General features: G+C 37.8%; 1 long non-coding RNA gene across 1 annotated transcript; it reads right to left on the bottom strand.

The window, feature by feature from the left end:
* Nucleotides 1–21,929: 21,929 nt before the first annotated feature.
* Nucleotides 21,930–55,608, bottom strand: LOC148595244 (uncharacterized). The gene is made up of 2 exons (XR_015913208.1): nucleotides 55,523–55,608; nucleotides 21,930–21,971 (listed from the first exon to the last, which is right to left on the bottom strand). It is a non-coding gene; the product is annotated as an uncharacterized LOC148595244 (long non-coding RNA).
* Between the last annotated feature and the right edge of the window lie 16,481 nt (nucleotides 55,609–72,089).

Raw genomic sequence — 72,089 nt, 5'->3', positions numbered from 1 at the left:
TTCCATTCTTCTCCTTTGCCTTGAATTTGCCTGTCTTGTTTCCTTCCCAGAGCAGTATATATATTCCTCCCAGAAAGAGGAAATAAAGGGAAGTGCTCTTTCATTTGGAAACTTTCACCTAGTGAAGGCTTCACTGCCAAAGATGGTATTATCTGCCACTGATACTAAGTATAGGAATGAAGCATCCTGTTTGCTAGAGAATGAGCTATCCAATCTCTCACCCAAAAAATACATTCCTTGATTGTCATTTGATTTTTCTCTCTCTCCTCGCTCTCTCTGTCTATATATGTATATATTTTTTGCTGTTAGGCGCATCACTTTTAAAAACTGGGCATTAAGCAATTCCCATGCATAAACACTAGTCTATTCACTGCACAGTTTGCCTATACTGAAACAATAAAGCACTGTCTGAGACACTTCAGACCTCCTGCGCAGCCACATATTTATCATGGGGAACATTAGCAGCATATTCTGTGCTACTGGGGTTGCTGTAGAGCCAACCTCCTGCATGGATGTGCAATGAGCCTGGTGTTTCCTGAAAGGATTCACTAAGCACATTATGTAGAATGATGTTGCATGTGTGATGTAGGCTCATCTGGGATTTCTGGATGTGTGGCAGCACTTCAGAGTTATTGCAGATGCTCAATTGCATCTGACTTGATAGTTCTAGCAGAAACTCTGGCACTATTGAAAAGAAAGAAAATCCTCCAAATCCACACAAAATGTTGGAAAAAGAGAAGACATGGTGAATGCTGTGCCAAAGTGAATGAATTTTCTTACCCTTTCTTGTCTGATACTACCACAACGTCCTCATATCTGCATCCGACTCAAGGAATGCCCCACCATATTCCTTCCCCATCTCTCACACACTCTCCTCCATCTGCAAGAACTCCTAATACAGTTAAACAGAAGGCCTCAATTCCTAGGTTTAAAGACAATTGTACTGATCCCTGCACAATGGAAGTTTGCTTTGTATTATTGGGATAAAGAAGGTTGCAGTGATAGGCATCGATAGGAAAAGATGAGGCAGCTGACAGACTATACTGCAACCAAGGCAAACGCCAGTTTCAAAAAATGTGCCAGGAAAAGGGAGTAACCCTTGAAAATTCTAGGCGTTCCCAGAAATAGTGGCATCTGGTCATCATAAAAACTACAGTGGTAGATTCAAGTTATATTTGAGATAGGAGCTCAGTAGGGCTAGCTCTTACAGCAATTGTTTCATTTCTTTCTTTCTTTTCTGCAGTAGTTCTTGAACAGCTTAAATAGGAAACTTGATCTTCTCTGGGTACTTTGCCATTGTCCGCTGCACAGCAAATTTCCTCTGAAGCTCTAACCTGGGTTTATTTGTTGGAGTTTCATTTCCCTGTAAAATCTGCCCTGCAACATGGAGAGGAAATTAAGGTACTGGTCTTTCCACTTTTCCTCTTCATCACTTTCCCTTGTGGTAAGAAACACTGATTAAAAATAAAAAGTTTATTTAGCCAAAGTGAAAATCAATAGCATCAGTCAGGTATCTGTTAAAAAAAAATAAATTATACCTTTCTTTGGCTTCTATCAGCTACCTTTTCCTTGCACAACCTGAAAGTAAGTCTTAGTAACAACTCTCTCTGGCCTACCTGCTCTCTGTAGCCATAATAACTTTCTGGTAATATATTAAGCTTAGGATTTATTTATTTACCCTAGAAGTGCTGCTTACTAAATTGCTTTTGCAGTATAAGACAGCACTTGTTCATAACTAAGTAGCGCTTTGTGCTTGACAACGGGTTAATGGGCCAAAACAACTCATTTTGAGAGAGTTGGCTGTTTTGGTCCAGCAAACTGGTTCCAGAATCTCACACATCCTGCATTCCCTTCGCACATCTGGACTTTACATGGACAAAGTTTTCTTTCATATAAATTGTTTATTGTTCTGTGAGATTGATGCCGTTAATATTGGCTTTCAGAATGACAGATTAGCATCACCAGTTAATCAGGGCTATTAGCAGATAAATATCTGTAATTTAATCACTACAGTAATTTCTTTTCCAATAATAAGATTTACAAATGCAAGTGATTAAGTAATTAGCTTACATCTCCATAGATTACAATTCCTCTGAGCTTTCTTCTCTCACTTTTTTTCAGTATTTAATTAAAGTAACTACTCCCTCCTTTATTTCCTCTTTGCAAGCACATGTGAGAATCATTTTTTCTCAAATCAAACTACACCTTTTGCACATAGTCTCACAAGAAGCCCCCCATTCCCAACCTCTTCCATTTCGCTCTAAGGGTTAATACCCACTGTGCCTGTTCCTAGTGGCTATAATTGGTCCCAGTACTTTTCTAGACCATGTTGCAAGTGGGGTGCACAAGGGGAAAGAATAACTTACAGCGAATTGGAAGGGGGTGGGTGGATTGCCAATGGAAAAATTGTGTGCACTTGATAAAATAAGAGCCTAGCTTGCTAAAACAGTCTATCCAAACACTTCTCAAGGATCCCTTTGTTGCTCTTCCACTGAATTGGCCCTAGGGCAAAAGGCAAGTTCTACTCCTTCCAAACTTATATTCTTCTATTTGCAGAGTAATTTGACAGTTACTGTTAATTTCCTAAATGCGACATGAAAGCTGTAGAAGGAAGCCTGAAAAAAAGGGTGGGGAGGGGGAAGGAGAAATTCATAAAGAGCAGCAGAGAATATGGGCAAAATTGCTTCCATGTGTGGTGCACAGGCAAGGCTTGGGCAGAGATCTGCGGCCTTCCCAGGGTTTGACCTCTTGAGGTTGTGCCAGTTTGCGAGAGAAAAGGCATTGCTCTTTAATGAAGGCCTAATTTTTATTGCCACTCTGTTGACTTCAAAGTGCTTCAGGTTGCCAAACATAATTTCACTGGAGGTATTTTCAGGTGCAGAGCAAATACTTCATAAATAATTTCCTCGTTAGATTACAAATTCCATTTAAAAGAGGGGAGGGGGAGTCTAGCTGTTCAGAGACTTTTTGGGAAGCTGATTAAAAAATCTTTCAGAGGAGTTCTTTATTACTTTTATTCTGAAAGAAAATAATTAAACAGTTTTATTTCTTATTTATATTTTAAATGAGCATGCAGTTCAGTGAGATGGCCAAGCATGGTGGTGACGTTACTAATATGCTGTCAATTTAAAAAAAAAAAAAAAAAAGAAAAGAAAGAAAGAAAGAAAAGAGGCTTTGAAAGCCTATTCCTTTTCTCTCTCCTCATCCTCAAACTGTTGCCAAACCCAGTAACTGCCAGCAACCCAGTGGCAGCCTAGTTGGGGCCCCAATTAATTATGTAGATCTGTCACACATCTACATTTTTCAGCTGTTTACTCTTTTCCTCAAGTAAAAATGCCTGTAATTAAAATATGCTGCCCTACATCCTCTTCATCACCCTCCCCCTGTGCAGGCAGCACAGAAGCTGCTGAAGCTGACAAAGTGCCTCTGTCATTCAGAGGCAACGAGGGTGATTTGAGCAGTGTTTATGTTTAATGCACTTTGTGAGCAGGGACGAGCATGCAGTCAAGGCAGAAGGGAGAAAAGGGGAGTCAGGAGTAGGGGGTTCCCATCCCAACGTTCCCAACGGACTGCTGCATGAAGGTTTCATCCTTCATCCCCCTTCTCCTTAGCTGTGGCAGAACTGCTTGGGTCATGATGCTAACATTTATCACCTAATGGTTGTAGATCCCATTGAACTCGTGGGACAGAAATGCAAATGCCAATTAGTTCTTGAGTGTAGTGCGGGTTCATTGCTTTCTAGTTCTAATCTATGTTTAGTTGCTGATAGTTCTGTAAATTTAATGGGCTACAATTTTTCAAAGTTCAGTTACCCTAGAACATAAGGAACAAGTGAAAACCATTTATAAGAACAAAGCTGAGGAACTACCAAGGGTTTCACCAATGTTAAATTCATTTTCCTTTTTTTTTTTTTTTTCTGGAAAGTGTTAGTTGGAAGATGAAAGTTAGCATAAATATTGCGAAAGACATTGTCTTCTGTTGTCACCTTGAAAAGCAGCTGGATTTGATTAGATTACAGACTTTTAAAAACTGATATATATGTTTTATATGCTACAGCTGTATACCTGCAGTCAGGCTTGTTAAAGTTTTCTTATCCCTGAATCTGAACTGACCTGGCTCCAGCCCCACATCCTTGTGTACAGTTTCAGTGTTTGAACCTTCACTTAACTATATGGTAAACACCTAAAAAAAGGGTCCGTAGGTTGTATCAGTGGTGATCATTTTATGGCCTAGAAAATAGTTAAGTGTGAACAGAGTTAGGAGACATTTTCAGCCTTATTCTTTTCACTAACCAAGGATTATTGCATGCACTTTACTGTTTCACAGGGCCAAATAGTATTGCACACTTATTTCACAAAATAAGATAGCTATGGAGTTGCAAAGTTTCTCTTTTATAGTATATGCTTCAGAGCCTGTGTCTCTCACTGAGAATGAATGCATCAAATAAGTCTACCTACTTGACTGCACTATGCAGCAAAGACAGAAATGAAGATAAGATTCATGGGTTTTAATGTTCCTTTGACATCTAACAAAGGCTGGTCTGAGGCACTGCAGAAAGTAGTTATAACTCAGAGACAAAGTGGTAGCCTCCTACTGTTACCAGTTATTGCTTTAGCTTAAATAACAGATATGTGCGATGGATTTGAAAAGATCACTGATCAGACATTGGGAGACATTTTTGTCCTTCAGTCTAAAGCAATTCTAGTGAAAATGAAAGAAAAATAAAATAAAGAAATAGCTAACATAAAGTATAAAAATGAGACATTCTAAATTTAGGAGAGAGAACAAATATGTTTTCCTTAGTTAATTTACTCTAGTTGTTCTAAGAACTAAATGCCTTCCCCAAATATACCATCACCCACGCCACTTCTACTGAAGGGAAAAGAGAAAAAAGGACAGAAGAATGCAAGAAGTGAAAGAATATTTTCTTGTGCTTAACTATAGTTTTCTAAGATTATGGATTAGTCTGAGCATATTCACATTAGCATTTCAATCACATCAAGTACTTGCCTTTGAAGCAAGACTGTGCACAAACAGTATCAGATGAACCTTAACTGAGAGAAGTAAACCAGGAACATGCCTAAAATACTCCAAACTTAAAATCTTCCAAATTTCATATAGCATGGACATCAATCCTTCAGTATCAACTACTTCTTCAATATTTGCAGACATAGATACAGTCTTTCTCTTCCACTGGCTGCCTGTAGTGCCTGTATTACTTTAATACAACACAAGGCAAGACTCACTTTGTAGAAGTTGCTTTTATTCTACATCTTAAGTTTAGTTTGAAACTCAGCTTCAGAATTAGTATGCTCTTTAACCTAATTTCTTTGCAAGCAATTTGCACTTCTGTGAAGTGCCAAAGGGAGGACGAATGTCTAAATTGCTAAAAATTCAGTGAAAATTATGTAATAACAAGTAGAAAAATAGGCCTCACTCACAGACTGAGGAGAAGGGGGGACCTTCAAGGAAGAGGGGCTCTTGGAGAATAAAGCACCAACTGCACCTCTGGCTGCTCAGAGTCAGCAAGATGAATGAAGTTGCAATGGAAATTCAGCATAGGAGCTTTTTTCCACCCCATTTTCTCTTTAGGAGATAGGTGAACATGGTATTTCCATTTCTTTTCTCTTCTAGGTTTAATCTAAATTCTAATGACTAATGTTTTACATAAAAGAGGTTCCTACTACAGCCATAAAAATGCTGGAAATTTTTGCTACCTACTCTATTGTACAGTATATTACTATATTAGCCAAATGTTGCGGTGATACAGCCAGATCCAGATCATATTATATATAATACAGTACGTCTGCAATTTTTCTTGTTTCCCTGGTAACAACTGTAAATGCACTAACTCCCCAGCCTGCTCCACCCCTCCTGCTGCTGATGTCAGGCACAGGAAAGGCACATGTGCAACTCAACTCCATACCTGTCAAACCGGGCGGACGCTCCGTTTGATCACCCATATTTTGGTCCCACAAAGAACATTCATTTGGTGATCAGAGGGCAGTGTTAATTTAGTCAGCTATCAGGATACTGGCTAGGGGAAAGAGAATTTCACCCACTTATGCTTTGGTTTTAATCAGCAAAGGGAATGGGAAGGCTTAGAATGATCATGCGGCTAGAACTGAGGCAACATATTCTATGCTGAAAAAAAAGCTAGGATTAGAGACATTTCTGTTAATGTTACTAATTTCCAATAATTGGGTGCTGCTCAAGGCCAAACTATCTCAAATTCCATACTCTGTCACATGCACACCAGCAGGGTTCAGCATGAATAATGTTAATACAATGAAGAGGGAAGGAATGAATAAGGATTTTCCATGTGTTAGCTGACAGGATTACTTTGAAACTAATGGCCAATCCTTATTAAGGCAGCTATTATTTTGATAAACCGACAAGAATAAATGTGGTATTCATGACAATGTGATATGCACCACTGTAGGAATTCCACTGTAATTTAACAATTAATTAAGGTACCTGTAGCTATTATTGGAAAAGATTATGATCTGACCTTCATATACAGGTACTATGCTGGCAGTTTGCCTGCTTTCACCTCAGCACTAATGGAGCTAAACATCTGTATGCAAGTCTGCCTCTTACAATCATTTTGTTCTTGTGTGAGTTTCTTTAGATTTTTCAGCATTCTCCTAAGCAATTACAAGTCATCATATAGCTATAGTGAGTTCTAATGCACTGAAATATATTGTACTTTAACACTCATGGAAATATGTACAGCAGACTAATCCAAAAGCTTATTTTACTCTCTATATAAGTGACTATATATTCTTGTTTTCTGCGCTAATCATCCATCCTGTCTCTTCCTTTTATCAATAATATGCAGTACACCAGATGAAAAAAAATCAATTCAAACTTTTTTAAAAGGGAAAAACTTTCTTCCAAATAGGGCATATTTCCAGAAATAGCCATTTTTACCAAAAAAAAAAGGGGGGGGGGAGAGAATGGAGTTTACCAAAAACATCTGGCAATCTAAAGCTGATTTTGCCTTAATTCAAAACCGTCCCTTTAGTTAGCTCAAAGGGTTGGTAGAAGGAGTATTTAGTAGCAGCAGCAGTAGTAATTGCATAAGAACTATTAACAGCAATTTGCGTTAATACTAAGTCAGGATCAGTATGCTAAGAACATACAAAAAGGCCACCATGGAACAAATTAGAAGATTTGGATCTTCCACCCATGAGACTTTAAGTAGGAATATGTATGTGAGTAGCTGTGGTAGCAGTGAGTTGATTCAGGATGCCCAGATTCCTGGGCAACAGGTGGACCAGAAGCAGAAAACAGAGCAATGACAAGGTGAGGCCCTCTTTGAGGAAGTTTTTTAGTTTCCAGAACAATTTTGGAGCCATTCCCTCAGGAGAGACTGCGTGATCCTACCAAACTGGCTTTTTGGAGCAGGACTCAAAATACTGGAAAAGAGACTAAGGAATTTAGGATGGATAATTTTTTTTCTTTACTAGCACCAGAGAAACTTATTCAGAAACTAATTAGGTTGGCAAGCACAGATGCTTTACTAGCAAACATAGCGTTAAAGCAATAGAACAGTCTGTATTGTTTTAGTCTTTCCTCTAATTTGCAAAGCTTCATTTCTATATGCAAAGTAAACAATATTTTGGTAGAAAAAGGTTGTTTGGTTTCTCTGTTCACCTCTGGTGGTAAAATCCCAAAAGGAAGAACTGCAAATCCTCTTCCAACTTGCCTTTTACTGGCAAATGCTAACTTTTTTCTTACCTAGATCCCAGTCTGCATGGGTGCAAATTAATTCCAGATAGATGCCTTATAGCTATAGTTAATGCCATGCTGTGTTTCAATCAAAAGGCCACTCAGATGAGCTCTCAGGGCACGGTTTTTGAAGAAGATGGGTATGTCAAACCTACTGTTTAGTGACAAATTTGGGATTTATTCACAAGTAAACAACTCTGACTATAGTACCCTGCAAAAAAGCATGCACCCTTCTGCACCTGATGAGTCTGCTCGCTCCACCTGATATTGTACCACTGGATCACTTCAAGTATATTCGTTTCCTAAAGTTAGTTCATAACAGAAAAATACATGAAGGGGAGTATCATCTACCTATCATGAAAGACTTCTTTAGCTTGATTCTGTTACTTGTAGATAGCTGGAAGCTATGACACAGGACCTACAGGAATCCCACTGCCTTATGGAGCAGCAGAAGGCCACGCAAGATGTGTTAGGATGTCTGAAATAGCATTGGAAATCTGTCATGACTGTCCATCCCCAATTCTCCTTAGTCATTTAAAGATTGGTTTCCGATTACTGTATAAATAATTATCTATAGTGCACGAGGCTTCAATATGATTGTAATCATTATCATTTTGTAGTTTGCCATATGCATCAGAGTTCTATGAAGGTGAAGCTGGATTGGAATCCAGCTCCATGTTCAACATCTAAAGGAGGGTGTCTACATGTGAACAATGTGCCTAAGCTCCCTTACACTCAGTGGAGACACATCATTACAATGAGTGGGATCCAGGAAGCTATTGAACTGTTTAAACGAGGGGACTTGGTAGCACACATGTGACTGTCTAACATCCTTTGAGATGGTGTAGGATCCTGCATCCATACAAAATGTCATTCAAGATGGAATTGTGTCCGGCACCCATCCAAGTCCCTTGGACCTATCACACAACCTATAGCTTGCTTTTCTGAACTGACAGCTGGAGGCCTGTCAAAATGCCCTGGGACATTTCAAATAGCACCAGACACTTGAAAGCGGTTGAATAAATTAACCTCCAGGTGTCTATTTCAGCTGCTTTGAGTAGCTCTTAAGACTTCATTGACTGTATTGATTAAATCTGCATTGACTCTAACAGAAGTTTAGACACCAAGCTAAGATGTGGATGCCTACAGTGTAGAAGCCTAAGTTTAAGTTGCTGAATCTAAAGACTGAATCTCATTCTCAAAATAAGATTCAGTTTATAGAATCATAGAATCACAGAATGCTTAAGGTTGGAAGGGACCTCTAGAGGTCATCTAGTCCAACCCCCTGCACACACAGGGTCACCTAAAGTGCGTGGCACAGGGTGGCATCCAAGTAGATTTTGAAGATCTCCAGAGAAGGAGACTCCACAACCTCCCTGGGAAGCCTGTTCCAGTGCTCTGTCATCCTCACTGTTAAGAAAATTTTCCTTAAGTTCATGCGGAACTTTTGATGCTTCAGTTGTGTAACCAGTGACAATCTGTTATACCATAGAGTGTCTTGGTTCCTTTCCAGCTGCTCAAGGATTATCCTGGGGTCTCCCTTAGATCATGTGTACATTTGCCAGATGTGAATTACCTGGATACCCTAGGGAACCCCAAATGACATGGATACCTGTGTTTACATAACAGCAATCCCTGGTTGTCTGTTTTCTGACTCCCGTGTTCAGGTTTCCTCACAATTTGGATGAAGTGCTAAATAAAGAATATGGTTCCAAAATGGAACCTATTAAACCTGAAGGTAATATGTATTAAAAGATAATTTGATTTCTAAGAAATGCCAGAATGGCATGGAAATATGCACCATCCAGTTTCAACCACTAGTTTCATATAAGTAAAATACTTATCATCTCTCTTCAATTGCAGACATTCTTTCAGAACAAATTCTCACCTCCAGATTGCCTAAACATTACAAAATGGGTTGGTACAGGTATGTCTGATATCAAAACTTGCTGATGATTTTTATTGCTAATTCTTTTTTCTTTTCCTTTTTTTTTCTTTTCCTTTTTTTTTCTTTTCCTTTTTTTTTTTTTTTCTGTTCAGCCAATAGGGATTCCGAAGTTGCTGTAGTGCTATCCAACTTCTAATATTAAAAATTCTGTCTCATAAAAAGTGGATCTAACAGGCATCAAAGACTTGCATTCCACTGCGATTTGGATGGTAAAAAAAAATGTAAAAGTGTATATCTACACACCTTAATATTCTCAATAAGACTTTCCATCTTGCATCTTTTTTTCCTTCAACTGGATAGGACTACCAATAACTTTCATGTTAAAAAGTAATAAACTTACATTGGACCTAGCATAAGAATTTTTATATGTATCTCCATATAATTGGGGACCAATAGCATCTTGATTAAATTATAATTAATGTGGATTCCTTTTAGTAGCATTATTTTTCCAGTAGCTATATAGTTTAACATTTTTCATATCCAATTGTCTATGCTTCCAGTGAGAACCTGATGAATCTGAAATTCTGTGACAGTCTCTTCAGTAGTACTGTTGCTTAATGAATGCTGTTTATTGATCTCATGACATGCACTGTCCTCAAGATCCAATTTATTTGAACAAATTCCTTTTTTATTGTAGCTTCTCTTACAACTCATAAGTATAATTATATATTTTATGTTTTTGATTTATAACAATGGCAAACATCTATTCTTTGCTCTGAACATCTGTAGAATAAATCATAATTTATCACATCCAACACATGTAAAAAAATTTTAATCAAATGGATATCCTCTATCACTCATCAAAAAGCATAAACCTTAAACCCTTTCAGCTGTCCCACATTTCTCCATCCTCCATTTCTCTAACTGCCTACAAAAGCAAAGATGAACTTTGCAACATATACAGATGATTAACAAATCAATGCTGGTGCACCAAAAAAGGAAAGTTAGTACCAGAGTGGACGTTAAAGTGGACATTTTCTTGTGGTCTCCACCATGGAATACCAGCTCAGTATTCGCACTGTTTCCAGTTACCGCAATTTTTGCCAAAAGGCATTCTATACAATTTAGGGACTAAAATGCATCTCCACCAAATGGCACAGAACTGTTCTGTTTTCTAGAATTCTGCTTTCGATCTTCATTCCAGGAAATTCTGCTTATATGTTTTGATATAAACCTGACCAGCATTAGTGCAAAAATGAATGTTCAATAGGAGCTCAAAGGAAATGAGCTGCTTTAATTCCCTGTGATCATAAAATATATGTTTCTCTGTAAGCAGTGTAGAGGCAAGTCCTTAAAATAAGTACAAAACAAATCTGACCTGTAGTTGCATACTAAAAGAAGCAGTTGCAGCCTCTCTACAAAGCTGAGATGGGAAAGAGATCCTGTCCATTGCTGTTACTCAGAATCAAGAACTGCTGCCATGTCTAACATGTTCCTTTAGCTGTAAATCCAAGTGACAAACAACAAATACTCCATTCAGCAACAGATGTGGGTATATTATTCAGGTGTTCTTTTCAGTAAAACACTGAGTTTTAACTGAAACTAATTTCTTCCAGTGATATAGTGGTTCTGATAAATGCATCTGAAAACAATTTATTATTGTTTAAATGATACTCTAAATATCATTTAATATATAATGGCATAATACATAATGGCATTATAGAAATAGTTTCCAGACAGACTTATTGAATTTTTTTTTATGTTTGTTTGTTTGCTGAATTGTGAATTTTCTAAAATATAAGGCCTGCAACTATCTACATCCAACTTAAGATTTCCCCTTCCTTTCTAAAGATCATATTAAACTTCAAAGAACAGTCTTCCCCTAAGTCATACTCCAATTATAAATATATTCTTCATTTATACCCACTGTTAACATAACATAGGCCTACCAGTGTATTACTAAGAAAAAAAAAATCTGAGAAAAGAAGCAAAAGTCCACAAAAGAACATTAGGAACATTAGCAACTTCCTAGACTAGCCATAAAACTATGTTTGTTTCACGAATCAGAAAATATATATATATATACACATATATTTCATAGAATAAAATGAACAATAAAATAAGAAAATCAGAAATAAGAAGCAGTTTTCAATATAGTAAGTTGAAAAACACTTTTCATTAATAGTAGATTTTGTGTAAAATACCATGAAGTATTGTATGGGACTAAAGTGGCAAAGTACACTTTCCTAATGATGTACATGCTTTTTTTTTTTTTTTTTTTTTTTTTTTTTTTTTTTTTTTTCAATATTCTTTGACATTTTGATAACTGTGCTTTGGTAAATATGCTTCTTCACTCATTCGGAGTACGTTTTCCCAGGAACCTGATATCACAGACTCACAGAGTCACAGGTTGGAAGGGACCTCTTGAGATCATCTAGTCCAACCCCCCTGCTCCAGCAGGGACACCTAGAGCACGTGGCACAGGGTGGTGTCCAGTCGGGTTTTGAAGATCTCCAGAGAAGGAGACTCCACAACCTCTCTGGGCAGCCTGTTCCAGTGCTCTGTCACCCTCACAGAAACGAAGCTCTTTCTCTCATGTGGAGATCAAACTTCCTGTGTTTCAACTTACGCCCATTTACCTCTTGTCCTGTCACTGGCCACCATGGAGAAGAGCCTGGCCCCACCCTCCCTACAATCACCCCTCAAGTCCTCCTCTCTCCTGGTTCTCTCTCTTGTCTCTAGGCTCTGTAGTTCATGGGGACTAGCCTTAGCAGTAAAGACAGAAGCAAAGAAGGCATTTAGTAACTCTGCCTTCTCTATATCCTTCGCCACAAAGATACCCTCCGCATTCACCAGCGGACTAACATTTTCCTGGTATTTTGACAAGTATCTAAACGAGGAAAATCAAACTGCAGTGAACAGATTTGTCGGCTCATTTCCCCAAAATTTACACTTAGTTGTTCTGTAAAGATCAAGCAAAAGTATATTAGATTTAGACAGTCATTTCAGAGACTAACTTCTCTTCTCCCTTGGGTCTCAGAAGACGTTTATATCTTGTGTTACTTTTCCTTACAAATTGATCTGAATTTTTACGTGCAAACAGATTGTTTGTTGTTTCTGTTTTAATTACTGTAATTTACCCTAACAAACTTGGTTATTGTTTCTCTGTGAGCCAAACGCTGATACTCTTATGAACTAGCCCAACTGGCTTTGCCAGGTAGAGGAAATAACAGGAAGTGGAAGTATTAGAACTGTGAAGAGAAGCATATCATATGCAGCATCCGAAGTAGGACAAAATTCATAATGCTGCATAGTACCTCAGCAGAGAACTTTTGCATGCTAGTACATTTTCGCTGATGGTTCACCCTTTTTCTTTTGGAGGACCTACATTCTTCTTGTGCCAAAGGCCCTAGTAAAAGATACTAACAGGTAATACTTTATGCTATTTGATGGTAAGATTTTTTTTTCTTTCCAGATATATTTTAAGAGGAATTTTTTATTATTCCAGTCATTTCTGATACATGACGTTACCGATTTTCAGTTAATCATCTCCATACTATCTTCTCTCGTATCACCCCTCTACCAAAATTCAGTAAAATATTACTTTAATCATTTCCATTTGTCTCACCTCAAAGTAAACCACAGCCCAGAAATAATGACACGCTTAGCAAGATCACTTGCTAAGTTCTTTCCTTCCAACCACTCCAAATCTTTATTGACAAATCTAAAATTGCTGTGCAGAATCTGATAGGCTAGGGCTTTGCTCCCGAGACGGAGAAATGATCTGAATGGAAAAACAAAAAAGATCAAATCCTTGCAGGATGAAGACACGTAATATAAAAGGGGAAGCTCAGCTTTTAGTAAGAATTCATAGTCTCCTGCCTAGCTTTTGAGACTGAACAAAATAATTACAAAAATATTTCCTTGTCAAAGCTGGAGATTCCAGAAAGGAGATTAATTCCACTAGTAGGGCAATATGTTCTTTTCTCTGCAAAGTAATAAAAGAAAGTCAGTCTGCCAGGACCCAGAAAGCTGACATTCAGAGAAAAACAGAGCAGATCCTAAGTAGTATTCTTTCTCCATCATAGGACTAAATAGGGTCCTACTTTTTGAATTCACAAATACAACCCCTACTGAGAGCTGCTTCACTTTTAAGTTTAAGTTTAAGTTCACTTTTACTTCTACATTTTTTTTACTTACATTTTATTGCTCTTCCTTTTAGTAACAAGTCATGGACGCTCTATTAAAAAATCCCTTTTTTTTTTTTAATTGAGTGCTTCAAATGCTAGAATAATGAACAAAGGATGGCACTTCCTCTTGATGGGTTTTTGAAAGGAATGATTCTTTCTTTTATTCTTTTTATTGAGCTCAGTGCTGGCAGTGTGGTTTAGGGTGCTTAGAGGACAGCAAGCATGTCAGACCACTCCAGAAATTTAGGCAAAGTTTCAAACTTTAATATCCACACACTTTTGACTAGTGATGGTAGCCAAATCCTTGCTTCCCCAAGTGAAAGTACTTTTGTGCAAAGTAAGATGCCAAAAATAAGGAACCAAGAGTCTAGAAAATCAGCAGTCATCCTGGATTTTGGTATCCCTAGGGCAAAAACTAAGCAAACTCTGAACTAGTCCCTTAGGATAAGGTTTTACATCTCTCTCAAATTTAATTTTAGACACTAGAAGAGAGTGATATGTCTCTGATGATCTAAGATTTTTTCTTTCTGAATTTCTATCTATTATATCTACAACTTTGAATGTGCAGGAAATTTGATGGTTCTAAACGACAAGGAAAGAGTGAAGGCAATTCTTGAGCATTTGTGTTCTGAAAAATAACAGTTAGATCCTGCCATGCCTCAAGACAAAAAAATGAGAGCTGAAGATGACTGATAATGAAAGAAAGTACATTGTTTCTTTGAAAAAAAAAGAAAAAGAAAAAGGAAAAATAAGGGGAAAAAAAGAAAGAAAAAGAAAAAACTGAAAAAAAAAAGTGTCAAATTGCCGGTTTCTTTTTCGGTTACTGAAGAACCTCTCAACTATCTTAAGATCCTGAAAAAATAACAGAGAATAAAAACTGTCAAGATACTTTTGGCTTACTCTTGTCACAGATAACATTCCCCATAGAACTACACATACAGGATGAATGTTAACACTAATGTTACTGTCAATACTGTAACATAACTTGATTTTATCCCAACTTCCTCTTTTCTCTCAGTAGAATTTAAGCACATTTTTGGAGGATGATCCTTTTTCTTGGGAACCTACCAAGTTTTTTGAATAATAAAATGTGACAATAATTAGAAAATAGTTTGAGTGGGTTAATGAACTATGATTCACTGAGTCACGAGTTTCCAGAGCAGTTGTCTGAATGGAAGCCAGCTGTGAGCACGTTTTTCTTCTAGTTATATGTCTCGCTCTGCTGCCTTGTCTGGATCTCTCCTGGAAGCAGACATTTTCTTTTTATTTTTGTTGCTTCCAGGACAGATCTGTATTCTCGAATTGACTGCTTGCTTTTCCCTCCAAAAGAAAATATAAATCTTTCCTTTTCTTATCTTTTGAAAGTGAATTCTGTACTAGAGGAAGACATTTGTCTCTTACTGATCATCCCTTCATCATCAGGTGAGATATAAAATGCTCATAAGAAACTGTTCACTTTAGTCCTTACATAGAAGGACCAACTTCTAAATATAATTAAATAATTCTGTAACTAGACTGAAAAAACAGGAGTGATCTGGGCTGATGTAGGATACAAGTAGGTCCTGATAAACTGAGGACATAAAGCTGAGAAAGCCAATTAAATTTCCATTTGTGATGCCTTGTGATGCCTATGGCCACAAGGAAAAGAGAACAGCGGACATCCCACATAACACTGGAAAGCAAAGGCTATGAAGTAGCACCTTTGGGGCCCATCCATGAATGTCTTTCCTATGAAAAGGTATGTTTCTTATGGCTATTCAGATGCACAGTATAAGTATCTGAATCATATCTGGTGATAGCATCATTTAGGTTTACCAAAGCCAATCACAGAAGTGTTGCTGAGCTGGTGAGTGCCACTCTATGAAACACAATTGTGAATTTATTCAAATGTAAGGACCCATATTTATTCCAAAAGTCTGTAATTCAATGTCTGGATTGGATTTGAGCTTCAGATTTGATCCCTAAACATGTCAAATGCCAGATTACTGGATTAGGAAATGGATATGGAAGATAGATAGAAATCTTCTTCACAGTGTATGAAGTCCTTCTCCAGAAGGTCTTGCAGTGCTGTTCCGTGCTCCCTACAGACCTACAGCATATAGGCACTAACAGGTCCTCAAATTATGCATTCAGACCTTCCACCAGTTTTATGCCCAATTCAGAAGGCATGAGTCATCCAGAACTGAAATGTGTTTTTGCAAAGATAGTGCATAACCTTTGCACAAGCCCCTGGGACACTGCTTCACCTATTGCTGAAAAAATTCTCTAGGTTAGTACTAACTCCTTAGGGATGCTGTATGTGATATTATAAGGCTTACACACTTTGTTATGCATTGTTCTGCTTCATAGGAATTCATCCACACACACTTTAAACATTGATATCTTTTAACTAACAGTCTGAGTTAGGCTCAGGCTCAGAACAATTACATTCTGAAAGGCAAATGATGCTAAAACAACCCAAGGTTTCACCATACCCAACAGAATCACATGACAAACCGTGTCTGATTTCTGCACAGAAACATGAAATGTTTCTTTCCATCAAGGCAAGAAACCCAGTAAGATTCACACGGCTTAGACTTTTGTTTTGAACTTTTGCAGAACTCTGCTCTGTATCTCATTACCCATCCCCATGAGACACCCAGGCTCTAGCCTTAAATGGGGATTTTGTTAGGAAGCCTCTCATATACTATAAAAGAAGGCTCCATTTTTTTTGGCAAATCAGATATCTCAAGGAAAGTGGATAAACGGTGTCAGAGATGAGCTTTCATAAACAATTTATATGTGTGCATTTCTCACAAAAAAAAAAGGAAAAAAGAGAAATAGTTTGAAACAACACATCTTCAAATATATTTTACAAAATTATAAAGGTAGAAGCATTAAACCAGATAAGACTAGACAGCATTATTGGATATATTTGTTGTCTGGCTCTTGCACAGGGCTGAGTGTTTCCTCTTCTGCTGAGCTAGACAGGTGCCACAACAATTTACATCTTCTCATGGTCCTTAGGTCTCTAGTTTTTTTCATCCAGGAAATGGAATGTTTCATGGCTATGGCTTTGTGTTCTTTTAGACAAACACTGCTGGTAATTGCAAAAACAAGCTTCCTAAAACTTCATAGTTCAGAAAAAATGTGACTCTGCGTTTTGCAATTAATGCTACATATGAAATTATTCTGTGGGAAAATAATAGGGAAAATATAAACTCATGTTGTGTTCCAGCCTATAAGAACTGCATTTAACTCTCTTTTTTTTAAAAAAAAATGCATGCTCTGCAAGTGCTTCCAGGTCTTCAGAGTTAAATTGAATACTTTAAAATGTCCATTATTTTCCTTCCAAATTTTTCTCTCCAGCCCAGAGGTTCAAACACTTGCTGAACTGTAACCTTCCAGTTATCCATACTAGATAAAGTAAAGCTGCCTAGGCATCTTTTACATTTCTCTCCTATATTGTTCTTTTTTTTTCTTTATGTCAATTTCCTTTTTCTTATTATTTCATTGTACTAAGTCAGCAACAATAGGATAGGCTTCTGTTTGCTCTGTCTCTGCTCCAAGCTCACTGGGGAACAGAAAGATCCCATCCTAAAGCCTGGATGTTGTTCATGAGCAACATAATATTTCTAGATGGATGAATGGTATTGAGTTCAGCACAGCATTTCCATTTTAGATGTAATTTTTTCTACATCAGTATGCATAATAATAAAGCATAGCAAGCAAAAGTTTAGATAGATATATAGAAAATCTAGAGTAAAGACGATAATGGGTCCAACCTCTATATGGATACATAAAAGTTCTATGTTTGGAAGTGAAGCTTAAAATTATAGCCATGACTCTAGTATTGTCTTGATGTGAGCAAATAAGGTAACACTTGAGTTGGAATGGGATTTTAAAAGTCCAGTAATAAAATGCTTTCTAATATATCACCATTTCTGATGTGCTTCTTTGTCATTTTCTTGCACAGCAAATGCCTGATACACATGTGTTATACATGCCTCTTTACAACTTAGTTTTGCAGCATGAACTTATGCTGCGGTCATAGCAGAACACTAAGTCTTTCATGGGATTCTCTCAGATTCCATAAGAAAAGGCATTTTCTAGATCTTCTATTTCTTTCTTTCAAGACCTCCAGTATAGAACATGGTCATGCTCTCTCTCTACCCCCTTCTTCCCCATGGAAATTCCCTTTCAGCTTGTAAGGCCGTATTGTCACCCCTGGACCTAAGCTTATGCTGTTCACTTATGCTGTTGCCCATCAGCTGTTTGAAAATCCCACTGAACTTCATTTTGAACAGCACTTCTTGTTTCAGCAACAGCACATACATTCAAATGTAATTATTACATATATACTTGATTAAACAGGACAAAGTCATATCTTACCTAAAATGCTTTCTGATTTATTGTTATTGTTTGAAGACTACATTTATCAGCTTGATTGGGTTAGCAGAGCAGCTAATAAACCAACATGCTTACTATTTGACAGCTTCAAATACATATGCATGGATAAGAGCCAAGATTAAAACCCATCTATGTAGCAGAGGCTGAAACTACTTCAAAGCAAACATTTAGGGAAAAGGATCACAATTATGATAAGGTACAGCAGGTAGCCCAGCAATTATTTAATAGCTTTTTCCATGGAGGATGCACAGTAATATTACCTCTCCTGAAGCGATTAAAAAGCTCTACACTACACATCCTCCACTGAAATATTTTCTGAAATTCAATAACTGCTTAGCAGTTGAAAATGATACCTTTCAGCGTGTTAGGAAAAGAGAATAAAAGAGAGGAAGAACTATAGCATATCTAGCTAGAATTTCAGAGGTGCTTGAAAAAGGTAGCAATGGCTTTGGATCATCAGTAGGATAAACAAAATTATAATGTGGCTTTAATTATTTTGAAAATTTTCCTATTCATGATAGAGAATGTATAGCTTTTATATATCCACCAAAGCCCTGACTAATTTTTTTTTTTTTTTTTGTGGAAACACTGATGAATTAGTGCTATGGAGTTGTATGCAGAACACATGATTTATCTCACCTGACTTTAGATTTTAGCACATATCTGTACATCTGAACTATCCATGAATTGCATTAAGCTTTATATTTGGAGTTTTAAAGGAAACATTCTTCTAGTGTATAATTCATTAGCCTTATGTCTAGCTAGATGTATACCAGTACACCTACACAAAATTGGCTAGGTCAACTTTTGTAATACAAGGTTATCATAAACTGGATATAGACTAATTGAGAATTTTGATGGGCTCAGTAAAGCGAATCTAGAATATTTACAATTCTACAGGCTATACATTACAGACTATATGTAAAACCGAACCATTTTCAGATGTAGCCAGCATGCTTAATCTTTGTTCTGAAGTGCACTCTTTCCATAGTTTTGATTGCATGGGTTTCAGAAGTCTGGGGATGATTGCACATTTCTCTCTATTCCTTCTTCCTTAAATCTCTTCACCTCTTTAAACATTGTAGCAATCCTAAGACATGACATTTATAAAGCTATCATCATGCTTGGCAAATCTGTCTTACAAGCACCACAGTAACACATGCTCACACTTATATTAGAATCATCTCATTCTATATTTAGTTACATACAATCCCTCTGAGACATGGGTCAACATGGTACTTCTTTCAGTATGATGCAAATCTAATACCTGTAACCTGCTATATCCAGCAGGATTTCTGTAATTTAAACAATCTAGGATGGAAGATTAAAATTATTTTGGCTACAGCTATCCTTCTGAATAAATGAGTGTCAAAAAGCAAACTACTTTCAGAAAGCGGCAGAATCTTTCCTTCCACATCACTTAATTGTTAGGTCACTCCTTGGCTCTGTTACCAGTGACACCAACTTCCTCTCAAGACAAAATCTGAGGATGGACTGACAGATAATTCACATCAAAACAGCTCCCAAAAGTAAAGATGAATTAAACTGCATCAGTTTTCTTCTCTCCACACTCACAGCTCATTTTCAGAGTCCCAGGAGGCTTTGCGCTCTGCAATATACACGTTTCTCCATGTCACACCAAGGAGATACAACACACACCTTCAGTCTTATGGTATAAAACCACCAATTTAGTGAGATACATCACATCCTTTTACTTTATCTCAAATACTTTGAATTGAAAAATCCCACAAAATAATATGCTTTACTAGGTCACTAGATGTGTCAGAGGCCATAAAGTTAAAGGCCCTACAGTGGGAACACAATCACTGTACTGTAGACAGACAGCTAGTCTTAAGCAATATAAATGCAACGATGCTGTGTTATTTTGTCTGTTAACTGGTGCCTTGTAGAAGTAGCCATAAAAAAGCCAACAGAAAAGCACTGACTCCTATATACTTCTGAAGATAACTATTTGATTCTAAATGCATTTCACAATGAGGATTTTTTTGTAGAGGTTATGTACTATGTCTGTTCTTCTGTCCATCTCTGACTCAGGCAGTGGATGGTATCCAGAGAAAGTGCATTCATAGAGATCCTCTTGCCAAGTAGGCAAATTTGTTTTGTACTAGTTGGACCATTTTCAGGACAAGCAGCTCTATTCCAAGATATAATGAGCTCAAGAACCAGGCTTTGACATCACAAATGCATTCATTGACCTCTATGATCAGATCTGTATTGAACTAGAAGGAGCAAAATCTTGTAGAACTGCAGACAGAATTGTTGCTGGCTGCTTCATCATCTGAATATCCAAAAGTGTAGAAGAGCTAAAAAAAATCAAACATTGGTCTAAGTCTGAGATACATGTGACAGCTGGGATACTGCAGGGTGCTTATGCTCTTGTGTATGATCTTCCCAAAACAATCAGCTCCATAAAGAAGATGCAGAGATGCCTGTTATTGCCCAGCTTTGGCACTTACACTTGTGTTTTCCAACTAGCAGGTTAGTGATTTCCTTTAGATAATATCTAGCATGTGGAAGAGGATTTTAGAGGCACAGGAACAAATCCTGCACTTCTGTCTCAGAAGAAGAACCAGAATCCCTACTGAAGGTTTGAGTCTCCTGTTTCCTTAATTGGGACACAAGTGTTGGGTGCAGGCAAAGTCTCTGTGGGAAGTGCAAAGATGTTTTTACAAGTGAAGCAAAATGAATGGTCACATCAATTCCATTTTTAACCTGCAATAAGGATGAGTTGTCTCTCAATCCCTCACCCCCTGGTTCTGGTAATGTCTCATTTCTTGTCAGCATGGGGATTGAAATTCTGGAGTCTGGAGTTAATGTTACATCCTTGGCTTTGACTCTGAACAGATCTACAGAGAAGCAGAAGCAGTGATCACATTAGTGGATTGTTCCAACTAGGCTAACCAGGGCAGGAGGATGCATTCACTAGGAGTCTGCTGCTCTCATGTGGTGAGACAGCTGCTGGTATTTAAGACAACTTAGGTATCTGCACAGCATTACACTCTTCCATGTAGACCTTCCATTTTGCTTGATGAGCTCTATCCAGCCTGCCAAAGCAATTTTTTTGTACTGCCAGGAGACATTTTACAGAATCTACATCTCAGAAAATAAAAACACACTAAGAACATAGGACTAAAAAATCACTATGTATCTTCCCACCTCTCTAGAAGTCCATAGGTTGGGAATGAGAGATGAGAAGTGGATGTGACACCTCTAACTCCTGACCATTCTGTAGTCTTCAGGGTATTTCAATTTCACATCAACAATAAGAAGAGCCTTTTCTCTCAGCATCACAGCTACATTTTTTTTTCATGCTGATTATTCTCACAGCTGATTTTTTTTCTCCTTTTGACAGTGTTGACCCTATGACTATAGTGCATGTCCCCTGAAGCTACCAGGGAGCAGCACAAAAATAACGGGAAATCCTAATCTGGATCCATTCATATACAATACTCCTGTACAATAATCCAATTATTGGTGTGAAGGACATCACTGGGTTCCTCCCAGCTAAACTGCGCTTGAACTGGTGACTTAAGAGATGAATTATCACTTCCCTGAGCCATCCTTTACAGTGTTTGTTTTTAATGGATTCAGCTTTGTCCATTTCTGCCGGTCCTTTTTATTTTTCCAGGAAAAATGCATTTTCTATAGCACTTTTTTTTTTTTTCTTGATAGCTACAAAAATTCCTGATTTTCTTTTCCCCCACCAGTTCATTTTCCAGAATCACAGAATAGTTGAGGTCGGAAGGGACCTCAAGCAGGGATACCTAGCACAAGCAGGGACACGTGGCACAGGATTTCATCCAAGCAGGTTTTGAATATCTCCAGAGAAGGAGACTCCACAACCTCTCTGGGCAGCCTGTTCCAGGGCTCTGTCACCCTCCCAGTAAAGAAGTTCTTCCTCACATGGAGATGGAACTTCCTGTGTTTTTATTTGTACCCATTTTCTTCAACAATCTCTACTCCTTCTTTCTGTCTACTCACAGTATACCCAAAGTTAAAATTAATTGGGATAGTTTATCCAAATATACTTCATATTTTAAACATATTAAGACTCCATTTCTTTGAAGTAGTCATAATCTTTGACAAGAAGTTATTTCTCCCTTCCCCACAATGAACACATTAGTTATGGAAGGGATGGATTCTCTGTCCAGAGTCAAGAAAGATGCCTGGAAGTGTGTTTTATGTCTGTATATATATATTTATGTATATGTACACATACATACATATACGTATACATGTAGACCTAGAGATTTGCATATATTTTCCTATACATGCATGTATAGACATTCTGAAAAACAAAGCATGCCAGGAAGTCGAATGTGAGCAGCGCTCTTCTGGTACTGCCAAGCCAACAGGCCTCAGCCTCGACCTTGGCCTGTAGGCATGAGACATTTGTATCTCATCAGAGAAGCAGCTAAGCTACTTTTCTAAAACTGCAAAGTTTGTGCAGCATGAAAGGCTAACAACTAATTTGTGAGCAGGAAAAGAGTGCAACCACATTTCTGTCAGGAGAGAGGGGCAGAAAGGAGAGAGGTACTGAATATTATTAAGCTACTTGATCACATATGTGTTTTCAAAGGAGAGAGGGAGACATTAGCGGCAAACAGAGGAGCATTGTCATCTGCAAACATAAATATTTCAGATTTCAGGTACAGTGGGAATGTCATTAATGTAAAAACTGACAAGATGGGGCCCTGGAGTCAGCAATGACCATGGGAGGCACTTCAAGAGACAGAAGAAGGGGTTCTGACAACAAACACAGTAATAATAATAAACTCCTTTGAGTTTTTTACATGTGTAGGAGATAGCAAGAGAATCAGGACAAAGAAACTATGTTATGGCACTGCAGTTGGAGTTTAGAAGGGCGGAGGAGAGTGGAGAAACAACCTGACTCCTGATAGGGTTAAGTGTTCTTGTTGCCAGGGTTAAGTAAGTTAGTGCCTGTGTCATGCCCTCTATCCTACAGTTGAAAAAGGGTGATCGATACATCCAAATAGAGCCATGCTAGCAAGCTGGTGAGATGAAGAGGGGATATAAAGGGAACAATTAGTTAGAAATAATTTAGAGTTAAGGTGGAGACAGGTGATATTACTTGCCAACAGGGTCAACAGATAGATTAAATGGGAGCTTCAGCCACATGCTATGTTATTTCCCTGTCAGTTGAAATATTATCCTAGAAGTCTGGAGAAGCAACAGAATAAAGGAGGTGAAAGGGTCACCAATTGCTATGGAGAAGATATAAGCTAATTCTTTATTGAATGAACATCTAACTCATTGGATCAGCGTCTTTCTACTTGATCCAATTTTGTGTCTGAAGTGCCATTTTAATGAACTAAGCAGACAGTAAAGTATGTAGCAAAATTACAAAAAAACCTCAAATTTAAAAAATCACAACATGTTATGTAACAAATCCCAATTCCTTGTATGAATGAAATTTATTCACTGTGTATGAATCTGGGATATGAATATTTAGTACTGAAAAAGACGCCACATTATTCACCATTAGGTTTAACAAAGATTATTTATTTCATATTTATCTTATAGAATAAAATGAAAGCCCCTCATCATCATCGAAGGTTTTATACTTATAGTTCAAAAAAAAATAAGTGAATGTAATAAAAAGTATTTTTGACAGCTGTCATTTAGCTTTTCATTATTTATGATGAAATAACATCACATACTAGTAAATGTGCTTTAGTATATTTTTAATGAAGTCTTAATGATTCTGAATCTCAGTACGGCACCCTACTATTATATCTTTTCTGAGAAATAGGAAAAGACAAATCCAAACATTATGGATACCATTTATCTCATTGCAGGGAGTGAGGACCTCCTGTATTATTACTGCCACTTCTTCAAGCAAGAAATTAATCCTTTTCTAGGGAAAAAAAAAGAAAAAGACAAAAAAGCTTATTGCTCTTTCAAATTGTTCCTGATCCGAAGCAGGAGCCTTAAAGAACTTCTCCAGTCTAAACTTCCAGACTGGAACCAATCGGTTGACCTTTGGTCTTTTATAACTAACTTCCCTAGAAGCTCTGGATATTAAAAGAAATATATTTAAAAAGCATGTCTTCATTTGTTTTAATGTTTTGAAATTTACCATGCTAATCAGTAATTTAGAATAATCTTGAAATATTAACTGGCCATTTGTAATCTTTTTATCAACAACAAAGAACACGTAAATGGATCCCAGGTTTCCTCCCTGGGGGAGATAAGGGTTTTTTCAACTGATACCTACATGGCTGGAAAGCCTGGGATCACTCCACAACACGTGGAGACTTCCAGACATTATTACATTCACTGAATGAAGAATGTTTGTCTTTATTAATGTCCCCTCTGGACAGAAGTTACCCAAATGCAAGCAACTTTGCATCACTCAAACACTTGAAAATAATACAAGGATGCTGGATAAAAATGTAAGCCAGCCATAAAACAAATGCTATGCCATATAGTTGAACTTGGTTCTTGCTGGAGTGGTTAAAATGGATATCTTAAAAACTGAAAGGAAAACTCATGACAACAGTCTGACATGATGAGTGCCTGGCCTGTCTTCTGTGGACTGATTAATCTCAAATGTTCTTAATCCAAATAAAAACTTTAAAAGGTACCTAGAGCAGAAGAAGCAGCTTCGTTATAGTTCTCACATTCGAAAAGAAAAAATTACATATCTAATATACAAAAAATAAGCTGAGAAAGAGGATTTCAGTGATTAGAAAAACAGTAGTTCTCTAAACAATACATCAAACAGAGGAGCTAAGGTAAGAGAAAGATTTACTTCTTCAATAAGTAGTAACTACCATTATTTCGTTCAGCATTGGAAGAGATTAACACAAATCTTTCCTTTCAGATAGTATAAAAGCTACCAGTAAAAGTAGGAAAATGAAGGAGTGTGTGTGCTAATGTTCTGCTGGCTCGCAAACTCTGATCTGCACTACTTATCTGTTAACAAAGGTCTAACAGTGGCAATCATTGTCATGCATAATGGTTAGACAAGAACATGATGGTGTCTGTGCCACCTGCTTCTAGAAAACAAGAAATAAAAACAATTTCAACGCTATTATTGAAAGACACAAGACCTACAAATGGTCACTTGCATACATCAATGTAATCGTTTTATGCGACATGCATCTTAGTTCGATGATGGTGATAGAGCATGCACATTACTGGCGAAGTGAAAGAAATTTAGGAAAATCTGCAAAATGCACTTGATGGCAACAGCAGTGCTAAAGTTAAAAGGAGAGATAAGAAAAAAATAAACAGAAGCATTGTGCAGTTATTATCAATGACCTTGGCACTGAAAAGTGCAAACATCAAAAAAGGGAAAAGGAACTTCAAAATATAGGACAGTGTAACAAGAAAACAACGGAGGAGACCTTTCCAACGCTTTCAGTAAAGCTTCATTAAAATCAAAGAGAATTAGTCCCCTAACAGGAGACTTTGACTCTTGGATCAAGTTGTCCTGCAAGGAAAGTAGCTGGATCACATTGGCTAAATACTACATACAATGCTGCCAAAATCTTCACGGCAGATGGAAGGGAAGGCTAACTCCCCAAACTTTCCATTTCTAAATATCAGTAGTGTCAGAGTCATCAGGCAGAAAAAGCAAAAATGCATCTTCCATTTTTATGTAATCATACTGTTTGTCTACCTACCATTTCCACCAAATCCCTCAACTCTGTTGGACATCTTCTATCCCACTGACAACAAATAATGTGTTAAATAATATTGAGTATCAGCACACATTCTTAAAATAAGTGATCAGAGAGCATAAGATATCTCTATACCTTAGCAGTATCCTTACTCAGAGAAAGACCATGGAATGAGTGACACAATGGAAAGGACATGGAAGAAAAACATTATGATGTTAAGAACATGGCAGGAGAGCTTCTAACTTAATCAAGAGATTGCACCTGATTAGGTAATAGCAAATATAATGGCAAGACACTATTTCATTAAAAAGTAGAGATTGAAGATACCTAAAATCTTGTATTCACAGAATAAAAGTTTCTAAGCTCCTGTGATAGTCAGCAAAGGTCAAGTCAGTCTTCTCTATAATCTGGAGAGCTATGCAGCTGACATACATTGGTCATTCTGTGGAAAAAGATGAATACATCCTCAGATTCCTTTGGTTTTATTGGCCGAATAATTGCAGGCTATAGTAAGAGTAGCATTAGGAATGGCGCTAGATTCTAGCTATCTTCACTAGATAGCTACGTTCAAGCAACTGAATTGAGCCCTGGAACCCATCTCTTGCCTTGGCTATAGAAATACTAGCATCTCACTGTTTCCTAAACAGATTTTCTCACTTTTTTTAATCATCATTCTGCAATGATGATTTCTTCTGCAAGAAGAGCTGTTACTGTCATTGACAGCTTTGTAGAACACCATCCCTACAAATCTTCCCTAACCTTCTAATTTTTTGCTGTATTTCTTTGCGTGATGGTCATTTGCACATAATAGCAGTACATAACCCTGAGCATGCACCATGCAACAGATCATCATGACATGAAGGTAACACTGCATAATAACTATTGTTATAAATGAGGATGTTTTATGAAAAGTACCTGAGTCAAACTTCAAAAACATTATAGCAGAAATAGTATGTAGTGTATTTAAGATTTTGTGTTTGTCACAGACTATTAAACTTGTTCATTCTTTAATGACTTTAATGTCATTTCATATTCATATGCATCTATTCATACCAGTATTATAAAAATAAAGCTACACATATTTAAGGTTTTTAAAGACATACTTTCATGACAAAACTGTAGGGGAAATATTTTCTTCAACATCTATATTTTTCCAGTATGTTCATATATATAGTCATTAGTCACTTATGTAAATTATATGGTTATATAACTTATAAACCATTATATGGTGTATATAATCATTAACCTCATGCAGTCAAATGCATTTCAAGAGAAAACTGTGACAGAATACAAGAAGAAATCCTTCTGATTTATAAATGCTTTAAAATCAGGTTTCCTGCTTCCAGAATATAGACTGTAGTAGTCACCAGATCACAGCACTGAAGTGAGAGAAGCACTGGAAGGTGAGGTAAGGACCAACACAAACAAATAATATAGCAAACAGTGAGGTTCCTTAGTGAGCAAAATAGAGAAGGACCTTTCTGACACATGCCCACTGACGATTATCTCTTGGGAAGCTCTAAAGCATGAAAATATGGAGGAGGTCTTCAGAACAAAACTAATTTATGTTCTGCATGTGAATAAATAATCACATTGATCAGCTTAACCCATGTTTTTCTAAACAAAGAGCATGAGCGTGGCATTCAGTCATGCTTTTCAAATCCCAAGGGTGATATTCGGTCCGGTGCATAGACCTCTGAGGTTCAGTATCAGAGGTGAAGTTGCAAAGTTCCCTCAAAGATGGCCTGAAAGGGTGGAGAGCCACAGATGTTCAGAGATAATCAGAAATGTGGCACTCACTGGAAATCCTCTCTTAGGATGGAGAGATGAACCCATGCTTGGACACATGCCATGACCCAAACCTGCAGCACAGTGGGTCAGGAAATTAAGAGAGTCCACAAGTTGCATTAGGAGGACCTATATTGCCTGCATACAGGTAGACAGGATGAATAATTTTCCCCTGCCTGTCCTTAATCCTTGCGCAGTTTGCCCAGTTTACCAGTTTAATCTTGTTTATTCAGGATTTGTACCAAGAGAAGGGAGAAAGGAAAGGATCTGAAAGATCCTTGAGATTTCTCACGTAACTGTTAAACTCATGTGGAATGCAGTGTCACCCCCTGAATGCATTGAGAAAAGGAAGCATTCAATGAAGAAAATTTAATAAAAACAAACATATTCTGATAGGATTACAGCATCAAAAGTGCATATGTTCCACATGTTTTTATTTCTCTTTAAAATTAGAAAAAGTATCTTCGCTTGATGTATCCTGTAGGGCACTAAGCCAGAAAACACTATTATACTATTTCTTGCTTCATAAAGAATTTCATTTAAACTATGAACCTTATGATAGGTAATTATATGCAGGAAGCAGAGCACATATGAATTTTATATTTATGGTCTACACTGAGGTCACAATTTAAATTCTAAAAACTGCCTTCAGAAATACCAGTTAGTGTGTCGTTTTTATTTTAATTGCATTTCCTCCCCTCTGGTACAGCATGATCAACTGAAAATCAGAACACATGTTTTATGTAACATATTTAGAATTTAGCAGTAAACTATTACCATCCATATAAACATTAAACCTATTTGGAATGCTGCTAACGGAGAAAGGGGGAGGTAGTGGGAGGTGCTAGCAGATCCTTTTGCCCAGGAAAAGAAAACAGCATTAAAAAAATTTCATGCTTCTCATAACAACTGCTGCTAATGAACTGCTCTCCCTCTCCCCAAAGTACAAGCACTGTATGTTTCTATTTCAAACTAAAGATATTGTTTCAAAAAGATTTACAAAATTCTTTTTTTTTTCTTTTTATGCCTGTGTGATAGAAACATGTCATCTCCCCTCGTTGCAGTAAGTAATGGCATTAGAACCACGTAACAGGTTGGGCTCCAGAGAGGATCTAGTTCCAAATCCCATTTAACAAGGAATATAGAACCGTGGGACTGCCAGCGCAGGAGACCCAGGAACTGCTTTTATTTGTTTATTTATTTATTTACTCCAAAGTTCTATTTTTCATGACTTAATACAGAACGCACTATCAGGTCAGGAAACAGAACTGGAGTTCCTAATGCTAACCCCTTCCTGACTGGATATACTGACCACCAAGCTCATATGAGCTTTGTCTGCTCACTGCCTTTGCATCTTCTCAGTGGCCAGTCTTCCAAAAGGTGGCAGTGATTGTCATTGGTGATCTCCTGGTGATTGATGACATCTTTCTTTGTGAGAAGTAGGTACATTTCCTCCACTGCTGTGATGAGTCCTGCTTAGAAAAACCTTCTCCTGCTTTTTTTTTCACGTGCCTAGTTAACAAGAAATGAGTGGGCAGACTCAAGTACTTGTCTAGACTCCTGTACTCAAGGATAAACACAAAATGCAATGAAGGGAGATTCATCCCATCCTAAAAATCTACTGCACCCTAGGCAAGGGTGATAAATCACTTCAAAGAGGGCAGCCTGTTTTTTCCACTTACTTAGTGTACAGGACCAGACCGCTAGGAGTTTGAAGGCTGCAGTCAGTGAGATGGATCCCATACTTAATATCTAAAATGCAAAATAAACTTCTTTTAGGAATATCTGCATTTAGTCAACGCCTTTTCAACTCTGACTTGGAAGAAGTCAACTGGCACTATAAAGGAGTAGTTAACTGCTGTGATGTGTTTAAACCTTGGCCTCTTTACTGGGAGTAATGACAAGACTAAACATTGGAGTGACATTTTTATGTGACAACTTTTCCACTAAGAAAAGTAGTGAGCTATCACTTACTTGTGACAGTTCTGATAGGTAATCAAATACTGTATAGCTGGTCAGACAGTCTCAAATTATTTAAAATTTTTACAGAAAAAAAATCCTGTTTCTTTTCTGATTTTTATTGCTTCTTCCAAAGAAATGTCTGGATTTTCAAACTGCAGTCACTGTGATTTGAGTAGGATATACACCTTTGACCTTGAATTTTAAAATACACTATAACACAACTCCCTGCCATCAAGTTCCTATCATACCTTCATCATTTGTCATAGAAAAAAAAAATTGATTGACTTAACACAGATACTTTTGCATGCTGAAGCTGAAAGAGCAAGTTCTTCAACTGGTACAAGTCAGCCTAGTTCTATTAACATAAATTGAAGTTGACTGATTTATACCAGCTGACAAAAAAGTCCAGTATCTAATAAAAATTGGAAAGGTCCTTACATTTTACTTGACACTTACAGGGATTTTAATCAAAGTCTACATTTGATTGTTTGATTTTTGTCATAAGAGATTTTTTTCCAGTATTTATTATGCTTCTGGAGTCAGAAAGTGTCACAAAACTTTACAGATATCTGTAAATTAAAACAAAAAAGGGTTGTAACCAATAGCCAAATTGAACTGTCAATTAATATATATATAAAAGCAGTAACATCTTATTATAAAGAGAGAGCTCATATATATTCACTCCTTCCACAGTAGAAGGTCTTTTTTAACATGGAGAGACATGGAGAGAACTATACCTCGGAATGGAAATATTTAGTCAAGGGGAAATGCATGATAATTCTAAAAAACATTCATTTTTGAGATATTGCTATCTAAATTACATAGCGAAATAAAAGATAGCGAAATAAAAGAAATACAATCCTGATCTTTTAAACTTTCATTGCATAATTAGTCATCTTCAAAGACTTCTATGTATACTAAAATTGAGATGAAATTTGAAGATCCAATTTTAAATACAGTGGCACTACCTCTCACTAAGGGATCCATAAACTGCAAAAGGTGAGAGAAATCTTTGAAAATGCGTAATGATATATCTGTCTTGTTGTCAGATACTTCCCTAAGCATCCACTGTAGGTGACAATTTGAGACAGAATGGTGGACTAGATGGACCTTGGTCTGAGCAAGTATAGCTATCCCTGTGCTCTTCTGTTCGCTTCCGGCCAATGAACATGTGACCTCATAGGCTGAAAATAAACTAATTTCTCAAAGAATTGTTAGAATATGCTTGTAAACAGATTGATTTTGTTTTTCTTTAAGGCATTTCTATAAACATTTTCATAAAGCATTATGCAAATGAGTCATAATATTTCATTATAACTTTTTTGATTTTTCAATGCAAATTTCAAAGGAACCCAATGAAATGAAGGACAAATAACAAAGAATGGAAGGAAATAGTAATAGTAGGAAATTTTTGAGTTTTGTTTTTTATTTTTTTCCTTCATTTTTCAATGGCATAGAAAAATAGTACATTTTAATGCTGAATATTTTAAAAAATATTCCAAATTCTGATGAACTGGCTGTTTTCAATAGTGAAAGAAGCACTGACAGATTGGTCTAAGCAGAATCTATTCCTTTTTCCACATGATCCTGGTACTTGCACACAGCTGGCAGTATTGACACTTGTAATCTGTAGAGAGATTGTAGAGAGTCTTGAGAAACTTATAAATCCTCTTAGACAATAGCAAAACTTTTTTTTTTTAACTAAAACTAAGCTATAACTAAAACTAAGCTATAACTAAAACTTTTTTTTTGTGCCTTTGCTCTCTATCCAGCATAAAGACAGGAATGCATCAAAATAAGGCATCTAAACTTGACAAAAAATGTTTCATAATTTGTGCAAATATACAAATACCAACAATAGAAAACAGAAAATCTCATAAGGGAGTGTGAAGACTTTTAAAAGGAATGCTAATTCATATATGCTACAATTTCTTTTATAGCCAAACTGTAAATAACTTTTCATTGTAATATGTCATGAGGCACAAGAACATATGCTGTACTGAATTCCAAACATATGACCTCTATTGCATTCCTTTCATCTACTCATTATATAATTCTGTCAGCAAGAACAATCAAGTTTGATGTACTTAATGTTCACAGGATTGAGTTTAGATACTTTAAAAGTTCATTCCCTTAATATTGTTTGCATTACTTTGCATGGGAAACTACTTAATCTCATAGCATAGTAAATTTCAGGGTCTTTTCCCCAGTTTGGAGGAGAGGAGGTAAAATTGCTATATTAAATTAAGTTTTAATGATTTTTTCTTCAGAAAAAATTGATTAACAATACTGAAATTTGGTTTTTAATTTCCTTAATAATATAGAATATGTTTGTTGGCTGATCTGATAGAGATGGAACCTTAGTTCTGTAACTTCCATGTGGTCAGAGGAAGGTGGTCAATGTACACGTGAAGAAGAGCTGTTTTTTTTAAGATCAAATGTCTTTATTGCTCTCTTCTTACACACCAGTAGCAAAACTCACAGAAGTAATCCTAATGAATTCAAGTTGAGCATGAAAAGACAACATTTAAAGATAATTCAAATTCCACAGTGATCAGAGGATCACGTTACAGAAGTCAGCACATTTTTAAATGAATACTTGTGTCCCTGTTCTATTTTCTATCACTTCTGAAGGGTGAGGAAGTGCCTTTTAACCTGAAGGACTAGCACTTAGCTAGACTGTGGAGGAGTGGTGGAGGTTTATCTGACTAAATAAAGGTAATGCAGAAGTCTATCATAGTTAGTCACTGTAGGCTCCTCTGTTTCTTTTTCTTTTCAAATAGATAACACCGCATGTAATCTTGCTTTCCACTTCTTTTTATTCCTTTGTAAAAACAACCATTTTATCTGAAGAACAGGAGAGCTAATGATCTTTATCTTCGAAATCGTTTGAATAATGCAAGTGAATTTATCTGGTATAGTATTTTAGCAGAGTTGGAATTAAAGACCCTGATATAAATATAATTTAAGACCATGTTTATTCCCCTGAAACCAATACATTTACACTGGTACAAAGAAGAACAAAATGATACCCCAGATGCCAATGCTCTGTTCTCTGAAATTTTCTGATGTCTTCTGTACACTCGATTAATTCTACTGTAACACTTTTCTTATCTAGCAGCTTTTTCCCATAGGATGTGACAGTATTATATCTCTGTCTTGAGAACTGCTTATAGGAACAGCAATAGCTAATTAGGAATCAAAGATGTTCCACTATATTAAATAATGGACTATTGGCGGTTCTATGCAGAAAGACAAATACTGAAGGAAGAAGTTGTCTTTTAAGAAATATATGAGTCAGATTCAAAACCAGCATAAGAGAATCTTTATATAAAGTAGAGCAAGTCTACCTCAAAGAATAACTATTCCTGAGTGGAAGCAGGAAATCTGCCATAGGTCACCCTAGGAATTACTAAGGTTATTCAAAAGTAGGTAATCTGGTGTGCTTAGTTCTTATTTTTTTACAGAAATATTTTCAAAAGTTTTGGAATGACAACCAGAAATTTCTCAAAGTCTTGGAATTTTTACGGGAAGCAAACATCATTTCCCTCTTGGTTTTATGAATAACTGTATCTATGTTTTTTAAGTGGATACTTACAATTGCATAAATGAGTAAAATAGAATAAGCAAAATCATTGATTTTTCACTTCAAATCATCTGTTGTGAAAGAAAAATGTGTTTTAGTTACAGCAGAAAGTATAAGACTATTAAGTAAGTGAGGTTTGCTTCCAGTCCTGCTATTCACTCAAATGAGCCTGAAATATCAATAAGTAAGGATAAATGTATTATTGCTTATATAACAAAAATCAGAATCAATGTACAAAGGGATATGAGTATTGATGATTTGCTGATCACAGACTAGAAACATCACAAGCATGTTCATCTCCAAAACTGATACAGTTAGTCAGGAAATCCTCTCAAGAATAAAATCAATGCAAATACTTACAGTTAACAGACAGGAAAGGAAGAAAAGGCCTGCAACTCTCATAAAAAATAAATATAGAATTGGGAGGGGGCATTTTTTAATGCTCAAAGCAACCTTGGTTCAGAAATGAAGTCCCAAGCAGCTTTTGATTTACGTTTGCTGATAGTTTGAATTTTTGCTATGTGCAGAATTAAAGACTTAGAAAATCTGCAGGAAAAAAAAAAAAGACTATCCCAGTATTGCAATCATTTTAAAACACTCTCTGCAAGTAAGTTTGGTATCAAAGCAAATCTGGTTTTTTCTACCTTTAACATCTTACATCTGCCTTAAAATGTCATTCAGAGCAATGGTTCTCCCACATTGAGGCGATTAGTCCTCTTCACACTGAATATACAACACTACAAGAATTTGTTCGTTCTGAAGTTCACGCAGATGCAGTTTTATCTCTCAGCCACATTAGGCCACGCAGATGCAGTTTTATCTCTCAGCCACATTAGGCCATCCTTCTGCGTCTCTCAGCACTCTGCTTTGGTATAGATTGGCTGCTTGTGGACTTGTACACCTGGGACTACTGTGGTGTAATCCTGACCAAATGTTTGGTAAATCCTGTCAGGCAGCAGTTTACGTCCCATTTGATATCAGACAGCAATGATTAGTGTTTAATATGCTAAGGGTCCCCTATCAATTATAGCAAATCTAAACACCTTGGTTTCCTGCAGAAATCTCAGGTCTGACTCTCCTCCATGGAGAGATGAGTACCCCATTTTGCCAGGATTTGGGTATCTAGCAGATCCCCTTCCTTCAAATGGGAGGAAAAGAAGCCTCTACAGACATAGAAGCCCTTCAGTTGCATGCCAGTATAGGACATCCAGAAGCCACCCGCTATCTCCGTCTGGATTTCTTCCAGACAGAAAATCAAGGGAAGATATATTGCAGTGCACCTCAGTGCAGTTTTTACAAAAAGAAGCTCAGCAGCAAGACAAGCCACACATAATTGAAATTTTTCAGGCCTGCCAAGAACTTGGACAGATTGAGAAGCATCCCTTGCATAGAGACATGCTCCTGAGCAGCAACAGCCACAGCCTGCCAGCTCTGCAGAGGGGAGCCCCTTCCCGCAGCTCGTACGCTTCATTACAGAGCAATTACTGGTTACAGCATTGCAGGAGGCACGCACTTAATTCACTTTGCCTGCATACCAGACATCTGCCACAACTTTGGGCAGAGGAACTTCTCTCTGCCTTCAGGCTCCCTCCCAGCTCTTGCAGAATGGTGTCAGCTCTGGGGACTGCCAGCTCTGCAAGCCGCATCCTCCTGGCATATGGGACCACACACCTTTTGGCTCAAGTGTGCTATCTCTGCACCTTTTGCCTGGGACATGTACTTATTTGTCTCCTTCCTACCCATCGCAGGTCTGGTCCTCCCTGCTTTCAGGTCCCTCAGCCAAAAAAATATACCAAAAAAAAAGGTGGAGGGAAATGCATCTTCAGTGGCATAGTTGTAGAAATGTGATGAATTACTTGGTAATTTACTAAAATCAACCTACAAAAGTGTTCCAAAATGCCTACAGGTTGCACAAGATTTGTTAATAATATCCTCAAGATTCTTAGTTCTTTATATTCAAAGTAATTATCATTTTAAAATTTGTTTTCCTGTGGTCTTTGTAAAGATTTAGACATTTCAAGTAACATAAAAGTAGACAACGTGTTCTTAATAAAATTGGCACTAGCCTGATTTATCTCACCTATACCGAGAAACCTCTTTAATATTTCGCATTTACAGCTCAGGCAGAATTTGCAACTACTGAATATCTCAGGAGAATGCCAGATCTTGTAAGATGTTCTGACTAAAAAGGCTTAGTGATGTCTGGGTAAACAAGCAGTATTTTAGATGCTTTAGCAAACCATATTTTCGAAGTTCACCCATCACTAATCATACTCTGATAGCTTGTCAGAGATCACTGCAAAGAATTCCCCAGTGGATATAAAAGCTATATGAACAGAACTAGATACAATACTTTGGATTTGAATGGATGAATTTTTGGCAAGAGGGTTCTATCAGCATTTATCAGGGAGAGATGGTCCTACATTTTATGTTGTTTTGGTTCCGCGGCTAATCTGGACAGCAAAATGAGATTTCCTGGTAATGAGTACAAAGCCACCTGCTTTGTCTCTTTGGAGGAATTTTAAATATTTAGCATATGAGGTATAAGTAAAACAGAAGAGTTCTCATAAATATCAGCAGGAAAGCTGTCTAGGCATAGAGATCTCCTGAGTAAAAGAATCAGTATTTAATAGCTCCCTTAATCTCACTTAATGTTAATGGACAATTGGAGGAAACTACTCATCTGGAAATTACTTTAGCAAATTAAACATGGCCAAACATCTTTGCTTAAGTGAATCTGAAAGCAACTCATCCATCTTACACAGGATTTTAGAGAAGTCTCCAAACTCTGGAGGCCGTGTGTCAGTTTAGTAAATGAAAGTCACTTATGAGCTCACATCAAAATATTGCATGCTCAATCCTTGTTTTGCCAGAGTTGGATATCCAGCATCGTAGGCAACAAACTCTACTTCCTTGCTGCACCTTAAAAATTTATGACGGAAAAAAGATGTTCAAATACTTTATGCTAACTGCAGACATGTCATTTTATGTTTTTAAAATTACTGTCACATGCCATAAAATTACAAGCGCATACCCATCTTCCTTACTGCTCCGTTTATCTCCGTGTTCACTAAGAAAGGAGCTGATCTACAATTCAACCATCTGCCTTGCAAAAGATACCTATAAGCATTGTCCTGAATCTGTGATTTGTCATTAAAAACAGCACCGTGCCACACTGTTTGTGTTCAGTAAAATCGAATGCACTGCAGTGATCATATAGCAGGTTTGATTATGTCACGGAATGCCTTGAAATAAGACACAGGAGAAGTCAAACATATAGTGGTTCAAAAATTATATAGACGTCTGGAGGATATGTCCACTGAGGCTATCACCACTGTGGAAATGGTGTGATCTTTGGCTTGGGAAGTCTCTAAACTACTGATCAACAGAAAATATCTACACTAAGGAGAGATTATTATATATGCGCTCTCCTTAAAACTCTTCTATAAGAATCTTGTAACTAGTCTTGACAAAATACTAACCTGCTCAAAAAAGCCATAAAAAAATAAAGCAGATCAATGAGAATGTTGCAGGCATTAAGGATATTGCAATTCAACAAGGCCAAGTGCAAGGTCCTGCACCTGGGGAGGAATAACCCCAGACACCAGAACAGGCTGTGAACTGACCTTCTGGAGAGCAGCTCTGCAGAGAGGGACCTGGGTGTCATGGTGGACGACAAGTTGACCATGAGGCAGCAGTGTGCCCTTGTGGCCAAGAAGGTCAATGGGATCCTGGGGTGCATTAAGAAGAGCATCTCCAGCAGGTCGAGGGAGGTGATCCTGCCCCTCTACTCAGTCCCGGTGAGGCCACATCTGGAGCATTGTGTCCAGTTCTGGGCTCCACAGTACAAGAGGGATGTGGAGCTGCTGGAGAGAGTCCAGCACAGGGCTACAAGGATGATCAGGGGCCTGGAACATCTGCCCTATGAGGAGAGGCTGAGGGAGCTGGGCCTGTTCAGCCTGGAGAACCTGATCAGTATCTATAAGTACCTCAAGGGAGGGAGGGAGGAAGATAGCACTGGCCTCTTTTCACTGGTGGCCACCGACAGAACTAGAAGTAATGGCCACAAACTGAAGCACCAAAAGTTCCACATGAACTTAAGGAAAAAAAATTTAACAGTGAGGGTGACAGAGAGCTGGAACAGACTGCCCAGAGAGGCTGTGGAGCCTCCTTCTCTGGAGATCTTTCAAACCCGCTTGGATGCAGTCCTGTGCCACGTACTCTAGGTGTCCCTGCGTGTGCAGGGGGATTGGAGTAGATGACTTCTAGAGGCCCCTTCCAACCTTAAGCATTCTATGAATTCTATGAATTCTATATAAGTTTGAAAAAAAAAATGGATCTTATTTAATTAATACTTGTATTTTCTTGCTACACTTCATCGCTCACAAGCCCTTTGTGTTTGGTAAATGCAAAATTTGTGTAAATACAGGCTGTATACAGGAATTCACCTTTGGGGAGTTTTTTTTTTTTTTTTTTTTTTCCCTGAGCTAAATGAGCTGCTTATATCACTCGTTATTTCGTCGCTTGTTTTAACCCACAAATGACTGCATGGAGTTTTAATTACTGGCTTAAATATAGTTCACAAAGCAGATGGGTAATAGGGAGAACATTTTTGACAGTAGGAGACCACATTTATGCTTAGCAAATTCCAATCACTTTAGTTAAATTACACTCAGCATGATTTTTGACTGGAGAGTTTATTCACTTTGAAATGGATAAACAAATTTTTAAGTGTCTAGTAATAACTCCATTTAGGTATGTGATGATAAATTAATTCTTCATGTAAATCTGCTGAAATCAGTGGGGATGGATTTAGTCTATTAAATATCTCTTTCTGAGGAAGGATCTGCAACCATAGTATACACTGATATCCAAACACTCTCCTTTTCTATTTTATCACTGTAATTAGTATAAAGGAGAATGGATATGTTGATTGTATGACGGAGAAAAAAGTCTAAGGCTATCAAATGCCTCAAACAACGCCTCAAAAGAGACCAGAAGAATCTATAAAAAATATTAGAAAGAAAAGAATTTCAATTCCTTTTCTTTCTGGTAATTTAGAATAAGACCCCAAAGTTAACCTGCACACATTCTTCATCATTTTTCTAAGATGCTAAAGGACTTTTTGGTAACTGCAAGTACGGGATGATCATTTAAGTGACAAAAAGCCGTGTTAGGCCCTACAGAAAGCCTAATTCGGCTTAAATTGATAGAATTATATATATATTATAAAATTATCTCAGTTGAATTATTGACTCCAAGTTACCCAGGCACACAAGCAATGTTTGTCTTGCACACAGAAAAAAAAAAATGCTCTCAACTTCCAGGATAATGATTTCCTAGCGTTATTGTATCACAGAATCACAGAATCACAGAATGGCTGATCTTGCAAGGGACCTTTGAAGATCATCCAACTCCACCCTGCTCAAGCAGGGACACCTTAAAGTACTGAGGTTTGTATATAGGTCTTTTAAATGTCCCAAGACAGAGACTCCACAACTTCTCTGGGAAACCTGTGCCAGTGCCCAGACACTCTCACAGCAAATAAACTTTTCCTCGTGTTCAAACAGAGCTTTCCGGGTTTCAGTTTGTGCCTGCTGCCTCTCATCCTGTTGCTGAGCACCACTGAAAAGAGTCTGGCCCCATCCTCTCTCACTCTCCCCTCAGATACCTATACACATTGATAAGATCCTTCCTCAGTGTTCTCCAGGCTGAATGTGCCCAGCTCTCCCAGACTTTCTTCGTAGCAGAGATGCTCAAGCCTCTTCATCATCTCAGTAGCCCTCCGTGTCTCTCTTGTATTGCGGAGCCCAGAATGGGGCACAGCACTGCAGATGTGGATTCACTAGGCTGAGTAAACGGCGAGGGGCGATAAACTACCTCCATCTGCTGGCAGTGCTCTGCCTAATGACACCTATGATAACATTGCCCTTTTTGGCCACTAGGGCACATCCCTGGCTCATGGTCAACTCGTCCACCACGCCTCTCAAGTCCTTCTCATGGAGCTGCTCTCCAGCAGGTCAGTCCCCATCCTGTGCTGGTGCAAAGTGTCATTCTTCCCTAGGTGCAGGACTTCGCACTTCCCTTTGTTGAGCTTCATGAGGTTCCTCTCTGACCACCTCTCCAGACAGTCGAAGTCCCTCTGAATGGCAGCACAGCCCTCTGGGATATCAGCCACTCCTCACAGTTTTGTTATATCTGCATATTTGTTGAGGGTGCAGATCACTGATGGTGAGGCTGAACAATACTGGACCTTGTATTAACCCCTGGGGGACACAGCTATATACAGGCCTCTAGCTAGAGTTTTCACCACTGAGCACAACATTCTGAGCTTTGCCTTTCAGCCAGTTCTCAGTCCACAACACTCTCTGCTTATCTAGCCTGCACTTCCTGAGCTTGCCCATGAGAATGTTATGGGAGACAGTGGCAAAAGCCTTCCTGAAATTAAGGTAAACATCCATCTCTCTCCCCTCATTCCATCATAGAAGGCCATCAGATTGGTTAAGCATGACTTCCCCTTGGTGAGTCCATGGTGACTACTCCTGATCATCTTCTTTTCTTCCATATACTTAGAGATAGCATCTGGAATGAGCTGTCCCATTACCTTTCTGCGATTGAAGTTGAAGATGACTGGTTTCACTGTAGCTCCCTGGGTCCTCCTTCTTGTTCCTTTTGAAGACAGGAGTGACTTTAATCTTCTTCCAGGTCTCAGGCACCTCTCCTGTTCTCCATGTTCTTTCAATGATGGAAAATGGCCTAGGAATTATGTCCACCAACGCCCTCAGCACTCACAGTCCCATGCAGTTTTGAGTGCCAAGACTGCATATATAATCTCTAATCCAAACATGCTATACCTAGGGAAAGACTTCCTTTCTCCAAGACTTTCTTCCTAGTCCCTAGAGTCTAGGATTCCTGAAGGCCATGATGTATTGTATATATAATTTCAAATATATTTTAAAAATTCCTGTTGCTGAGTGTATCTACATTTTACTTTTATTTTAGCCAGTCATTCTGATTTAAAAGTTCATCTGTTTCTAGGTTTCATTATTGTCACCAATTACAAAGCATGTAGAAAATAAAGCTGAGAATGTAAACATTGAATTAAGCTAGAATTTCTCATTTTTCCAGAATTTATCAGATAAATTTAAAATCAGATTAGTGTCATATCTTTGGACATTTGGTTTATGTTTTTTACAATTCTTATGTATTTATCAGCCTTTCATTGAAGAAGTCTCTGGTGTATTTCTAATCTTTTTTTCAGTTCATATTTTTTCAATTTTCAGTTGATATGAAAGATAGATATTTAAGCACAGTTTGATGAATTCAAAAAATCTGTTTCTCTTATCCAGACTAAAGGGATACAAACACAAAGCATTGTTTCTCAAATTAGGAACAGAACTTATTTAATAGAAAAAAAAGAAATCTAGAATATGTCTTGAAGAAAGAGAAGCAAACAAGTTAATTTCTCTATTACATAAAAAAAAACTTACATTGAATTTTGTTTTTCACCTACCACTTAGCAAGCTAATCTTTTACTATATATCCTTTACTATGGCATGAAGAATATCTGACAGACAAGAAAAAGAAATAAATACATCAAATTGAATAGTTAAAGATGTAGTCAGGAAAACAGACTATGGTTGAGTAAATCATAACCATAATCAGATCATATTGATAAATTGTAATTGTGTCCAAGACCTATGTAGCCTCCCTCTTTGACAGCAAATTCAATGGAGGAAGTGAAATAAAGAAGGATAAGTTGTCAGAAGTACTGCAAAGGAACTTCATCTAGCTTCACCCTCACATGACCACAGTTTTTTTGTAGTAGTCCAATGCCAAATAAGACTCCATAAACCTTGAATAAAGTTTGTGGTGAATCAAGTCCATTTTTTTTTCCATGTGCAAAGAAGACTTACAAAAGTGCTTATTATCTCAACAATTATTGGCACATTTAAAAGTATGTCTAGGTCGAGGCACTGTTTTTCATGTACTGAGTGTATGTATCCAACTTTGCTAATGCATTTGCATTAACAAGACTCACTTCCTATTATTTACTAAAATTGATTCCTTTAAAAAAAAATGAACTCTGAGCACTGTGCTTCAGCTGTGGCCTTGTCAGCGCTTTACAACCACTAAACGCAGCTAGGAACCATGGTTCAGTTCCTGCTTCTTCGTTTCTCTGGGGGGGAAATTTAAACAAGCTTTTTGGCACAATTTCTTTACCTCCTCTGCTCCAGCTGCATTGACCTGTACGATAGAAGTCAAGTACAGTTTGCCCATCTGTGCAGTAATGGAAATACTGGCTTGACTGAGCTTGTTTCCCTTCTTATATTGTGATCTGAAATATATGTATGCTGAGAAATGAGGAAAGAATCTTCTATCTGGAAATTCTCTCCTGGATATCTGCTGGCCGTTGTCTTGTGTACTATACCAAGGAGAAAAACAGAGGTCTCCAGAGGTTTTGCTATAAATCTATATTAAGTATGAGGACACATTTGTATCTTCTCCAAGTTGGGAGACCAGAGCATATCTGGCCATCAGGTCAACTATTTTCTCTTGCTGATTGAGAATTATAAGTACATATAAAGACTGACAGACACTTTGAAAAAACTCGAAGGGATGTAGCAGCCTCTATGTTGTCCGTGCACTGGGAAGAGAGCTGAAGTCCTCCCTTGCGTAATACACTGCAGCTTGTCTTAGAGACCTAATGATAGAGGCAGACCCAATTCTTCTGTGCTTCACACATGGACAGGTGGCATTTAACTCATCTTGAGTCGTAGCTCATGTTTGAGCTCCCAACCAAAACAAGAACAAATTACTTAAACAAAAGCTTTCTTTAAAAAGGGAATTAAATCTTAGGCCAAGTCAATTCAGTTTTTGCAGAGAGCAGGGAAGACAAATGTGTAATAGTTTAAATAGCTAGTAGCTGTTTAATAAAAATAGCTATTTAATCTAAAATAATTTATAAGCATCTAAATACTGCAGGAATGTGTAATTTTAAATGTCAAAGTGAATGGGCTTTCAGCAAATAAATTCATGTGATATCTCTGCTGCACTGTCATACCTGGTCTGACAGCTGCCATTGCCTGACAGTCAGTTCAGTAAACATGATTATTATTTTTTTCTCCTACAGGTAAAACAGTAGTGTTTTGCCCTTACATTTCCTCTTTCACATATAACAATAAAAAGGCATACTTCTTGCAGAACTACTTTCTATATTTACAAAGGCGGGATGGGGAACAGGAGGCAAAAGGAGGTTAAAGCACTAATGTCTTGCTGACCACTGAAAGATAGAAAAGATAGAAAGAAAGAAAAGATAGAAAGAAAACATTCTTGTTACAAATGGAGAACGGGGGCAGGGAAGAAGGGAAGGGGATTGCAAAAGATCCTGACAATTTTTTTTTACCGAAAAAAAAAGGGGAAGCCACAGGTCAGTCTTCTTAATGATAAATACAACAGGCACTTAAAGGTTTTAGATAGTAAAGGTGGAAGCCACTCCAGCTAATTTTAACATTTAACATGTGCCCAAATGTTTTAAATAATGAACCATCCTTGTGCTCAAACTCTCTAGATCTGCATTGGGAAGAGGCAGCTGCCTTTTCAGAAAAAAATAGATGGACTGGATTTTATCCCAAGGTGTTTAGCAATAGTATCCAATGTTAAGTATACCTGTACTTATCTGATCTTGGAAGCAAACTAGGCCATGATTGGGGAAATATCTGGGAATTATAAAGCCAAGGACTACTTCAGAATTTTACAAAAAGATAAAAAATAAAATCAGTGGGGAAAATTTCCCTCAAATCAAACATTCTGCTTGTATTGCAGATAGGAAAAGAGAATCAATACTTTTGTAATAGATGCTCATTTTTAAGATGAATCTTTTGCAGTCTTTTACTGGAAAAGGGAAAGGACAGATATGCCCAAGGAGAAATTCATTTCCAAAGATAGTGCTGCACCATAGTGTGCTCCCTGAATCAATGCCAACTGTCTTTTACATCTGGTTGTGACAAGAGTCACAGGAATATGGGAGTACAGCCAGGGAGTAAGAGGAGTAAGACCCCTCAGGAATCTGAACCAATTACTACCTGAAATGATGCAATGATTCAAGGACATATGCTATCAAACGAATTTAAAAATATCTGTATCTTTTTTCTTCAACATTTTTTTTTTTATTTGGAAAGAGCCCTGGCAAATCACCTTGATGCTTCCTGCATAAAGGACGCTATCTGAAACCTCCCAAATGAAGACAAGCACATCCTGCCACACGGTGCCAAGCAGCGTGTGTTCCTGACTCCGGAGCTGAAATTTAGGAGACATACATAAGCTCTATTAAGAGTTGGATCCTCAAGGAGTCATTCTATTGAAGTCAGTGCAGCTGCAATAATTTATATTATCTCAGGACCTATCTCGAAGCTTCTTTAATGCATGGGGTTTTATTTCTTAATAATTTATTAAGTGTGGTTTAAAAGACAAATCATTGATGATGATTCCTGTCAGAGAGAAAGCTTTCATGCTAGCTGCATTGTGTCTGACAAGGCAATGCAAATGGTGGTCCAGCCTCTGTCATATGCAAAGAATGGGATTCAGTTGCTTAAACATTGGCATGTGTTGTCACTTGAGACATCTCAGTCTACCTCACCTGGTCTCCAGCTGCCTATCCAGGAGGACACAGTTTTCTTGTAAGTCCTGTGACACACCTGTCAGGCCCATGCAGATTCCTTGGATATCCTGGGGCATATCAAACAGCAATAGATGGTTGTGTTCAGGCTTCTGAATGCTTCCCAAGCCACTTCCAAAATAATGTGTATTGCATAGCTCCTCTTGATTTGTTCTGTGCATTTTCTACTGCCTTAAAGCACCTTTGCTACCTAACTTGAATTTTGTAGCATATTTAGCAAGATAAATCCATAAAGGAATGCTTGTCTTTCTTTTCTTTTCTCTTTTCTCTACCTATGCTGAGGGCTGTGCAAAATACTAAATATTATGCAGCTCAGTTGGCTGAAAATAAAACAAATGTATAGCTCATGTCCAACTACTGTTTGAAAATGAGAAGCTTGCTGAAATGACAAATTTATTTACAAGCTTATTAGGGGTGAAATTCTTGTCTCCCTAAGTCTGGGGAAAGGCTTCAGCAGCAGATACGTAAGAAGAAGTATACAAATGTAGGTAGGTGTTCACATTTAAGGTACACGTCTGAGCTCTCGCAACAGTGGGTGGAGATGGAAGGCTCAAATCACAGCTAGGATGAAGTAGCATATTCCACCTGCTGCTAAAGGATATGAGTCTTGGTTCTTCTCTGAGGGTGCCTCCAACAGAAGTCTACAGATGGCAGGTGAGGGAGAATGTAGAATAACAATACTTTCTCGTGTAAATATAGACCAACATCAGGCATGAATGCTGAGTGTACTGAGAAAGGCAAAAACTCCTGATTAATATATTTGCTATTGGCTTTGTAAAATCTCAAGCCAAATATATTCAGCAGCTAATTGTGAAGTTTATAAATCATCATGAATGTATTTATATAACAGTTCTAAATGGTCCTTTAAAATCAGAACATGCTGTACAGACCCAATGTATCATGAATATACAGTGTATCTAATCACCTGACCCAAAAAGGATAATCCAGTTATTATTTAGCAGATTCTCTTGCTAAATGAAAGCTTCGTACTGCATAATGTGAGGCCCACTCACCCCTAGCTTCAAAAGTCACTTGGAAAACCTGGGAAGATCCCCTTTAATACATCCAGCTGCACTTGATTTTCTCCTGGCATTTTATAAGTTTTGTTAATCTAGATGGAATAATGTTCTTGCCCTTCTTCTTGACAGCCTGCTTTTCTTTTCTTGCTTAGATTTCTGAGTGTAAAACTTTCATAGTTCAATGAATATGGAGGACTCTCAGAAGCACTGATGTAAAGCACTGATGTACTCCCTCCGCGCCCACTGAATTACCTATTGGAACAACTGCAAACCTCAAATGATCAATATTTGGTTGAATATTTAGAGCATCCTAATGTGAAACTTTCTGGTGAGCCCATATCTGATGAAGATATTTGTATCCCTCTTAATACAGCAACATCATATTCAAGTTGTCTTAATAACAAAGTCAGTACATTTCTTAAAAAAAAAAAAAAAGAATTCCTATGGGCTTGCTTTGGAAGAGGTGCAAGATTTAAATATTAAAGACTCAACAGTATTAAAAGCTACAAAACAATAATATCATTGAATTGAATAGATTCTAGAGAGTATTTTGATATATAATTTATATATGTAAATTATTTAGTACTTATGCAAATTAGTCTATTATGAAGCACCCCTGTGCTGTGAATGGCACTTCAGCCCATGCACATTCAACCCATCAACTACTAATAAAATAAATATTGTGATAAAATACTTTTTAGCTTAATTTTTTGTATACAGATTGCATAAAGCTGCAGACAAAGTTTGAGAGCACAGAACTTACTTTTGTACTGAAGATTTATGGAAAAGTCATCTATGTATTTAATGAAGAGGCTTTAATATTGCAAATGTTCTGAGCCAGAATTAGTATTTATACCATTAGGGGCTTTAATTAAACTATGAGGACTTTTTGTACTTTTTGTTGAACATAAGAAATAACAGTGTCCGCACCAGAGGTGTAGACATCTAAACGGATAAAATGAAAAAACAATTTCCTAGCCACAATTTAGACACATGTAAATTCACTTAGAATAGTAAACATGATCGGAAAAAAAATAGGACTTGACCAAAGACTGTCCATCTCTTCAAAGCAGTAAGAAACAATGTTAGTTTGCCTATCTGAATAAATAAATAAGGAAGACAGGGCTTATCAGCACTGCACTGTCATTACTATCACAGATTTAGCTAAGTAATCTCCTGGTCACTACACTAAAATGGTAAGATGATACCAGTGAAACGTAAACCCCTTATTGGAAATAATCTCATATCCATTATGTAGGCAATTCACAGGGTTGCATACATCTGATTCTGGGGGACTGATTCATATTTCTAAAATCTTTTGCAAGAAACTCAGAGTATACATGTTGGCAGTCACTGATTTGTACAAATACAGGAACAAACAGACTTTTCCCTTGGTGTGATTTAGTTCCTCTCTGACTTTTTACTTCCTTTGCAATTTCAGGAGGAAGGATTCATGGCAAAATATAGCAAAAAGAAAGAAGGAAAGAAGGAAAGAAGGAAAGAAAGAAGGAAAGAAAGAAAGAAAGAAAGACAGAAAGAAAGAAGGAAAGACAGAAGAAAGAAAGAAAGAAAGAAAGAAAGAAAGAAAGAAAGAAAGAAAGAAAGAAAGAAAGAAGAAAGAAAGAAAGAAAGAAAGAAAGAAAGAAAGAAAGAAAGAAGGAAAGAAAGAAAGAAAGAAAGAAGGAAAGAAAAAAAGAAGGAAGGAAGGAAGGAAGGAAGGAAGAAAGGAAGGAAGGAAGGAAGGAAGGAAGGAAGGAAGGAAGGAAGGAAGGAAGGAAGGAAGGAAGGAAGGAAGGAAGGAAGGAAGGAAGGAAGGAAGGAAGGAAGGAAGGAAGGAAGGAAGGAAGGAAGGAAGAAGGAAGGAAGGAAGGAAGGAAGGAAAGAAAGAAAGAAAGAAAGAAAGAAAGAAAGAAGAAGAAAGAAAGAAAGAAAGAAGAAAGAAAGAAAGAAAGAAAGAAAGAAAGAAAGAAAGAAAGAAAGAAAGAAAGAAAGAAAGAAAGAAAGAAAGGAAGGAAGGAAGGAAGGAAGAGAAAGAAAGAAAGAAAGGAAGGAAGGAAGGAAGGAGCTACACAAAATACTTATTTAATCTAATTCCCAAAGCTAATCACAGCACAGAGGGCAAAGACTTTGAAATCACTGCCATAGCAATAACAAAGACAGTGTTAAGACCTTTATAAACAACTGCAAAATGGCTGCTGGAGCTTTGAATGCATGAACATTAGTCAGAAACATTGGCAAAGCAATATCACTTTCAAATCTCTTCAAAGAAATAATGAGAATACCTCCAGGAAATAGCTTGAAATGACAGCTATCTGGTTTTGCAACCAGCCATGAACCAAACCAGAGGACATTGCACTAACACACCTAAATTGCAATTGCATCTGCGGATGGAATTTGATACATCATATTCAGGTAAATCCAGCTCATATTAAATTGTTGCATCCAGCTATGCTGTTGAGGGCATCTTCAATACAGAGTTTTGAAACTTTTGAAAAGAAAGGAAAACTAGTTCAAACTTCACTGAAAAAAAAATAATAAAAAAACATCCAAACCTTACAAGTTTTGATTTCCTGTTTTACAAAATGGACCTCCTAACCATGCTTCCTTTCTTCAGCCGGTGTTTGCAGTCAAGACAGGAAAGGGAAGCACTAAACTAAAATGAGATTATTGTTTTGACAAGACAAAACAAAACCAGGAAAAGATGGAAATACTGTAAGCAAATCTCTACTTGTACATCTTTCCTTTGCATCTTTTGCATTCCTTTGTATGATGCAAATATTTCAGGTAAGAGGTGAAGAATTATTCAAAGACTTATCTTCTCATCTCTAAAAAAGAAGCAGTTACAGATTCAGAACACTCAGATTTCTATAGAAGGACAATATGTTACACTGTTTGAGATTCACCATTTTGTTCATTAAAAATCTAATTGGTCCTGTGGGAAATTGTAAATAAATCCAAGAATTATTCATGTTACTGAGTGAGTTTTACTGCTAAGTGATAAATATTGTGGAAAATGATCTTCTGTTAAAATTTTGCATCTCCAGCAATCAGTGCTTGATTACATAAAAGGTTAGTATGGGTAAATAAGGTGACTGAGTAGTCAACCAGCACTCAGTTGGTGGTTTCCAAACAGTGCTATTCACAGTAATATTGACCTCAGAAAATTCCACCAAACTCTTAAGATCCACCAAGAGAAGAATTGGCTATTGTATTATGTGGGCATGGGAGGGATTTTTAACCAATATTTTCCCTGTGTTATGCGTCCTCTCTTCAGACAGCTAGAGAGCTGGTAGCTATCACACTTAGGCTTCTTTACAGCCAAATTTAAAGCCCAGCTGCTGTTTTTTCCCATAGTATAGTATTATTTCTGCAGAACTAACATAACACCCCATTTTATTAGTAGTTTACTGTTTTGGTTTTAGGAAGAGAGGAGAAAGGGAAAGGGAAAAGTGATGTGTCTTTAAACTTGATATCGGAGCCAATACTTTTCCTGGCATAAACCAAAAGCCGAGCTTAAATGTTTGCCTGATATCCAGACGCTATAGAAAAATAATGTAACACCGGTCAGGAAATGCACTTTGAGCCAACTGGAAGATTTTACAAACTCACTGTATCTTTCAACCTATGTTCGTTCTTCTAAAATGATGGAACTAGATAAAAGGCATGCAGGAATGAAACCATAAGTGGAAATGAGAAGCAGCGTCTGGCTAATGCGGATAAACTACCATTTACAATGCATATGCTTAACTAACAAAACAGGTCAGTGTGAGAGGAGAGCTCTTTTCTCTCTTCTCTCTTCCCTTCCCTTCCTTTTTTTTTTTTTTTTTCTTTTTTTTTTTTTTTTAATATGCTGTATGAGTTTAAGGAGATAGGACGGGGAAGAAGACTGTTTGCAAGATTCTGCTGCTGAGATTTAGATCTCCAGCTTTCTTAAATCCCATTGGGCAAAATCATGAAAGGGAAATAAATCTTTTCAAGTGGACATGAGCAGCGAAGAGATGAACTGAAAAAAATGCTAGTGATCTAATGTTGTCCATAAATCACTAGCAAAGAAGACGGTCTGTTGTCACATGCCCCAGGCACTACTATAAAGTAGGTACAAAAAAGAAAATCTATCCATAGGGTAAGTTGTACACCATTTGTATTATTTAACTTTCTGCCCAGACTTCCCAAGTAGTCTATACAGGAGGCAGGAAGATGAAGATGCAGTCAGCAAATCGAAACAGAGAAAGTAGTCCTACCTCTCAAGAAGAAATAACTGTGAGTTTCAACGGTGGCTGTAAGACATTCAGTTAACTCCACATGCAAAAATATCCCACAGGAAGAATGCAGAGCTTTGGCATGTCCCTTTAGGCTTCTTCTCTGAAAGCAGAATTCATAATACCCAGTTGCTAACCTGACACCCACACAGTCTGGATAGATCTCAACATTTCTGAATGAGTTTCGTACGTCCCATGAGGAATGAGATGGGAGCAACTAAAGCAGCAAATGAGAAGCATCCAGGAGAGAGGAGTAGCTTAGATCTTCAATATCGTCTCTATTGTGCAAACTAGGTGTTTGTGAGAAATGGGGTCTGATTTCACAGTCCCTATCAGAGAAGGAAGGAAAGCAGTAGACAGCGTACTGACAGACAGCTATCTTAGCCAGAGGTCAGGTGAGATCTGCAGATCCAAAATCACGTAAGATTCTCATTTTTAGGTCACTTCATCCAGCCTATGGTCTTGCACTGAAAGCCAAACTCAGTCTTTAAATTAAAAGACAGCATCCATAAGATGATCAATTAAAGGCTTAAATGGCACTCGAACAGAATGTGTGTTCTGTATAAATGCATAAATTTTCAAGTGAAAACTTGATAGAGTTATCCTTTTATTTATGTAAGTACATCCTGAAAATTGCAAGTGACTTTCTACGTTTTTTTTAATGATCATATCTTTTTAAAAAAATCAGATTATCAGTGGTATTTTTTCCTGACTCAGACTAATACACACCAAGATAATTGGTATGTGTGGGTAACACATACCACGATAATTACATGAAAATCTTCCACATTGAATAGTAAGAAAAATTGAAGAATACAACGTTTTTTTTTTGTTTCCTTGCTTGTTTATTCACTTAAAGTTACTTCACACATAATCAATTTTTGTTACCATACTGAGAAATCACTGAATAAAACATATTGATTAGGACAGAAAAATGTAATTCCTGCCACTCAGCAACCCTGGAAAAAAACAAGACAAGACAAAACAAAGCAAACCAACCAACCAACCAAACCACAGTGATTCAGAAGAAAAAAATAAATTGAAATTAAAATGGCATTAAAAAAAAGAAAGAAATCTCTTAGACCATTTTCTTCTAGAAATAATGCTTATCTTGGGGCTTGTCTGTAATTCATTAAATTTGTCAAAGCATGGCAAGGTTGAGATACATGTGATCAAAAGTGCATTTCTACATCAGATTTCCTTGCAATAAAGTCAATGGATTCTGCAAAGTCATACTTTATTTTTTTCCCCTTATGTAACCATTTTTTAAATTTATTACTCCCCTCCCCATTGTTTGCAAAAGCAATGCTAAATAAACTGAAAATGATGCTTTACGTTAGCTAAGTTATATAAGAGGGGTAATATGTTTTTGATAAACTCTCTGCTGGGTGTTAGGATAACTCCCTATGATCAGTATCCTATATAGCCTGCTACTGGAAAGGAGATAAACTACTGGAGTGATACCATCTGGCATATCCTATGCTTCAAATAACAATTATCATTTGAATATATTGAAAGGTATAACTACATTGTTGACTTTCTCCTGTGGGGCTTTGTATAAATTATTTTTTATTAAAAACTAACATAAAGCTCAGCAGAATTTAACCTGTAAGATTTCTTTTCTGACCCATGTTAAGGACAACAAACTACTGACTGATTACCAGAAAATATCGTGAGACATTTCCCTAGTGTCTCCTTTTTCCTTGCTATCTGTATTTGTAATTACTTTCCTGGATGCCTATCTGTTTGGAAGCCCAGCAGTTGTATTTCATTCAAACCATACTTCCATATTTTTTAGATTGTTATATAATCCTGAGTGCCTGATTTGCAATGCATTATGCCCTGTCTCCTGTGATAACTCTGTCCTCATAACAGGCCAGATGCTGCCTATGAAAGCCATGAACAGCAGGGTGAAGCAACACTTTTTTAAGTTTTGCTTGAATTTTTCATAGTTTCTTAACTGCTGCTCTAAGGAGGGAGTAAACATACACTGTTGTTGTCATCCTGTTATATTGCAGACTATAACTTTAAACTTAGGAGACAGAAAATCAGGAACAGGTCTGCAGCAACTCATATTCTGCTTTACTGAACACTAGGTAAACACTTGTTTATACATCACACCCAGAGCCACTGGAGAAGCCCTGCAGTTATTTAGGGAATGCAGATGATACAACCAGAAGAAGACCTGGACATGTATAAGACTGAATGGGAGAGCAATAAGGAGCTAAGAACTGGAAGTCAACAAAAGCCTTAAACATCAGACTGAATCCTGAAATGCGAAAGAAGGAAGAGTTTATAAAAAGACTCATGGGAAAGATCAGTGTGGCCAGAACATGTTATTGTGTAAACACGCTATGTAAAAATCAAAATGCATCCATTTATGAAAAGTGAAGATAGAAATATTTATAGACAGAACTAGTGGCATTCTCATGCCTCATTCATTAAAAAAATAAGGAAGATGGTGATCTAAATAATAAAGAAGGTGCATTAAAATAATTAAGGAAGTGATATGTCTCTCTGCTTCTTGCTAAAACTCTGGCCAAAACCAAATCCAAATATTCAACAACATCCCAGTCACAGGCCCATCTTGTCCAGCAAAGTATGGAATGATCAGGTCTTGGCCAGCCATTCTCTGGCACTGAGTTGCCAAATGCTCTGAAATGCCTCAACTTATTTGGGCTGTAGCCTTTGTTAGGAAACAATTAGCATCAATGGAAAGGGCTTTCAAACTCAGGTGGGCATTGCTGCTATTTTATTAGCCAGTTTATTCATTTTCTAAGTGCTTAGCTGAAGCAAAATATTTTACTTAGTTATAATCTCAGTCAGTGGTCTACAGTGGTCAGTAGTCAGAGTGCATACATTTTATTTTGATGAGCTCCCTTTTAGTTGTAACTTGGTTTGCTACAGGTTTATGCCTTTCTGTCTGTCAATTTCCTTCTAATATTTTTTGAATCTCTTAGTCAACTTCAACCAAACTCAACAAGCAGTTAAGTTTCAGAGATAATAAAATCCCATGAGAACCAGAGACAGGGTAAAGGAGAGGGAGCTAAAGAAAATGTCGCTGAAGGAAAGGCATTGATGGGAGCTCGACAGCTATCTGTCACGTGGCATTTCTTGCTATGGGCCACTCAGCACAGGACGAGCACTTAGCCCATCAGTTCCACTGCATGCAAATCTTCATAGGCTTTTATTTCACTGCGTTTTTGTTGTTGTTGTTGTTCATTTTGTTTTGATTTTAAGAGTATTTGCATTTGAAATTCCTATTTCCCTCGCTTGTTTACAGCAACCTGTGTATTAGATATAGACTTCTGAACAGGATTGCCGCATCGATTTGGGCTTGTCTCAATCAATAATCAAACAGAACTAAACATACTTGGATGTGTAGCTCTGTCTTCCCATCGCATGGCAGAGCCCAGCTACTCTTAGGTGCTGGCTCCTCACTTGGTCTCTCTCCAAGCTCCACCAGGCCCACATACAGGTCTCTCCCATCGTTCCACAGGCTGGTGCACACAGCATGCCAGACACATTAGCTCCTACCTGCACCTTGTCTCAGGACAAGGCGCAATCCTCAAGTCGTTCCTGAGCTGAGGCAAATACCCAACGGTGTGCCCAGATGATATGGGCAGCCACCTGGGAGCACGGACCAGGAGATATGAGAAACATCTGGGTGCAGTGAGGCTGCAGTGTCCCCACTGCAGAAGGTTTTCTTTCATCAGCACACCTTTATTTTTTTTCTGTCCTAAAGCTGCCAGATTACTCTCTTTAAGAAGAAAGCTGATGATCAACTTAATTATCAAATTATAACATTTTGCAAAATTGATAAGTGGAAAACCAGCCCCCAAGCTATAATCCTTACTGTTGGGAGATATATTTTATCTATGCTATATTGGAATCCACTAAAAAAAGATGTGTGTGAAGTGTACAGGCAATGTATGACTGCATAAGCCCACTTCACTGAAGTTGCCTTTATAAGCCCTTGGCCAATGTTTACTTAGCCACAATAAGCCTACTGTAAATAATTAAAAGGCTCCTTTGTTTCCTTTCTAGTCGTGTGTAGTATGGTTGGTTTAGTGTTGTTGGGTGGCAAGTTACATGGATTTCCTAGGCCAGCTCATTTATTTTATTTGGCTATTGGGCCTTGTTGCTGTTTGGAAATTTCCTGATTTCAGTTGCATTTTCTGAACTGCTTTTGGAGCCCTTTGAGCATGAGCAAACTACAGGGAGAAACTGTTGTGGTTAATAAAGCACTGTGATTGTGCAGGAGCCTCACACAGCAGCCCTGCTTAGACGGTCAAGCTCTTGAAGTGCTTCATCACCCACATGCTGCCCTGACCATATGGAGCAGATATAGCTAAAAAGCTGACATGGAGCCAGGAAAAGAAAAGCAGAGACCACCTATCTGTATCAAGTTCATGAAGTCACACAGCCCCACAGGAAGCCAAAAATGTCTCCATAAAATACATAGGAAAAAAAGTCTGAGAAGGATTGCATCAGTGCCCCAGGCCCACACAAGGAACTTGTAACAGAACAAATCATTGAACCCAGTTCTTCCAAACTCCTCAGTAGGCCCTAACCACTAGGCCCTTTTCTTCATGATGAAGCAAAGGAAGGAAAATAGAGGAGGAGAATTAAGATGCAGAAATTTCGGTGAAGACATGACAGATGGCACATAGGAGTTTGTAATGATTGAGGCTTGAAAAGTCATTTTAACTATCTATGTCATAGAAAATCTGTGAAAAAACATAATATTTTCCTGTTACCAAGTAAATTCTGGCCTGAAGTTTAAGAAATGCAATCTCATATTCTGGTGTAACGTCCACATACTGCTCTTATAAATCAGGTAAAAACAGATAAGCTCTGGAGAGACAGAAATGATGGCACTGAACAGAACTAGTCTTAAGAAGGAGGACCAGAGCAAAGTGCACCAGAAAAACTTCTCTTCCGTAAGTGTCATGTGCTATTGCAATGTTAATTCTGGGCATATGCAGTGTACCACCACTACAATATGAGTTTTATCTTTTCTTTTCAAAATGTTTTACATTTCAAAATGTAGCTTGTTTCATTTTTAAGGGTAAGCAGTCACCCAGAGACTTGTGGAAAACTGATTGAACTGTTTAATTCAAACAGTTGCAGGGTGGGGATGCTCCTTTCAAAAAGAAGCATAGTTTTACACTGTAAATGTATAAGTCATTTAAAAAAATGTGACTGAATAATTTGGAACAGAATTCTACCTCTTTATACACATAATGAGCATAATACAGTGCAAGGACTAATATCCCAATTCATCAGAGTTAAAGGAACTTTAAGATGATAATATACAAAAAGGGATCACTTTCTTGTTTCCCAGGCTGGGTGTACTCCTCAGTCACCCTCTGATCCCATACCATGGGTTTAGAAGGGAACGAGGTACTCCCTCCTATCCTGACTTGCCTTTAGGAAACCTGAATATTCGGACCAGATGAAGTAGTTGATAATAAATAAGTCTGAAAACAGACTGATTTTTTTTCAGTGTTTGTCCCTTCAGCTGTGACAACCACCCAAGCTACCAGTACTAACTCTACCACTGAGTCTGCACAATAACTGCATTTTGTAGACTAGAATTCTGAGCTGACAAACAAGTTTTGCTGTTTGCCATGTGCTCTTGCATTTGCTCATCCATCTGGATTGATGTGCCTAGCAAAAGATTAGCTCTATAGTGCCTTGATCCTTTGGAAAGGCCTCTAGGCAGTTCCGTCTCACACACGATAAATAATAAATAACATTAATGGAATGCCAAGAATGTCATTAATAATTTTCAGATATGTAATTCAAATTTAGAAGCATTTCAGACATCATATAATGTTCAAGTTCAAATGACACTGCAATGCTTATCTGAGTATGTGATAAAGAAGAAACTGGCCAGCAAGATCATGCCATTGCTGTTGTGTTTTTTTCTGTTGTTATGTCTTTTTCTTTGATGCGAGACTCTAATTAGAAATGACTGGAAACCTGACAGTTGAACATTGATAAGAATTGATTGAGCTTATAAGTTAAAAGCTCATAGTCATAAACAGGACTATTGGAGTTGTTCAAGGCTAATGATATTGATACAAGTAGTCCATGCAAATAAGGAGATTCCAAAGCTAATAAATGCGTCATTATATATGCTTGTGAAATCAACTGGGAACAAATGGGTCCAGGGAAAGATACATAAATACTGTACAGCAATCTTTATGCAATTCTTTATTGCATGAATGATGAAGGAAAGAAAATGCTGAGAAGGATATTAATGTTATTATGCAACACTGGAATGTAAACATAAAATAACACTGGAAGTTACAGACTTGCAGAGTCACAGAATGGCTGAGATTGGAAGGGACCTCTAGAGATCATCTAGTCCAACCCCCCTGCTCCAGCAGGGACACCTAGAGCATGTGGCACAGGGTGGCATCCAGGTGGGTTTGGAAGATCTCCAGAGAAGGAAACCCCACAGGCTCTCTGGATAGCCTGTTCCAGGGCTCTTGTATGTATAAAGAAAAAACAAGTCAGTAGAGCTTCTCAGTGTGTTGGAGGCAATTTACTCATGATCTGTCCCAGACCATCAGAAACTCCTCTTTCAGTGACTGAAGATGGAAAATAAGTTTTCTTGAATTAAACTCCAGTTTTTAGTCTCTGAACCAGCTCTGCTCACATAAAATTATTTTTGTCATATCTCAGTTACGTGACATAGAAGATAGGCCTGGCACTTTACAAATGAAAGAAGACTTTACTGACCCACTCCTGAAAGGTGCTGAACATTCCTAGTGATTTCAGACACTTAAACCCGAGTTTGCACTTAATTATTTTTTTGATCATGGCCAGATTGGCAATATTTTTCAGGACTGAACCTCATGAGCAAATTTCTGCAGCACAAGGAGTTTCACAGCAGAGGAGAAAGGGATGGGGCATTGAGTGGTATTCCATTTAAAAGCATAGATATCTAAATGCTGGTGTCTCCAAATAAGGTAGGTGTCTATACTTCCGTTATAGCCAATGAGGATTAACTATATAATCTGTAGCGCTCAGTAGTGCTCATTAGATTGTTTATTCAATCCACCTGGACATAGTTGCTGACATAGTTGTTTGTATTGGGTATTCCTCCTGATGTACACACCAGTCGCCACTCCAGGATTGCATGGATCTCCCAGTTGTCCCATGTCACCACTTTCCACTTCTTGTAGATATTTCAGTATTCTAAGGCACCTTACTTGGCACAAAATACCTAAGTTTCTGTGAAAGCAATTTAGAAGTTTATTCAAATTATGAGAAATAGGAGTCCAATTTAGGGTGAGCTCTAGTATTGTACATGGAAGTTTCAAAACAAATTCCCTTCTGGAGGCCAATTTAAATTTTAACTTTAAAGCTCAGTGACTCATCAGAGCATTTCTGGGGAACAGGATTTGAGTGCCTATATGTTGTTCCTGGACACCGTACAAGACACCCTAGGATTTTCAAGATATCTACCTGAAACTGGGGGATATCTATTGGAACCAATGAAAACCGCTATTCATGGTACACAGTACTAAAGTACTGAAGTACAAAGGGCACAATAGATGAATGAATGAAATCAAATTTTGGATCTTATTTTGGAAATATTCATTTCAGGTAGCAGCTTAAAGGAAAACAGGACAAATTTTTTTCTCAGTATCTATCTACTGTTGAAAGTGTCTCTCTCAGATTTGAAATAATTATTCTCCCTCTCTATCTCTCCATACTCCTCTTTTCACTAAGTTCAAAACACTATTATTCACATCAGTATTTTTTTTTCAAATTATTTTAACTGTTTCTTGGAATCTTTACAATGGCTTACAGTGAATTCACAATGTCCCTGTTTGTAAAAGCTATGCTTAAGTAAGAAATCAAGCAGATAGCAAGTGTCTATAGCTCTGCAAACAGTACTGATTCAAGCAAACCTCCAAAGGAATTTTCATTTACTACTTCATCAGAAATATGTGAAAAGGAATTTCTCCTTTCCCTTACCTTTCCTACACAACCAGCCTCACAATGTTTTTCTTACTCCTTTTCCTGTACTAAGGCTAATGTATTGGATCACAGAAACCTTGTATTAGATTAGCAATCATCCATATGGAAAAAAGATATATAACCCTCATATCTTTTGTAGGGTAGTGGAGAGGCAACAAATGAAAAAGACACGATCAGTTAGAATACACACATAAAATACTACAAAAGTACTCAATGTTCGTGTTGCTTAAAACATATAGCATGACAGTGGAATTGTGATATGTTCATACATTTTATAATCTGCACTATGCTATGAAATACATTAAAGCATAACAGAAACACAAGGTAATCTTACAATATTTTAAATGCATCTGCATAATGTCACATGTACTTTAGCATATGTGCAACACATGTTTTCCTATATTAAATGTATGGAAAATATGTCACTTTCAGTGTAGGAGGATAGGTGATGAATAACGGGCTTGCTAAGCTCTGTGTCTGAAATCCATCTAATGCATTAAACTGCTTCGTACTTACAATAGATGGATCTGACCTTTAAAACTTAAATGCTGGAGGGGCACTCTCATCCTGAAGTCCAAATGAGAAAAAGCAAGATATTCTAATAGCTTTCACAATATTCGACAAATGTTTTTTAGGACATGACATGAAAGACCACAAAGGCTTTTAAGTTGTGCCTTTGGCCCAGCTGCATCAGAAATCATCTGACTTAAAATCGTCCAGGACAAAGAAAGTAAGTATTTATATTTAGATGATGTAAATGATGGCTTCAAAGTTACAAGAGTGAGTTGGACATCCAATTTCCAGTATTTGGTCACTGAAATCTTGCAGTGTCATCAAAGCCTACAATATTTTAACAAAGGCTGCTATTCTAAGGATCTTTTCTTATTTAAACACAGTCTGATTTAGTTCATTTCCAGGATACTGCACTGGCTCCTCCGCTGGTGTTAATGGTCATATGCCCTAAGCTTCTCAATAACCACTGCAGCACCAGCTGAGGATCTGACACTTTCACAAGCTTTTTCCTTGAGCATATTCATTTTGAGGAGGAGAAAAAGACTCCCAGATCTAATCCTCCTCAGATAAATTTTACTCGGAATTATGCCACTTAGGTCAAGGGGAATGGTGTCCTTTTCAAAGAATAAGTGCCTCTTATAAGAAAAACGTGGATAATTCTTTGGGGGTGTATGCTTAAATTTTTCAGTTTTACACATGGAGGTTGGCCTGGAAATGTAATTGAAAACATAAATAATAAATGTATTACTGGCACAGGAGGTAGTGTAGTTTCTTGAGCTGTTGGCTCACGCCTGTGGGAACAGCAGGGTGGCATATTTTTCATGTGGTTTAAAATTCAAGCTGTTTTAAATATTACTGAGCACCAAACAAATTAGTAACTGAAGTCCATTAGGCTTCCTAAAAATTTCCTTCATGGATTTTACCTGGGACTAGCCAACTAAAACCACACTATTCTACTCGATCTTCTGGAATTACTTAGTAGATTTCTAGGCTTTCTGATGCGCTCAGTTCCATGTGATGTGACAAATAACAGGTTTATTCTTGTAACACAGCCCTAGGGTTTAGAGTGATTTATTTAAATCACATACAGTACGTAGCAAGACCTGGAACACAGTCTAGATCTCAAGCCTAGGCCTGTATCTGAACCACAAATCAGCTCTTATTTCATTCTTCACTGATGAATCTAATTCAAGCTAGCAAATACTTTTCTCTTGTAGCGGCCAGTGAAACCCAAAAAACTACCTGGTAAATACTTCCAATGTCAAGGGCATAAGAAAGCAAACGGAGCCCAACCCCACAGCAGCACAAAAGTGGCTAGACGCCTATGAGCCTCAGAAAGTTCAGAGGTTCAACTTGGAGACCTACCAAAACGTTCCAATACTTATACAAAGTTTATCCAAACTATCTGAACCCTCAAGAATGCAGACATGGGCCTCCTGAGAACAGATTTTTTAGCTAGCTTCCCATTAGTTTCCTTTTATGCCAGATACGCAACAAAAACGGCCTTTGTTTTGGTATTTTTTTACTTGAGAGTAAAGTGGAGCCAGAAGCATCATGCAGAACCACAAATTTACATTGAAGCAAAGTGCAATGGGGAGTTTACTGAAACTCGTCAGAGTTTAGTTGCAATTTGCAAGTGTACCTGTGTGTACCTCTTATTTTGTATCTCTACTAACTGGTTCATTCAGAAGGAATACTATTGCAACTATCTCCTCTGAAGAAAGCGAGAAAGCAAGAAAGCAAGAAGGAAAGAAGGAAAGAAGGAAAGAAGGAAAGAAGGAAAGAAAGAAAGAAAGAAAGAAAGAAAGAAAGAAAGAAAGAAAGAAAGAAAGAAAGAAAGAAAGAAAGAAAGAAAGAAAGAAAGAAAGAAAGAAAGAAAGAAAGAAAGAAAGAAAGAAAGAAAGAAAGAAAGAAAGTCACCATTTTGTGTCCCCAGAAGTTGCTACTGAAACATTTTACATTAACACCTAAGAATTCCGCCCATTCAGAGATTACTTTTAAAATCTGTTTGCCTGCATAAATAAAGGAAAATCATAATTATCTGGTTTGATGTTAGCAGTTTGATGGAAGTGACTTATTCTTGTGATCATGAAGTATTCTGCTAATTGCAGATGCAGTTGTTAAAATTGTTATCCTTAGATCAAGTACTACCAATAGCCACTGAATTGGCACCATTTGTTCATTGTATGCCAGAGTAGGATACCACAGATAGGCCTGCACGGCATGACAAATGAAGGCTGTCCATTACCTTTTTTAGCTTACTTGATAGCCCAGGGCTATAAAATACTGTAGAGAGCACCAACTACCCAACCATTGTTGAATACTTGCATGAAATTAAAATAGACTTTATTTTCTTTGCTTGTTCTTTCATTTTTTGTGCTCACTCTCCTCTGCCACATCCTCAGTAATAAAGTCTGGCTTTTCAAAGAGAAAAATCCTACCTTTGGACACAGAGACATTTTAGAATCCCACTTTGACATTCATAAAAGTGAGTTCACAGATGAACATTTTCTAAAGTACTTCAGCAGCAGCTGGCATGCTCCTAATCAGCAATAAGAGGCAATAAGATGCAACATTTGTTACTTCTGTCATGCATAGGAAAAGAGAGAATTAATTCTTTTTCTTCAGGCTTTGGAGCAAAGAAAGTCGACTGGATTACCTATAATTTTTGACATTATTGCCCATGGACATGTAACTAGCAAATTGGCACCATTGACAGTTGTCTTAGATTTTTTTCCTTTTTAATAAAATTCTTTAGTAAATATCATGCGGGCCTCCACAATATCACAACTTTTTAATCCGTGAAGGGTATAAATTCATGAAAGTGACACAACTAAGCATAAAATAAATTATAGAAATATGTATTATCCTGTTTCATTGCTGTGCAGCCCGATATTTCCCCTCTTGGATTTTCTAAATTTAGCTGATTTTATTCAAAATTTTTAAGTTAATAGCCTTAGCACATTGGACAAAAATATTTAAGGTTCATTGTTCGAAAGCATTTTCCCTTCACCAATGCCTCCTGTCCCACACGTTTGCTGTTTAACTAAACACGTAGGAAATTAACAAAGTCTGTGACCTAACAAGTGGCAATTCATAAATTCATTAGATTAAAACAGACTAGTAACATAGCAATTCCTTTAATAGGTTTCCTTCCAATCTCTAATTTACATTTCTGTCTGCCCTGGCAAAGATATTACTTCGTTAAGTTTTTTTTTTTCTCTCTCTCCCTAAATTAGAGAAATTTTAATGACTTCTCTTATTTATTGCTTCCATATGCAAGTAGTTATCTTTCTTGCAAATGGAAATGAGACCCAAAATTGCAACAAATGGGGCCAAGCTGCTGAGTGCATATGTTCCTTTTTGGAGAAAGTACACATGCCTGATTGAATTAACTTTAACCTCTCTGTCCATTGAACAGACATCCTCTAATGTGGGGGCTTTTAAAACTGTTCTCGTTAAATTTATTTTGAATCGCTGAGAACACTCTATCACGGTTTCAGCAAATAACCTCTGATAATATTAAACACCTGGTAAGCACAGTACCCAGGGGACCCCGTGCTGCCGTGTTTGACCTGTGACCTCCTGCAGTGAAGTTCGGCCCTTGTGATCCACTTGGATTCAGACAAGAAAGCTATTCTGAGGGAAAACACCTGCTTGCAAGGGCTGACCCCAAGCCAGTGCACAGTTGAGAAAAGTCAGCTGGGTAGAAAGAGACCAGAGCCCTGTGCAGGTGTTTCCTACAGCACCATACAGCTCAAAAAAAAAAAAAAAAAAAAAAAGTGCTCCTTCGGCTGTTTATTTGGGTTTGCAGAGCTGGAGCTTCTTCTGATAGATGCTGACAAAAAGAAGAACCTACTGGTTCTGAATTTCCAAGACTGCAGAGTCAGCCTAAGCAGGTCCCCAGTCTGTACGACTCCAGTGGGATTAATAGCCATGGGAAAAAACAAATGTGGAAAGAAGGCCCAATCCCTTCTTTCCTTTCCACTGCCTTTGCTATTTATATTCAAAGAAGCAATAAGTGGATGATTTCTTCCTTGAGAGAGTCTTTTGACTCTTATTTCCTCTTACTGAGATGTCCTGTAATCTACCCTTATATAAAAAATGTGTTGTGAGCAAGGACTTGAAAGTAGCAACAACAAAACCTCCTGCTAAGTGAGAGGAAGAGGTAAATCCTTCCCTAGCTACAGTAAGGTTTTTACAGTGTTTTATTTTATGCAGTACGATAATGATTCTTTTTAAGTGCAGTGGGCCCCGCTTTCATTCAGTATTTTCTAGGCATATGTCACATTACTCATTTTTGTCAACAGGTCTGCACAATGACAGGGTAGTGAGAGGAAAATATTTAATCTATCTCTTTATTTATTAAGTGAGTATCATGAAATAAGATGACAGGGATGGAAACCTAACCCTTTTGAAATTCTTCCGTTAATTTCTTTATACACTTTTTTTTCCAAAGTCACTGTTGGATGCAGGACTTGAATGTCACTCACTCTCACACTCAAGGGCTGTCAACACAGCCCCATTCACCTGATGAGAGCACCTTCAGCTGGCATCAATAAAGCCCTTCCATTTCCGACAGTCTTAGGTTCTGGAGCTCTCCAATATTAAACAGCCAATTTTGAACCATTTAAAAAGAGAAGGGCAGCAGGGATAGGGGGAAAGAATGGCTGTTTCTGTGCAAGAAGAATTCAGCTACAACTTGTCAGAATTCATTTCAGCTTTACCTTTTATTGCCTTCATATCCAAACTGCTTTCCATCACTCTGGCTGAGGCAGGATTCGTATGCCTGTCCTAGACGTGAAAGGTCAGTACAGTGTGCATCGTGCAAACGGCCTCATTAATACAACCAGATTCCAACAAAAAGGAAGAAGGGAAGAAGAAAGGAAGAAAGAAAGGAAGAAAGAAAGAATTATTGGCAAGCACAGTGGCACTAACAATTTGCCTTCATCTTTTGCCCAGCATCTTGGGCCTGATAAAGACCAACATCTGAAAACAATCATTGGAGCATATTAGCTTTTTTTCCAAGTCATATCAAACTACAGTGTAATAACAAGACATTTATTCTGCAGCATTTTAAGATTTAAGCAATTTGCAATCTACTTCTAAGATGACTGAGCTGGAAGCAGGAAGAACACAAGTTCTTTAAGTAACTTCCTCACTGTTCCCTAGTCATACACTGGGAACACTTGACACCCAATTGCATTTATCCTGCTGGAAGTAAATGCAAGTCATCACTTCGCATAAGGCTGTTGGTATGATTTCTGCCAGGGCTGATAACAATGTCCTATTGTTGATGAGCCTCTGTCAGTTCCACTTAGCAGTGAGAATGTCAAATTGTCAAGTGTTTTTAAGACTGGAAGGCGAGAGACAACCAGTACCAATTTCACTTGGAGCCAGAGGGTTGAATCCCCCCCAGATGTCCTCGCTATACAGGGTAACACAATGTGATGGGAAGCTATAACCAGAAGAAAAACAGTGAAGATATTTTTTAAGATTATGCTCCTGGGAGTGTAAAAGGACAATACCTTTGCTTATTCTTTAGAGAATCTCCAAGCTCTCTCTAACAGCAGCATAAAAATTAAATTAAATCCAGACATTGGGCCTGAAAAAAATTCAGTCTACCTGTAAGTCTTCTGTTCTTAGGGGACGTTGTTCTAGCTGCCTATAGTATTGCCATTACTAAAACTTCATTAGTGTTCCTCAAGTAGTGGTTCCACTACTTGATTTCTACTACTTGTGTATATATGCACATCTGACCCATAAAGAATCACAACAGGTAATCAAATTGCTTATTCAGTGGTCATGCATAAAGGTACTGACAGTCCAAGTTCCAGGTCCTAATAGGCAACAGGCTACGTTGCACTGCTGTCTATAGCACAAATATCCACTTGAGACTCTCTGAGATGGATGAGTATGGAGACACAGGGCTAGATTTACCCAACCTGAATTCCACCCAAGTCCCTCATGTTTTCTGTCAGTGGAGAAGGCAAAGTGCCTCTAAGGTTTCTGACCATTCAAGTAGTCAGAACCTGAACAAGCATGTCACCTAGAGAAAATATCAGGCAAAAGGACTGGAGTAGAACTTAGGACTTCTGAAAATAACCTGTAGTTCTTTTAGGTTGAGCCAGTTAGGCAACCAGTCCACTAAGAGTTACTCTCTGGCTGCACTACAAATGAAAGAAATGTCATCAGAGACGTCTTCAGGACAGTTAGCTTTGGCAGATTACACATGCACTACACTAACTATGAAGAAGAATTACCTTAAAAAATAATATTGCAAAAAAAATCCTTTATGCTTTATTTGTCTTCTAGATTAACTTCAGGTAACCAGCTTTCAATATTATCTGCTTTAGTAGCCTACTATTCTGCTCTCCTCTATGAGCTGGCTATTCCAAACAGCTTCTGCCTGAGCATTAGCAACTACAGCACACAGACAGATTCACTTGCTTCAGTCCCAGGGCTCTCCCTTTGTTTTCCATGTCCTGGATCTCTGTTTAGCTTCCTCAGTTTTGGCCCTTAGTCATCTGTGTTATGCCATGGCATTCTCCACGTGTCATTCTCAGTTTCCAGCTGAGCACTAATCCTACCAGGACACATTCTATAAAGTTTTATTCCCCGTTTTGCAATCTGAAATGACTACCATTTTCTCCCATTTTTTAGGTGTTAATGAGAACTGTGGGGGGCCAGGGGAAAGAGTAAATCATAAAGAGATTGTGTTTTGCTCTTTTCTCTATTTCTGTTTCAAGTGCTGTGATTAAAGTTTATTTATTTGTTTATTTGTTTAAAATGATTTTTTTTCCTGATGTTTAGGTCTCCTGAGAAAGAAAAGAGAAACAGCTGCTTTAGATAAAATCATCCTCCAGAACAGCCTGCTAGTAATGAGTTTATTCAATTTTTTTAACGGTAAAAATAAACAGCAACAGAAAATACACCAAATACCTTGTTCTTGGACATATACCTAATAGATCACCTTTAACTAACGGAGGTTAAGTTGGAGAAGGGGGAATTCTTCATAAAGGTAGATTATTCCAAACCTGCTTAATGTGGAATTTCAGCCATGTTCTTGTGAAGCAACAGGTTCCAGAGACAGAACAGCAGAACAGCGGGACATTTGGTCTAATCCAATATGGTTACGTTTGTGTTACTAGGATTTTGTGCAAGTTTGATTTTAGGGGTTAAAAATTTGTATTGAGTAACTTTACTGAGTTTTTATTTTCTTGTCCTGCTGCATTGTCTGGATCTGGCTAGAAAAAGACAAAATGCTGCTCTTACAATACTCAAAAAGGCATGATTTTCTGCAGGTCTCAAGGGAATCCCATCAGGATCTCTTTATCATGTCCTTTGATGCACCATCCCAATTTTCCAGTAACACTGGCATTTCTTCTATTCCATCACTCACAAAAAATCTGTATTTGTACGAATGAAGAAAGAGTGGGAGTCCATCACGAAGGAGATGGGACAGTCTTAATTCTACTGGTAAAACAAATGTTTATAGCTCTCGCCCTCTTCTTCACCTGCCCCCCGCAAAAAAAAAGGAATCCCCGTTCTCCCCGTTCTCATTGGTAGGCCTTGAAAAGAAAACCCGCAACTCTCCAGTTGTTCTCTAATCAATCCCAGGTACAGATTTACCATAGGCTAAGCAGGGAAGCAAGATTTCTTTTACTACTGGCTGCCAAATGCATAATTGTTGCTGTTTAGGAAAGAATGTTCTCTTTTTTCCCAGCTTGTTTAAATGGTAAATTACCCTTTCCTTAGTTCTGTGGAAAAACACATTCTCTTTGGAAAGCAAACCTGAGAGTATACACACTTTGATTTTTATGCCTTTTGTATTAAACAGGTTTGACTGAGTAAAATGTGATCTCTTTTGATACTCCACATGTGTGTAATCAAGTAGTAAAGAACCAAGGTTCTCCACATATCAACATGCAGTATTTGCAAATATTATCTTACTCAAACTACTAGTAATGAATTTACAAAAGCTCTTACTCGTCGTGCTGGAAAAGTTCACTCAAGCAACTCTGAAAAGACAAAGAGAAGGAAAAAAAAGAAGGAAAAAGAAGGTGTAAGGAGGTGCATAAATTATTGCAGCCCTGCGGCAGTGTGTGAGTTTTACAGGGCTATTTATTTTGCTTTTCAATAAAAATGTGTAATAGACCCACTGGACCTATTACTTGCCCACTGGACCCATTACCTCTATTGAACAAGGGTAGCGTGGCTGAAAGGGAGGACTGATTGGCAGCTCAGCCTCCTCCACCCCAGCCTGGGCTGCACCAGGGCTGCAGCCACTGCAGCTCCCCCGGAGCGGGGTTCACACCTCCCCTGAAGTGCAAAAATGCAAAGGCAGATAGAGAGGCTGCAGGAAGCCCTGGCGCCGGAGTGGCAGCATGGAAGTACATTAGGGCCATGAAGAAAAGCAGGTGTGAGTTTTTTGTTGTTCAGCCAAGTGCCTTCGCAGGCCAACTTTGGCCAGGCAAAGCGCGTTGGACAGATGCAGCTGGGACAGGGTGTCCTCAAGTAGGAAGGCATTAAATTGTAATCTGTGCTTCTTGAACCCTTGATCTAGCAAGGTGCTGAGCACCAGGATCACAGTCCTGCAGAGCACAGAAGTACAGGCTTACCCTTTTAAGATTGGGTACACATGTAATTTGAGTACACACATAAGATCTGTAGCTAGATCTTTAAAACTTTTTAAACTCTGATTATATCCTCAGCACAGTGCTCAGTACCTTCAAAGTTAAATACTTCTTCTAATCTAAACAATGTATCATTTTACACATATATTTATACTTCCTTAAATAATTAATTGCCACAAACACTAAAGCTAGAAAAGCATTTTAATACTCCTAACTATAAGCACAATATTTCATATTAGTTAAGAGTCTCAGATCACTGATGTTCTCTTTGTGGTAGTGTAAATTGTTGCAAAGAGACACGAACACATTTTGCTCATGCGCCCAAACCTGGTAGGTGTCAGGAAAGTGAAAGAAGTGAGTAGTTTTGCTTAGAAGGTCTCCAGGATTATAGCCTCTTTAGCAAAAATAACAATAGAATAGAGCATGTGAAGTGCTAGAGCTGTTTTTACTGAAATATTTTCAGTGGACATGCTACCAGAGATGTCACAGAAACTCAATGACTGTGTGAGCCCAAGGGAGCAGAGCTGACTTTAGCACTTCGTGATGTTCAAGTGGGTTTCTTCCAGAAAGAAGAGGGAGGAATTTGATTAAAATAACACAGATTCTTAATGTAAAATGAATAAATAAAAGGGAGGGATTTTCTTTTCATTTTGTTCAATTTCTTTTTTTTCTTTTTTAAGTAAGCTCTAGCTGCTGTAGAAGCAGCTTCTTCAGAAGGTTTTCTTCAGTCTGCTATGCCAAATCCTGCCCAAAAATCAGATGCACTTGTGTCTAGACTCACCAAGGAGTTCATGGCAGTTATGTATGCATATTGATATGCAGAGCTGTTTCAAGACATCCTGGTGTCTTCACCATAATTTAGCTACTCTCCCTCTACCAGTTCCTTCCCCAGACATTGAGTAGTTTGGTCTGCACCCAAATCAGACATTTATGGTGTCAAGCTTGAAGTTTTTGTTACATCCACTACTGCTAGGTTTGGTCCACAGTACTAGGTTTCGCAGTCAAGTCAGAAGCAGTGAAGGTGCACCTCAGGCTCAACACTCATTCATGGAGAGGAAAGACGCATACTGCCATATAATGGTCATCTTCCCCTAAAGGAGGTGTGCTCACTGCATCCGCACTACAGCTTTAATAAAAATAAAAATAAAAATAAAAATAAAAATAAAAATAAAAATAAAAATAAAAATAAAAATAAAAATAAAAATAATGGTCTTTCTTCTGTGGCAGTTGATGTCACAAGAAACAGAGACTCTTGAACACCCATCCTAGTCTAGCATGTGCCTATGTAGTACTCTATTTTTTTGCTGCTTTAGTTCAGTTTCTTATTCTTTTCCTTTAAAAACATTTTCATTAATGTTGTGTGACCTGTCATAAGTCCTTCTCGTAGTGGCTCATCTGTAACAAAATCTCATTGGTATTTTCTGCAAGTTGGAAGTTGGATGCAAGCTAGAAGAAAAGAGAGTGCTGGTCGTTGATCCTTGAGTTCTGGTGTATATTCAAGTTGAAATTAGCATTTCTATAATTTTTCACAGAAAGAAAAAGCTAAAAGTCTTCCAGAGTGTTCTTGGGCAGCTTATGAACAGTAACAACTGAAGTCTGGAATTTACTTTGAAATTGTGTCTTATTTACTTGCCTTTTTTTTTTCTCCTAAAACAATCAAAGACGGGAGATTGCTACTTAAGTGCTAAGTAGGCTGCCAATGGTGATTTGTACTTTAATCTTTTTAAATATTTCTGGATGTTTTTGTCTCTATAAAAAAAAAGATTGTAAAGATTGGATGTAATGTGAGCATGAAACAGAGGATAAACTGGAAAGAAATTCAGCCCCTGGGCCAGATTCTAAAGCTGTAAAACAATCCTTCTTGGCCACTGTCTTGGCCCATACATTGGGAAGAAAGCCACTGAACTTTGTATTCCTTCTTAGGGCAGTGAGAATCACTCATATGCAACTGCCAAACCGAAGTTGTTTTTTTTTGGGGGGGGGGTTTTTTGAGTTGGCTCAGTTAAATAGGTTTTGTTTCTTCTTGAAGAAATGAAAAAAAAGTGTTTGGATCAATCGAGAACAGAACACTTCATTTAGAGGCACTGCATTAAAAGAAAAAGAAAAAAGAAAAAAGAAGAAAGAGAAAAAAAAAAAGAAGCGAAGAGACAAATTCCAGAAGAAGGGAGGTTGTTCCCTCCTTTTATCCAAGGGCCTAGTAGTCAAAGCACCATATAGGACACAGGAGACTTGCATTCCACACTGCTTCAGAGAATTTAATGTATCGTCTATCTCCTAGGCGATAGCTACTTCTGCCATATGTTACTCTTATTTTCTCAGCTGAAGAATATTGCGTGGGGGTCATAGAGGACATGGAGATGAAGGGTCTTGGTCAATGAATCAGCCCATCACACAAGCAGGTTGCAAAGGACCTTAAGAGCTTTCAAGAGCAACCTCCCACTCAAAGTGGGTATAATCACATCACATAATCACAGAATGGTTGACCTGGGAAGGGACTTGTGAAGATCATCTAGTTCAAACACACTGCTCAAGCAGGGTCACACAGAGCATGTTGCCCGGGATTGTGTCCAATATCTTTTAAATATCTCCAAAGAAGGACACTCCACAACCTCTCTGGGCAACCTGTTGCTGTCACAGTAAAGAAATTTTTCCTCATGTTCCGATGGAACTTTCTGTGTTTCAGTTTGTGCCCACTGCCTTTCATCCTGTCACTGGGCACCACTGAAAAGATCTTGGCCAGATCCTCTGTATACCCTCCCTTCAGATACTTATACACATTGATAAGATCTCTGCTAAATCTTCTCCATGAACAGGCCCAGCTCTCACAGCCTTTCTTCTTAGGAGAGATGCTCCAGTCCCTTAATCATCTTAGTAACCCTCCACTGGACTTCAGCAGCTCCATGAGTAGCTCTTGTACTGGGGAGCCCAGAACTGGGCACAGTACTGCAGATGTGGCCTCACCAGGCTGAGCAGAGGGGGAAGATCACCTTGCTGGCAATGTCTGATGCCACCTACGATAGCATTGGCCTTTTTGACCACAAAGGTACATTGCAGTCAACTTGTTGTCCTCCCGGGCTTCCAGGCCCTTCTCTGAAGAGCTGCCTTCCAGCAGGTCAGCCCCCATCTTGTGCTGGTGCAAGGGTTTATTCCTCCCTAGATGCAGGATCCTGTGCTTTCCCTTGTTGAACTTCAGCAGTTCCCCTCTGACCATCTTTGCAGCCCATCAGGTTCCTCTGAATGGCAGCACAGCCCTCTGGGGTGTCAGCCACTCCTCCTACTTAGTAATTGCTGAATGTCTAGGTATCCAAAAGTATTAGAAAAATAGCTACTCCGTGCACAGTAAGTCTGTGTGCATGTGACAATTCAAATTGAAGTAGATCCCCTTATCTCCTCATACTACTTTTACTTTTTTTTTTCTTTTTGAGTGAATTGTTAAAGTATTTAAGTGGGCAGTGAGCTGGGCCCTTCATTTTATTCTCCTCCAGTATATATAACTGCTTAATATAGTCATGTCAATAGACTAGTAAGAAGAGTCTGACAAAGAGCAAAAAAAGGTATTTTTTGGTTTGCTGAGAAGCTGGGGGTAGGAAGGGAGGGGCAGAATATTTTGGATTTGTTGAGATTAACAAAACATTAATACTTCTAAGATTAAACAGCAGAATGTTATAATCCTTAGGAAAAAATCATGAAGTCATGTCAGAGCTAGCAAAAAGACAAGCAAATTGTGTGGCACCTAATGACATGCATTCAGTGAGCATCCCCTGAGGAGTTACTGACACCACTACAAATTGCTTCATCATTTCAGCTCAGTTATAAATGCAGCCATGCAAAGATGGCTGGAAACCTCTCTCTTTCTCCCTTGCACACTCATATGTGCATGTACATGCACATCTCTCCCCTCACACACACACAGACATGTACACTATAAATTTTCATAATGTGCTTAAGGATCTGAGGAATTGTTTAAAAAGGCTAATTATTATCACTGCCTTTCTTATACCATTCTACAGATTGCAGAGACTCTTTGAAAGCTGGCTTACTCTTTCATACCTTCCTGTCTCCTAAAAGACAACATCACAACTTACAGGATTGTACCATGTTTTCGTCCTCATTTAAAAGCAAAGTCATATTCACTTCTGTTGTGAATATGGAAAAACAAATACTTCACCAATATCCATATTTTATAAGTTTAAGTTACATTTCAATAAACATAAATAGGGGTGTTATGGTTGATCACATCATAGAAATATTCTCATTTAGTGGAATGTGGTGCAAAACAGCATATTAGATGGGCACTGGGAAAATCATTTATTCTTTCACACTGAAATCTGTTAAATTACTATCAAATACAAAACAAAAGTCAACGCATTCGAACAATAGTACTACAAATGACAATAATTTTTTGTTTATATAACGACTTTTACTCCACTTGGATCTGCAAATAATGTGCACATAGGCAGTATATGTATGGGTGCATATGTGTTAAATAGTAAATATGTGTATGTATATATACACATATTTCTCATAAAATTAATATTAGTCTTTTCTAATTTACGTAAATATTGAAAAACCTCAGAAAACAGGATCTCAAGCATGTGGGTCAGATATTCATAAAGTTAAGGGAGTACTAAAAATATATCTGTCTTGTCTGGAATCTCAACAGCATCATTAGCCATAACAGCCCTAAACCTCAAATATTTTAACACTGCAGAGGTACAACTAGAGAGGACAGGGTGCAGCTCTCACAAATTGTTTGTGTGGACAGCGGCTTCACCCTTATGCTGGTGAACAACAGACGACTTGAAGAAAGTTCAAAGATAAACTTTGCTGTGTCTGGGCTGTGCTGAGAGGATCCGATTAACAAAGTAATCAGACCCAGAAAGTCTCCCCAGGACCTTGTCCTTCAGCTGTAACTTGGGGCTTGCCTTTGAGCTACTGGTTTCCTGTTTGACTTCTGCATCACCTGTGACTAGCATTAGACAGAAAGCTGACAGTGTCTGTGGTTGTATCCCTACTTCTCCCAAAGAGCAGCTCTGCTTGCCACTTGTATACATGATGTATCCCTGCCAACAGCCCAGAGCCTGCAAATAGCCTGTTGACATTTTGCCTTGGTGTGTTTAAGCGAGGTGTGCAAAATGTACAAAGCCTGCACAAAGGTGGCAGCTTATCATAACGCTGAAGATTGTACCTGTAGGCTTGCTTGTCAGGCAATATTCACTTTAGGCTAAGAGCCTCAAAATACTATGCAGGCTTAACTCATACCTGATTGATAGAAGTTAGGGTTTCAAAAGAAGAGCCTTCCATTCTAAACTAGCTTGTTATCATTCTTTTTTCTTAAATAATTTTCTATTCAAAATAATAATAAATAAGTTCTAGTTTTCATTAATTATTTCCTCACATCCTCACTGCTACAGAATTAAGGAACAATAGAACAAAGATATTCTACATAAGCCATAATTAGTCCACAGATTCTTCTCAGTCTGCTTTAAGTGTTTTTAAGGTCTTAATGTTCACTGATCTTGGTGTTCATAAAATGCTGGCAACTTATTTGTGGCCAGACTTGCTCTTTATAGTTGTTCTTGTGATTGTAATTTATTATGCTGGAAGACCATCAACAGTATTCACTGAGTTTAAGGCAAACTGATCTCTGTTCGGTAATGTTTAATGGCTCTATGGCCCTCATTTCTTTCCACCAAGCTGTCAAAGCATTTAATTTCAGTGACAACACACACATACAATTAACCTACAACAGTATCTGCAAAACTGGGCTATGACT

This window comes from Tinamus guttatus, unplaced genomic scaffold, assembly GCF_059628265.1.
Source record: "Tinamus guttatus ecotype Peru unplaced genomic scaffold, ASM5962826v1 Tinamus_guttatus_pri_ptg000134l, whole genome shotgun sequence".
Classification (NCBI taxonomy): domain Eukaryota; kingdom Metazoa; phylum Chordata; class Aves; order Tinamiformes; family Tinamidae; genus Tinamus; species Tinamus guttatus.
The sequence above is the reverse complement of the archived record's forward strand: the minus strand, read 5'-3'. Positions and strand labels throughout refer to the sequence as shown.